Raw genomic sequence first — 72,089 nt, 5'->3', positions numbered from 1 at the left:
ATCTATAATTCTTAAAATAATTTTTATGCTTTTTGTGAACGTTTATCGTGAGTCATTTAGTAAATGTTTAGTAAATTCACCAGAAGTTTGCGGGGGGTATGCTAGTTCAGAATGTCACATGCTAATGTAAAAAGCTGGTTTTTGATATAAATATTAACTTGATTGAACAAAACATGCATGTATCGTATAACATAATGTCCTAGGTGTGTCATCTGATGAAGATCATCAAAGGTTAGTGCTGCATTTAGCTGTGGTTTGGGTTTATGTGACATTATATGCTAGCTTGAAAAATGGGTGTCTGATTATTTCTGGCTGGGTACTCTGCTGACATAATCTAATGTTTTGCTTTCGTTGTAAAGCCTTTTTGAAATTGGACAGTGTGGTTAGATTAACGAGAGTCTTGTCTTTAAAATGGTGTAAAATAGTCATATGTTTGAGAAATTGAAGTAATAGCATTTCTAAGGTATTTGACTAACGCGCCACAGGATTCCACTGGCTGTTACGTAGGTGGGACAATTTCGTCCCGCCGACCCTAGAGAGGTTAACTGACTTGCCTAGTTAAATAAAGGTAACATAAAATATAGCTAAACAACTGTCCATCCATTTCTTCAGGGCTCAAATGTCAATACCAAAGTAAAATAGTTGGACGTATAAAGTACTTTGTTTGGATGAGTAATGGTTGGCTTGGCGTTCCACAAAGTTCCTGGCTTTATTGGTCAGTGACTCAGTTTTCTGAAAGCCAAACTCCATGAACCATTTGGCAGTAGATCATCTGCCTTGACATACCGATTCATTACTGTCTCTGTCATATGTTTACCCAATCGAAGAAATGTGTCCTCTGCTCATACTGACCCTACACAGAGGAAAACAACCTCTACTCACTTAGCTTTGGCAGAGGAAAATCAGATCACCCATCAGCCTGATTTGCCAAGAGCACAGGGTCAATACCAGAACTAGAGCCACACCCAAATCAACTCTTTGTCAAGTCTTGGGATACTTCAAAAGCTCTAAAGACATTTTGAGAAATGTCACACAGTCAGGTGTAACTGAGAAAACTAATGAAAGAAATAGGTAGATGACAGTTATGGACAACAGCAATTTCAACAACCAATGTTAATAATATCATTGACAAAAATCACAAAATAATATATTCTGCAAGAAAACATGCAAAATCAATACCAATCTTACAATATTGACAGACGGGGAAAAAGCACTTATTGGCGACTAGTTAAGAAAATTGTGGCACTTTTGAACAGTTTTCCTGTTGCAACTGCATGGGAACAGAAGGGGGACATGTCCGAGCAAACACATTGGCTGTGTGTTTGTGTGTGGCTATGTGTTTGCAAATACGGTTGGCTGTGTGTGTGTGTGTTGCTGGCTATTTTGTGGTTCCCCAGCTGGAAGTTAACCATATGCATGGTGAATAATTGAATATACATGGCACTGACAGGAAGGAGTGTTAAAACACATTGCTGGCTGACTGCATATTCAGAGAAATGCTGATTGGGTTTTAGGAATGGCTGTGGATTTCAGGCACACTTGGCTGGAAATATCTCCTGTGAGACACACATGCCTGGGATTCTGCATGCCTTGGTAATGTTGACCAGGGTAAAGGTCTGCTGAGGACTGTGCCCAAGTGTATTGTGGACAGCCTGGTCTCTTCACTTCTCAACGCAGAGTGAGAGACCCAGACGGTTGCTCAGATGAAGTTTGACCAGACGTTGGGACTGGCTAATGACATCAACAAATTTGTTAGATGCATTTTCTGTTTGTTTTGGTTGTGTTTCAGATTATTTTGTGCCCAATAGAAATGGATGGTGAATAATGTATTTTGTCATTTTGCAGTCACTTTTATTGTAAATAAGAATATAATGTTTCTAAACTCTTATACATTAATGTGGTGCTACCATGATTACAGATAATCCTGAATGAATCATGAATAATGATGAGTTAAAGTTACAGGCGCACAAATATCATACCCCGAAGACATGCTAACCTCTCCCTATTACAATAACAAGGGAGGTTATCATTTTTGGGGGGTATGATATTTGTGTGTCTGTACCTTTCTCACTCATTCATTCAGGATTATCCGTAATCATGGTAGCATCCACTTTAATGTAGATGTGTTTAAAAACAGTATTATTTTTTACAATAAAAGTAACTCCAGTCAAATGTTTAATGTAGTCATTGTGTGCTATGAATAAGGGACCAAATACTGAACTTTACTACTTTAATACAGATAAGTGAATTTGTACTAATACTTTTGATCCCCTAAAATGTGGGGATTAGGTACAAAAAGTGCTGTAATTTCTAAATGGATGAAAATACCCTCAAATTATAGCTGACAGTCTGCACAGTGCTGGAGTACAGAGCTAAAACCAGCAACAATGTGTCAGTCCCCATGTCACTGTACAGTGTGTGTCTGTGTCACATACTTAGGTCCCACAAACATGTATTGCAGAATGTTTGGGACTAAAAGCGATATCACGTAGTTAGAAAAGTAGAAAAGAGGTTGAGGCACTGGAACAGGTGTGAGAAGTAGTGCTCTTAGTGCGGGCTAAGACCAGTGTATGGAACCTGGTATGTAAAGTCCATGCATATAGCCTAAACAGAAATAGCAGAGGGTAAAACTGGTACTCATACAAGTGGAAGACTAGAAGTGGGGATGGGGCATCTGACACTTCTAAGAGTGTGCATTTTCCAAGCCATAGCTTTCCATTGATATAGCTCAGTTGTTTGTTATATAAAGCAGAATCGTAACTTTAGATACCTGCATGTAAGTCGAACGTACGAGTAGATCATGCATCAATGTAGAGCACATGCATTTCAAGTCAGAATTTAAACTTGGGTAGGGGGGTGGGAATCCTTATGATTGGCACAATGCCAACAGAGGGATAAATAGTCATTTTAAAGTAATAAATAATAAAAAAATAAATACGAATATACACAATGAACAGATTGTCTCAGTTTAACAATGGTTCCTTTTGAGATTCGGGGGATTTTTTTTTACTCTGTATGCGTGTGTAGGAAAGATCATAACGTTATTACTAGTGCTGAGGGATTAGTGCTTTTTGAGGTAATTTCATGTGGGTTGAATGATGTAACAACAAAGAATAAAACATTTAATAAAAGTCCCATGATGGTAGTGACTGTCCATTACAGCTTATTAAGCATCATTTATTTACATTACTTTAATAAAGTATTACATTTGTTTTATTTGAGGACTATTATTTAATTCCAAATCATCATCTCTATAAAGCTGCTGCCTGTGATTTCTGACAAAAATCACAATTTTGTGATCAAAGTAAATAAAGCATACTTTTATGACTGCTGAATACCAACTATCAATCACTTGGATCAGTGGTGTCAAACTCATTCCATGGAGTGCCTAGTGTCTGCAGGTTTGAGTTTTTTCCTTTCAATTAAGCACTAGGCAACCAGGTGTGTCAAGTTTCTTACTAATTACTGACCTTAATTCATCAATCAAGTACAAGGGAAGACTGAAAACCTGCAAACACTCGGCCCTTCGAGGAATGAGTTTGACACCTGCGACTTAAAGAGCATGTATTTTCAGGTAGATACGTCGCGAAGCAACAGCTGCCCTCTATCACCTCACAATCACGCATTCTTCTCTCTTCAGTAGCAGTCGTAAAAGAAACAGACCGGACAAGTAGATGCGCAATGGATTATGCTTATTGTAGTTAATTACCACATTTTATGCACTAAACTATATTGAATATTAGAACAGTTCAGGCTGGATCTGATTTATCTCTAGAGAAACTGCGATGTACGCATTGAGCTCACAGAAGAAAAAAAACAAAAAGGAATTCAAATAATTGAACCAACATTGGTCAATTAGTTGTTTAAAAAACAAAAAATAACAAACGTTGGTTAATCGCCACTGTTTCCTGATGGAGGAAAACGGGGAACAACAACTTTGGGGAGTCGCACTGTGTCTGATTAAAGAACTAAAATCAAGTCGGACAAGGCCAATGAAATCTGCGCTTTGCTGGAAGCCTCGTCTTCACAGGTAATAAGCGGGAGGCTCGGATTCATTCCTTCAATTCAGTACCGCTCTTCATCAAGCCCAGGAACAGGCTGTGCGGGGCCAAACTGGTGTTGTACTTTGTTTCCCTCCTTCAGGGAACAGTAGTTACAGTCATAACGTTGTTTCCTTTCAGTCATTACTCTCGGTACAATATTTGGCAAATTGGACATTAAATTGGACACCGCCGGATGTGGCAGGGCTCGCAAACGATCACAGATTACAAAGGGAAACCCAGCCGGGAGCTGCCCAGACAAGATATATGCCTTCTATGCTCGCAAGCATCACTGAACCATGCATGAGAGCACCAGTTGCTCTGGAAGAATGTGTGATCACGCTCTCCATAGCTGATGTAAGCATTCACAAGGCTGCAGGGCCAGACGGATTAACAGGACGCGTACTCAGAGCATGCGCTGACCAGCTGGCAAGTATCTTCACTGACATTTTCAACCTCTCCCTGACCGAGTCTGTAATACCTACATGTTTCAAGCAGACCACCAAGGTAACCTGCCTAAATGACTACCGACCCGTAGTCCTCACATCTGTAGCCATGAAATGCTGGTCATGGCTCACATCAACACCATCATTCCCAGAAACCCTGGACCCACTCCAATTAGCATACCATCCCAACAGATCCACAGATGATGCAATCTCTATTGCACTCCACACTGCCCTTTCCCACCTGGAAAAACACCTACGTGAGAATGGTGTTCATTGACTACAGCTCAGCGTTCAACACCATAGTGCCCTCCAAACTCATCACTAAGCTAAGGACCCTGGGACTGAAGATCTCCCTCTGCAACTGGATCCTGGACTTCCTGACGGGCCGCTCCCAGGTGGTGAGGGTAGGCAACAACATATCCGCCACGCTGACCCTCAACACGGGGGTGCCTCAGAGGTCCATGCTTAGTCCCTTCCTGTACTCCCTGTTCACCCACGACACAAACACCATCATTATGTTTGCAGACGACACGACTGTGGTAGGCCTGATCACAAGATGACGAGACAGCCAACAGGGATGTGGTCAGACGACAGGACGACAACCTCTCCTTAAATGTGAGCTAGACAAAGGAGCTGATCGTGGACTACAAAAAAAGGGGGGTCAAGCACGCCTCCATTCATATCAACGGAGCTGTAGTGGAGCTTCAAGTTCCTTGGTGTCCACATCACTAAGGGTCTATCATGGTTCAAACTCACCAAGACAGTTGTGAAGAGGGCACAACAATACCAATTCCCCCTCAGGAGGCTGAAAAGATTTGGCATGGGACCTCAGATCCTCAAAAAGTTCTACAGTTGCACCATCGAGATCATCCTGACTGGTTGCATCACCACTTGATATGGCAACTGCTCGGCATCCAACCACAAGGCACTACGGAGGGTAGTGCTTACGGCCCAGGACACCATTGGAGCTGAGCTTCCTGCCATCCAGGACCTATATACTAGTCGGTGTCAGAGGAAGGCCCTAAAAATTGTCTAAAGACTCCAGCCACCCAAGTCATAGACTGTTCTCTTTACCACCACATGGCAAGTAGTACCAGAGGGCCAAGTCTGGGACCAAAAGGCTCCTTAACAGCTTCTACCCACAAGCCAGAAGACTGCTGAACAGTTAAGCAAATGAATACCGGACTATTTGCATTGACCCCCTTATTTTATTCATATTTATTGCACTGACTCTCTTGCTCATGCTCCATGTACACACACTGGACACTAAACCAAACAATCACACATACTACACTGACACTCAAACACACATTCACATACACTGCTGCTACTCTTTTATCTATGCATAGTCACTTCACTCCTACCTACATGTACATATTACCTGAATTACCTCAACTAACCTGTACCCCGAACATTGACTCGGTACCGGTACCCCTTGTATATAGCCTCATTATTGTTATTTTATTGTGTTAGTATTTCTCCTTGAGTTTATTTAGCAAATTGTTCTTACTTTTTTTTTAAACTATGTATTGTTGGTTACCATTTCACGGTAAGGTCTGCACCTGTTGTATTCGGGGCATTTGACAAATACAATTTTAATCGTTCCTGCTCACAATGAGGTGAAGAGCAGAAGAATTTAAGGAATTAATCTGAGCCTCACGCTTATCATTTCATTGGCCTTGTCAGGTGGGATTTTGGTTCTTCAATCAAAGTTGCGATAGTGAGACTGCCCATAGTTGTGTTGTACCAAGAGTACTGAAAGGGAACCTGAGATTTCAGACTGTATCCATCCCTGGTATCCTGACTGTGGAGTTCCTCTATTGAGGCATGTGCTGTCCTGTTCCTAGCCAACACCCCCTGCAGCGGTAGAACAGGCCAATTTCAAACCTGCACCATCCCGTTTCTGGCTTTTCTACAGACATGCTTCAAACCATATGGTCCAAGGTGTGCTGAATGAGCACATTTGATCCTGATTCAGGAATAATATACCAGTGTGGATTGAAAGGACCAAAGTCCTGGCAAAGTCCAACTTCAAGTTTAAACGGGCCCACTGGATGTGACCCAAATGGCACCCTAATCCCTAAATAGTGCACTAATTTTGACCAGGACCCGTAAGGCACTGGTTAAAAGTAGAGCATTATGTAGGGAATAGGGTGACATTTGGAACACAGATGCTGCTCGAAGCAGATGCCCCCAATCTCCTCTCTCCCTGCTCAGGACAGAGCCAACTGAATATGTTATGGGATGATTCTTGTAGGTCTCAGACAGCAAGTGCATTCTTAAGTACATTTACAGACAACACACATCATTCAATAAACTTCTTGCTGTCTGCAAAAACATTTGGGATACCATTAGCTGTGTCATCCATTGTAACATGCAGAAGTCAATGCACTTTTGCATTATATAATTGCAATTAACATTATTTGGCAAATGCTTCCAGATTTTTCAGATAATGAAGAATAAGAACTGAAGAAGCCTCTACGTTTTAGCTGAAGCCTCTCCTGGTCTCCCTCAAACTCCATCTATGACTGTTATACTTCAATGTTTCTCTCATTTTATTTAGGATGAAGTCTCCAACACTAGCGGCTCTAAGCCAAAACCAACACTTCCCCTGTCAAGTTGGAACAGAAAAAGCCTTGGAGGCTCAACCAAAATCCCAAAATAGCAGTCAAGGTTTGGCAGATGGTCGGAACAAGTGATTGCATCCCACAATTAAAAAGGTGGGGGAAAAAAGTGGCATGAGAAAAAGAAATATTTATTCATGCTGTCATGAAAGTATAATGAATCAATACAAAGCTTCATTGCAGATTAATCTCCAACTTAGCACGCCTTTGTGAGCAGTCTAATTAGCAACAGGTTTTGAGTGTAAATAATGGCTAAAGTGTTGATCTTCTTGCATAAGTTTTAAAAAAAACAATACATAAAACAGAGAATCACAATAATCTCAACTCAGGCACAAAAGGTCATGGTGGATGCTTCAGTTTGGCCATTTAAACCCTTGACCAATGACCACACATTCATATTACTGTCCAGCAATCGGAAAGAACCAAAGTTTAAGATGAGCAAGCCAAGTTTTATCCCTGGAGAAAACCTAGCAGTAGAGAGTTCAAGGCATAGTGAGAGGTTTTATTCATCCCAAAATCCAGCCATGAAAATAAGCCCAAGTTAGGAATCTTGTATGAAGGTCAACGAGTGTCGAATTTGGTCAATACTTTTTTTATTGATTATTTGCTACGTATGGCTTATTTTATCTAATAGAAGTTTCGTAATTGTTTTGTTTGTTACGAATAAACGGATACAAGTGGACATGGCATTTGGCATTTCGGCAACTTTTAACATTTCAGCATCTTGTCAGTGATAGAGGACTCATCATGGATATAACAATTTTTAGCATGGAAATTGCAATTGAGGGCTTACACCATTTTAAAGTAGTCAACTGGGTGGGGATTCCTATTAGTTGGGAGCAATCAGCCAATGAAGAAGATAAAAATTGACTACTTTAAAAATGGAGATGCCCATGCTGTCACAGACGCTATTATGGCATAGATACAAAGACGAGTCTTCTATCTCTATGGCATGTTGTTCACACACATATCTGCCCTGTCATTGGCTAGAATGGTCCCACCTAATCTCGCCTCCTCCGGCCTGCCTTCCATCTTTGAGGACATGTATTTCCATTGTTAGAGGGGTCACTTGACTATCTTGCCAATATAATAGACAACCTTTGCTAGCAGTCATTTTGGTCATCCATTTTTCTGTCCTTGCATGGGAAGAGCTGGTACTCCTATCAGCAAGGCAAAAAGTTCAATTTATCCAACTGATATGTCTGTAATACCGGGGTTTCAGTTTTGGTCTTCTACCCTCCGGAAAACTGCCAGGTAGTTCTTCCCTCCATTCCTCTGCACCTTCTTCCCCTCCTCTGTGCATGTTCCCAAGCGACTGATGATGACATCATCAACCTGCCAAACAAAGGGACAATTTTGACGGGTCTGAAGAGTGCTACCCCAAAAATTACCTGACTATTTTGGGGGTTTTAATAGTAAAATTACTATTTGTTGATTGTCTCATTTACCAGGTTTCCTAATCATAATATTTGTGACGGCTAATTAAAAACTGAATGATACTGGAAAGTATGTTGACAATGTTTTCCAAATTGGAAGGAAGGAAGGAAGATTGTTACAATTGTGATGTCCAACAAAAATCTAGTTCTGAACATAAGGCTGGAGTTATGCTTAGCAATTTTAGTTGCAGGTTGCAAGTGACAATTACAAGCAAATTTGCTGATACAAGAAGAAATGCAACAGCCAATCAAATTGAAGCTGCTTTTGTCATATCATTCCTCCATATGGTTTGAGAATTCTAAACTCACCCATTGTCATCTGCTGCATTACATCATGATTTCACAAATCATTTGTTTCTCCAAACGTTTAAATGATTGATTTAGACAAAATACTGGCTGTACAACTTGAAAATGCCAGCACTGTTTTATCAAGCTAGCTACCTAATGTCTTGTGTCCACCTTGATCGCGGGTTTACCGTAGCACTGACAGCTGTGTTGTTGACATGACAACTGGGTCAGAGTTTCTGAACCTTCGAATGGATCATGTTACAAAAGCATTTGCTTTGTTGGTTGTTGTACACAACTAGTTGCACAAAGTTGAAAAGTTGCAACTGGATGCAAACAAGTTGCAAATTAATTGCTGGGGGGTGATTCTCAAAGCAATCAAGAAGCAACTCAGTTGCAAGCAACCAAATTTGCGTGAAAGTTGCTTTGTGTAACTCCGGCCCAAGGAGTTTCACTTCTTTGTTACAATCAATTTCTCACTTGCTTATATGGGGTTCAAGGTTGGCTTCTCTATGACAAATATTTACATAAGTAAAAACAGAATCGATATTAATTGTTGAGAAGGACTGTCTAAAATGTCAGTCATCGTACCAGTTCTGCGTCGGGGACCCGTGTGAACAGCAGATGCTCACTGAAGTGTTTTACCATCCAGAGATGCACCTCCTCCACATCTGTGTTGGTGTACACCAAACCCTGGGAAACACAAAACAAGAGTTAAACACAATGTCCTCATAATTAAAGTTTATACAATGGGTGGGACTAATCCTGAATGCAGTTAAAACCGCATTCTAGCCGGTGTCTATTCCACAAGTTACCAGCGGCTAAATCGATGATGTTAAAATGCCTATTTACTCTGTTCCATCTGACTGCGCAATCCGCTAGCTCATCAGCCCAACCAGGCAATTTATACTTGATCTCCACTTTAAAAAGCATCTAGACATTCTCACATTTCTTTTAGACTAACATTTCGTTTTTAACAGCTCCGATTTGTATAAACCTTGCTGTCTGTCTCTGACATTTGCAACATTGTTTCAATATTCAAATTCGATCTCCAGCTATCCTATAGTAATGAACGTGTCGGGACGAGACAGACAGCCAGGCAGCGTTTCTCAGCCAGTTGAAATCATGAATAAGCTACATAATTTTGAATAAGCTGCATCAAGTGCAGCTAGTTTGCAGTCTTTCCAGCTTGAGTTTGAAGTGATTGTGTTAGCTGTGTTGTTGGCTAGCTCCCCTGAACAAAAGTGTCCTGACAAGTGAGCAAATATTCTATTCCAGCTGAAATCAGCCTCATTAGCTCATTGTTATGGATGTATCCAAATAAATGTCAATAGAAAACAGCTTAAACATATTCAAATGCAGCTACTTTGCTGCTATTCAGGCTGCACTTTTTGACGTGACTGTAAGTTAGCCATAGTTCGCTAGCTAGCAAGTAAGGGATAAGAATGTTGCCAGCCAGTATGGCAATTGAACATTTAGAACGAACGACTCGGTCGCGTCCATAGATACAGAACAACTGAGTCGCATGTCTAGCAACCAAACAGATAGAACGAACGACCAGCTGGCTTGGGTAACAACCCTAGATGTGTGTCGGGACTATATGTTGTGGACGGATAAAATAGTATGAATAGATTCATCAAAATAACATTTAATGAAAATATGTAAATCATTATTTGAATATGTTGGTAACCCGTCGTATAAAAGTGATAATGCCCTCAAAGCCAGCGTTTGGAGGATATATTGGCACGGTTTGCCGGGCCTCGAACTAATGTTGAGATGAGTCCACGTCCCACAATCTGTTACTCAATTCCAAATGAATGGGAAAAACAACCACCATATTATAAGGCCAGGGTTTTTTCTGCATAGAAAAGTCAAGGGAGGGCCGCCATGTGTGTTTTATTTTTTCGGGCTGCCTAAGTCCAAAAAATAAATAAAAATACACTTTTTTTTATTGGTAAACCTTTAGTGTAAACTTAGACTACAACCAGATATAAAGTATGTAGAAAATATAATGGACCTATATATTGTTAAATAAGAACTATCAATCACCTAAATAAAAGCTAGACAGTCAGGGAGAATCTAAAATTCCCTATATGATGCATTCAGAAGTAATTCTCATGGTATTGGGTCCCCATTGATTTTGTTTGAAAGTTTGAGTCACTCAGCACAAGAACAGTCAAGGCTAAATGTGTAAAACTGCCAGGAATTAGCTTAAAAACACCTACATTTAGTCTCTGAATGTACTAATTTTAGTCAGTGTCAAATCTTTTTGCATTCATTTGGGGTTGAGGCATACAGCGGGATCATCAAAATTAAACCACGACGTCTGCAAACATTGACAAATTTTGATTTTAGAGTGAACGTGCACTTTAAGCTCCTTTACAGTGCAGCCCGTGACTGACACACAATCATCATACAAACTGACTTAGCTTTACTTTAAGTATCAATCTAGTTTGAGACAGAGGACAAATACTGGGTTGTATTCACTAGAAACCAAACAGACGGAAAAAAGTTAACCGAAACAGGGAGGGAGTACCTGAACTTCTCCAATAAGAAACTCATTTCCGTTGCAAAACAGTGTGTACTAATGAATATGACCTTGGTTTCCCATTAACTTTCAACATTTTACACGAAAAGTGGAGCGGGTCGAGAGCTTCAAGTTCCTCTGTGTCCACATCAGTAAGATCCTAACATTGTCCAAACACACCAGCACAGTTGTGAATACGGCACGACAACATCTCTTCACATACAGGAGGCTGAAAAGATTTGTCAGGGCCCTCAGATCTTCAAAATGTTATACAGCTGCACCATTGAGAGCATCTTGAATGGCTTCATCACCACTTGGGTATGGCAACTGTTCGGCATCCAACCACAAGGTGCTACAGAGGGTAGTGCGTATGGCCCAGTACATCACTGCAGTCCAACTCCCTGCCATCCAGGACCTCTATACCAGGCCCCAAAAATTGTCAAAGACTTCAGCCACCCAAGTCATAGACTGTTCTCTCTGCTACCGCATGGCAAGCGGTACCGGGGGACCAAGTCTGCGACCAAAAGGCTCCTGAACAGCTTCTACTCCCAAACCATAAGACTGCTGAACAGTTAATCAAATGGCTATCCGGACTATATACATTGACCCCCTTTATTATTTATTGCAATTTTTTTACACCGACTCTATGCACACTCACTTCACTCTACCCATGAACACACATATACTATACTGACACGCCAACACACACACACTACATAAGCTCACACACACATGCATATTGACCCCACACAGAGACACTTTTCACATATGCTGCTGCTACTCTGTTTATTATATATCCTGATTGCCTAGTCACTTTTACCCCTACCGACATGTACAGTACATACTGTATTACCTCAACTACCTCGTACCCCTGCACATTGACTCGGTACTGATACTTCTTGTATATAGCCTCGTTATTGTTATTTTATTGTGCTACTATTTGTCTCACTTTTTAACTCTGCATTTTTGGGAACAGGCTCATAAGTAAGCATTTAACCAATAACATTTTCTTTGAAACATGCCTTAGTGTGGTGACCTTAAATACTTTGAAGAGCAAAGGTTTCTTTTTTTCCTCAGAAGGACAGAAATAACCCAAAGCCAACATTAAGGTTTATAACCTGTGTCATTGTAGTTTACATTGGAGCGTGGACAGATAGTATAATTAGAACAGGGCTTTCTTGGAAAACTAAGCGATGGCATAGATTTGCACAGTGCCTGCATGTTAGCTCAGTGATGTAGCGTTCAAGTTGAGGCCAGGAGGTGGGGAGCCATGGAGGCGGGGGAGAGTGTGATGGAGGTGTGTGGGTGTGTTCGGGGCGGATCGATGTAGTCTAAATTGCCGTAGAGGAAATTCTCTAGACAGCTCTCCTCTCCACCCCCCAGAGGAGATCAGTGTCTGGCATGGGCCCTGTGTCAGTGCTGCTGAGTGTAACGGTAGAGCCTACAGACGGACGCACGTGAGCACATTAAAATCCCACATGCACGCACACACAAGACTCCCATTGTTCTCCCAATCCTCAGTCTCTCCTCGCTGCCACAGTGAACTGACACCAAGAGCCCCACACAAATCTGACAGGTATGAAACATGGGGGGGGGGGTGATAACAGACAAATGAGCAGGATAGAGTGCAAGTGAGGGTTAAGTCAATTCCAGGCCATGTATGCAATGTAGCTTGTACTGTCCTCTCATATGTCTCATATGTCTTGCTGTTGGAAAAGGGAACTGAAGAGCCATTGCTCAACCACATCCCTAAATCAACTGTTGACTTTGGGTGCCCCTGATGAACCCCCCGCCCATACGCTGTGCTCTGTCCTTACCCCTACTCTCGGTGTATAGGCTACGCTTTGACCTCTTTCTCCAACCAAGACTGCTCTTCTCTGAGTCACAGAGGCTCTCCGCACTGCCAAAGCTGACTCTCTCTCTCCTCGTTCTCATCCTGCTAAATCCATCCACTGCCTTCGACACCGTGAACCATCATATCCTCCTCTCCACCCTCTCAGGGCTGGGCGTCTCAGGCTCTGTACACTCTTGGATTGCATCTTACCTGGCAGGCCGTTCCTTTCAGGTGCCGTGGAGAGATCTGTGTCTGCATCACATACTCTCACTACTGGTGTCCCCCAGGGCTCAGTCCTAGGCCCTCTTCTCTCTATACACCAAGTCACTCGGCTCTTTCATATCCTCACATGGTCTTTCTCCTATCATTGCTATGCGGATGACACTTAACTACTTTTATCCTTCCCCCTTCTGACATCTCTGCGTGCCTGGCAGATATTCCAGCCTGGATGTCGGCCCACCACCTCAAGCTCAACAAGACGGAGCCTCTCTTCCGGGGAAGGCCTGCCCGCTCAAAGATCTTCATCACAGTTGACAACTCCACAGTGTCACCCTCCCAGAGTGCAAAGAACCTTGGCGTGACACTGGACAACACCCTGTTGTTCTATGCAAACATCAAAGCAGTGACTCACTCCTGCAGGTTCATGCTCTACAACAGCCGTAGAGTACGACCCTACCTCACACAGGAAAATCCAGGCACTTGTCATCTCCCGTCTGGACTACTGCAACTCGCTGTTGGCTGGGCTTCCCGCTTGCGCCATCAAACCCCTGCAACTTATCCGCTCCTCCGCACACTCCAGTGGCTTCCAGACGAAGCTTGCATCCACTACTAGACCATGGTGTGTGCCTACAGAACAGCAAGAGGAACTGCCCCTCCCCACCTTCAGGCTATGCTCAAACCCTACACCCCAACCCGAGAACTCCATTCTGCCACCTCTGGTCTCTTGGCCCTCACCCCTAGGGGAGGGAACTCCCTCTCAGCCCAGTCCAAGCTGTTCTCTATCCTGCCACCCCAATGGTGAAACCAGCTTCCCACTGAAGCTAGGACAGCAGAGTCCCTGCACATCTTCTGAAAGCACCTGAAACCCTACCTCTTCAAAGAGTATCTTAAATAATCCCCCTCCTCAGCTCGACTACTTTGAGGAAAAGTGTACTTGCTATGCCTGTGTATATGTGGTTGTCTCAGCTATCTTAAGATGTATGCACTAACTAACTGTAAGTTGCTTTGGATAAGAACATCTGCTAAATGACAAATGTAAATGTAGGCATACTATGCTCTGTCCTTACCCCTACTCTCAGTGTGTAGGCGTACTATGCTCTGTCCTTACCCCTACTCCCAGTGTGTAGGCGTACTATGCTCTGTCCTTACCCCTACTCCCAGTGTGTAGGCGTACTATGCTCTGTCCTTACCCCTACTCTCAGTGTGTAGGCGTACTATGCTCTGTCCTTACCCCTACTCTCAGTGTGTAGGCGTACTCGGCCAACAGAGTGGGACTGATGATCCTCCACTTGTGCTTGGTCTTCTTGAAGTGCGGGTCAGGAAACAGGAAGAACATCTTACTGAGCTGAACAGAGAAATCAACAAAACAAAATGGTCACAATGCAAATAAGACCAGAAAGACAGACCAGGCATCTCAAGTTCAACTGACCTCAGTGAAGAAACACAGATAAATGAAGTCCTCCAGCTTTTACTTTCTCTGGTACTACTTTTCCAGTTTGTGAAAACGAGGACTATGGTGCTAAATATTCTCTTGTATCAAACCAGTGTATCAATGTGGCTATTATTAAAACCAGTGTATCAATGTGGCTATTATTCAAACCAGTGTATCAAGTTATTATAGAGTCAGCTCTCTGTAGTTCTCAGAATATTTTGTGTCATTAGTCAGGCAGCCCGGATTGTAAAGGTGGAAATTCCCTCTAAGTGATTTTTATTAAGATAAAGTCCCCTCCCTTTGACAATATGTACACAACTATTAGTCTGGTTGCAATATTAAAAACTGTTCCAGTTCACTCTTTTTTATTCATTCAAATAAATTATGTAATGTAAAGACAGAAAAACGGGGGTATAATCACAGAGGACTGCCGTCCCCCCAGGGGGGTTGAGACTGGGCCCCGCTCTTCACAAAATGGAAAAAACGACACTTTAATTAGTGCTCTTGGCACAGTGTAAAAAAAACTGAGGGGAAACAAAGAGAGAAGACATATTGTGGAGTATAGCGCCGTTTCTACCCACACGACATCATGCATGTGGATGTGCAAATATCGCTCAGGGGCTCCCGTTTGTGTGTGTACATATGACAGAGAGCGTGTATGCGTCGGTCGGTCTGTGTTTTTCCAAAGCACTTAATCCTCTACACAGAATGGGCAGGTCTCAATGACGTCATTACAGCCAAGACGGTAAAAATAGTACTGTGGGGTATTTCTTCCATAGATAAAATCTACAGTTTTCGCGTTCCTTTCAGTTGTCAGCCCCCGGCATCAACACATTTACTGTCTCCTACCTGATGTACTACTGTCTGCTATGTCTCACATCATGTCAATGTGTCTATTCAAACCCAGCCTAGGAGCTATACTCCAACACAAGAAGATGAAGGAAAATGTGACATTTTATCATTTCTTATTTGCTTTTACATGTAATTTTTTCACTTTAAATCGGTGTTGCGATTTTAAATGTGCTTTACAAAGTTTGATTTAGGTTACTCAGTCCTGGTACTGGAGGTTCCACTATGTAGGCTAAGCTAGTGCTTGTTTTATCAAAGTCATTCTGATTAATTGGGTTGAATTGAAAGGATAAACCCTCCACTATTAGGCTGTAAAATACTGATTAGTGTATAGTCCTATGCTCAGCTGATGTGACGCCTGGCATGTGGTCACTGGCACGGCATCACCTTTGTTGAGAAATTCATTAGAGGCTAAAATCTCTGGGTTGTGACATAAGGTTTGGAAATCATTAGCCATTGTTACTCTCCGGTATAGACATGAGAACTAAGTATCTGTACTTGTCATATTGATACCTAGTGCTGCTGATCAAACACTTCCTATTGTTGCCACTAGAGGGCTGTAAACTACCTAAAACAGATATGGGCATTTCAAGTTTAGAAATATTTATATTTTGGTTGATAGGAAGGACACTTTATTTAAAAATTACTACTCTGGATAGCTTCACAAACCCTCAATGCCCAATGGTCAGAAAGCTGTACAAAAGTGTAGCAAACACCATTTGAATTTGAACATCTTTGCCAGGCATCAAAACACTTTCAAAACTTGCTGAAGGGATTAAGTGCAGTACTATTTAGAGGTGATGTGTTTGACAGACGTGTCTACAAATAAATATACACAACAGATACAAGGGCAAGGCAGAAGTGTTATGTGGCTGACAACCCCAGATGGTCTCTGGCTACGTCATTCATCATCATAATTTTTTTAAAGTGTATTTTACAAATTTGTCACAGTACACTTCACAGAAAAAAAGAAGGGAAAAAGATGACAGAAAAGGGGAGGGAACAGTTAAGTACCTGTCCCTTGGAGAAGAAGTTGGGCAGGTACTTCATGGCGTTGCTCCGTAAGCAGGCGATGTTCTGGTAGCTGCCCGTCTCTGCTGCACGCAGGGAGCGGATACGGTCCTGGACATAATCAGACACTTTGACACGGATCTCCAGGCCCAGAATCAGTTGCTTTGGAAAGAGTGGGGATAACTCCACTGAGACAGAGAGGAGGTAGGTTATTAATCTGACCTGGGAACAGGTGGCCAAAAAAAGAGTTGCAAGAACCACTAAAACAGTCTATTATGATAATGATGGCTGTGGAAAAGGAGAGGATACTGAATGTTGAAAAGTCATACTCCGATTCGCACAGCATGCAGTATCGCCAAGTCTGAGACCAAAAGGCTCCTGAACAACTTCTACCCCCAAGCCACAAGACTGCTTGACAGTTAATAAAATGGCTACCCTTACCATTTGCAATGACTCTCTCGCACCGGCTCTATGCACTCACATACTACATTGACATTCCAACACACACGCAAATGAACACCACACACATTCACACGCTGCTGCTACTGTTTATTATCTATGCCGATTTCCTAGTTACTTTTACCCCAACTTACATGTACATATTACCTCAATTACACCTCAACTACCTCGTACCCCTTCACATTGACTTGTACCAGTACTCCTTGTATATAGTCTCGGTATTTTATTGTGTTACCGTTTCCTTTTTTGCACATTTTTCATATTTTTTAACTCTGCATTGTTGGGGAAAGGTCTCGTAAGTAAGCATTTCACAGTAATGTCTACACCTGCTGTATTTGGCGCATGTGACAAATACGATTAGATTGCTTTCCCTGCATTAATCGCTATAGGTTATTTTCTCTGTATATTCAATATAGAGGCATAATAATGAACATTTTTATATCTGCAGCAAAGAAAGATATAAAAAAGCTCCAAATGGCTCAAAACAGGGCTGCCAGATTAGCTCTTCATTGCTCTATCTGTATGAATATGATCCAAACGCATCAGAATCTCTCATGTCTTCACGTTGAAAAATTACTATCCAGTCTTATGATTTTCTTTAGGAATGTTATATTCTTAAAAATAAAAAAATTCAGGTCAGTTAATACATACTAGCAACATGCATAACCACTAAACCAGACAGGTAAATTCAGGGCATCTAAGACAACCCAAGGACAAATCACCTTAAATCTACAGTTTTTTATAGGGCCATAGCTAAATGGAACTCTTCACCAATCCATATTTCTCAGGCAAAAAGTAAATCCACCTTCAGCAAAAAATTAAAACACCTAATTCGATAGACCACATGACTGGACAGCAAATAGAAGCATCAACTGAATGTTAAATGTGTTTCCTGTCAGGTATTTTAATTGTCTGTATTGTCTACTTGTTAAATGTTTGTAAAGTCTTTTTTTTATACCTTTTTTTAACCAGGTAGACAAGTTGAGAACAAGTTCTAATTTACAACTGTGACCTGGCCAAGATAAAACAAAGCAGTGCGACAAAAACAACAGAGTTACACATGGAATAAACAAAAGTACAGTCAATAACACAACAGAAAAATCTGTATAGTGTGTGAAAATGGAGTAAGGAGGTAAGGCAATAAATAGGCCATAGTTTGTAAAGTCTTAATTTGTAATTGTTCCTAATGTCTTATTAATTGGTGTTGGACCCCAGGAAGATTAGCTAATGTTATGGCGTTAGCTAATGGGGATCCTAATAAAAATTCACAAATTCACATAGAAAATACTATACAATATGATATTTTAAGTTAATCCAGTAATATTATTTACTTTATTTATTTCACCTTTATTTAACCAGGTAGGCAAGTTGAGAACAAGTTCTCATTTACAATTGCGACCTGGCCAAGATAAAGCAAGCAGTTTGACACATACAACAACACAGAGTTACACATGGAGTAAAACAAACATACATACAGTCAATAATATAGTAGAAAAATAAGTCAATATACAAAGTGAGCAAATGAGGTGAGATAAGGGAGGTAAAGGCAAAAAAAGGCCATGGTGGCGAAGTAAATACAATATGGCAAGTAAAACACTGGAATGGTAGATTTGCAGTGGAAGAAAGTGCAAAGTAGAAATAGAAATAATGGGGTGCAAAGGAGCAAAATAAATAAATACAGTCGGGGAAGAGGTAGTTGTTTGGACTAAATTATAGATGGGCTATGTACAGGTGCAGTGATATGTGAGCTGCTCTGACAGCTGGTGCTTAAAGCTAGTGAGGGAGACAAGCGTTTCCAGTTTCAGAGATTTTTGTAGTTCGTTCCAGTCATTGGCAGCAGAGAACTGGAAGGAGAGGCGGCCGAAGGAGGAATTGGCTTTGGGGGTGACCAGAGAGATATACCTGCTGGAGCGTGTGCTACAGGTGGGTGCTGCTATGGTGACCAGCGAGCTGAGATAAGGGGAAACTTTACCTAGCAGGGTCTTGTAGATGACCTGGAGCCAGTGGGTTTGGCGACGAGTATGAAGCGAGGGCCAGCCAACGAGAGCGTACAGGTCGCAGTGGTGGGTAGTATATGGGGCTTTGGTGACAAAACGGATGGCACTGTGATAGACTGCATCCAATTTATTGAGTCGGGTATTGGAGGCTATTTTGTAAATGACATCGCCGAAGTCGAGGATCCGTAGGATGGTCAGTTTTACAAGGGTATGTTTGGCAGCATGAGTGAAAGATGCTTTGTTGCGAAATAGGAAGCCAATTCTAGATTTAACTTTGGATTGGAGATGTTTGATGTGAGTCTGGAAGGAGAGTTTACAGTCTAACCAGACACCTAGGTATTTGTAGTTGTCCACATATTCTAAGTCAGAACCGTCCAGAGTAGTGATGCTGGACGGGCGGGCAGGTGCAGGCAGCAATCGGTTGAAGGGCATGCATTTAGTTTTACTTGTATTTAAGAGCAGTTGGAGGCCACGGAAGGAGAGTTGTATGGCACTGAAGCTCGTCTGGAGGGTAGTTAACACAGTGTCCAAAGAAGGGCCAGAAGTATACAGAATGGTGTCGTCTGCGTAGAGGTGGATCAGAGACAGAAGGAGCGACATCATTGATATATACAGAGAAAAGAGTCGGCCCAAGAATTGAACCCTGTAGAGACTGCCAGAGGCCCGGACAACAGTCCCTCCGATTTGACAGACTGAACTCTATCGGAGAAGTAGTTGGTGAACCAGGCGAGGCAAACATTTGAGAAACCAAGGCTATTGAGTCTGCCGATGAGGATGTGGTGATTGACAGAGTCGAAATCCTTGGCCAGGTCAATGAATACAGCAGCACAGTATTGTTTCTTATCGATGGTGGTTAAGATATAATTTAGGACCTTGAGCGTGGCTGAGGTGCATCCATGACCAGCTCTGAAACCAGATTGCATAGCGGAGAAAGTGCGGTGGGATTCGAAATGGTCGGTAATCTGTTTGTTGACTTGGCTTTCGAAGACTTTAGAAAGGCAGGGTAGGATAGATATAGGTCTTTAGCAGTTTGGGTCAAGAGTGTCCCCCCCTTTGAAGAGGAGGATGACCGCAGCTGTTTTCCAATCTTTGGGAATCTCAGACAACACGAAAGAGGTTGAACAGGCTCGTAATAGGGGTTGCAACTATTTCGGCAGATAATTTTAGAAAGAAAGGGTCCAGATTGTCTAGCCCGGCTGATTTGTAGGGGTCCAGATTTTGCAGCTCTTTCAGAACATCAGCTGACTGGATTTGGGAGAAGGAGAAATGGGGAAGGCTTGGGCGAGTTGCTGTGTGGGGTGCAGTGCTGTTGACCGGAGTAGGGGTAGCCATGTGGAAAGCATGGCCAGCCGTAGAAAAATGCTTATTGAAATTCTCAATTATAGTGGATTTATCGGTGGTGACTGAGTTTCCTATCCTCAGTGCAGTGGGCAGCTGGGAGGAGGTGCTCTTATTCTCCAAGGACTTTACAGTGTCCCAGAACTTTTTTGAGTTTGTGTTGCAGGAAGCAAATTTCTGCTTGAAAAAGCTAGCCTTGGCTTTTCTAACTGCCTGTGTATATTCGTTTCTAACTTCCCTGAAAAGTTTCATATCACGGGGGCTGTTCGATGCTAATGCAGAATGCCACAGGATGTTTTTCTGTTGGTTAAGGGCAGTCAGGTCTGGAGAGAACCAAGGGCTATATCTGTTCCTGGTTCTAAATTTCTTGAATGGGGCATGCTTATTTAAGATGGTGAGGAAGGCATTTAAAAAAATAATCAGGCATCCTCTACTGAAGGGATGAGGTCAATATCCTTCCAGGATACCCGGGCCAGGTCGATTAGAAAGGCCTGCTCGAGGAAGTGTTTCAGGGAGTGTTTGACAGTGATGAGTGGAGGTCGTTTGACCGCTGACCCATTACGGATGCAGGCAATGAGGCAGTGATCGCTGAGATCTTGGTTGAAAACAGCAGAGGTGTATTTAGAGGGCAAGTTGGTTAGGATAATATCTATGAGGGTGCCCGTTTTACGGCTTTGGGGTGGTACCTGGTAGGTTCATTGATAATTTGTGTGAGACTGAGGGCATCAAGCTTAGATTGTAGGATGGCTGGTGTGTTAAGCATGTCCCAGTTTAGGTCACCTAGCAGCACGAGGTCACATATGGTGTCCCGAGCACAGCTGGGGGCAGAGGGTGGTCTATAGCAGGCGGCAACGGTGAGCGACTTGTTTTTAGAGAGGTGGATTTTTAAAAGTAGAAGTTCAAATTGTTTGGGTACAGACCTGGATAGTAGGACAGAACTCTGCACGTTCTCTCTGCAGTAGATTGCAACACCGCCCCCTTTTGCCGTTCTATCTTGTCTGAAAATGTTGTAGTTAGGGATGGAGATCCTAAGCCAGGATTCAGACACGGCTAGGACATCCAGGTAGACAGAGGGTATACTGTACACTCAGTGGCCAATTTATTAGGCACAACCATCTAGTACCATGTCAGACCACCCTTTTCCTCCAGAACAGACTGAATTCTTTAGGGGGAATGGATACGTTGCTCAATTGGTATCAAGGGACCTAACGTGTGCCAGGCAAAAACATTCCCCACACTATTACACCACAGTCACCAGACTGTACCGTTGACACCAGGCAGGATGAGGCCATGGACTCATGCTGCTTACTCCAAATCCTGACCCTGCCATCAACATAACACAACAGGAACCGGGATTCGTCAGACTAGGCGATGTTTTTTCACTCCTCAATTCAAATCAAACTTAATGTCACATGCGCCGAATACAACAAGTGTACACTTTACCGTGAAATGCTTACTTACAAGCCCTTAATTGTCCAGTGTTGGTGATCGTGTGCCCACTGAAGTTGCTTCTTCTTGTTTTTAGGTGATAGGAGTGGATTCCGGTGTGGTCGTCTGGAGCAATAGCCCATCCGTGACAAAGACCATCAAGTTGTGATTTCCGAGATGCCATTCTGTACACCACTGTTGTACTGCACCGTTATTTGCCTGTTTATGGCCCGCCTGTTAGTGTGCACGATTCTTGTCATTCTCCTTCAACCCACAGGACTTCCGCTGACTGGATTTTATTTGTTTGTCACACCATTCCTGGTGAACCCCAGACACTGTCGTGCATGAAAGGCCTATGAGGCCAGCCATTTCTGAGATACTGGAACCGGCGCGCCTGGCATCGACGATCATACCACCCTCAAAGTCGCTTAGGTCAGTCGTTTGCCATTCTAATGTTCAAGCGAACAGTAACTGAATGCCTCAATGCCGGTCTGCCTGCTTTATATAACAAGCCAAGGCCACGTGACTCACTGTCTGTAGGAGCAAGCCATTTTCGTGAACTGGTTACTGAGTGTACAATGAAAGAACCTTCCAAGCCAAATCTCTTGACCATGTTCTAAGTCAACAGCACCCTCAGATGGAACAACCAAAAACGACACCTAAAAAGTACCATCTCACAGACAGTCCTTTGTCAACAATTGAAGGTTGAGTATTTGTGTTAGTAAGCATGAGAATGATAAAGACTGGAGTTAGGGTAACAATGGTGAGGAAATATCATGGATTAGAAGATCATCCCATACCTAGAAGTCCCCCATATCCACAGCCGATGTCTGCAAACTCCACTTGTGCAGCCTTTTGGGTCGACTGGTGGTCGCTGAAGAACTCCGGGTACAGCTGGGACCAGTCCATGTCCTCTGGACAGACAGGGCTGAGAGGAGAGGTCATGGTGAAATAGGTAAAAGTGTGTATGAAATCAACAGACCTGAGCAAATGTTGACCAGCACGAGGTGAAACTGATGTAAATGACATCAGCAACATGGATTAGAAGTCAAATGCAGTACTTTCTTTACGTTTACAAAAAGTAGCCTTTAATACCAGTTACCTGACATAAAAGCAAGCTAGTTTGCGGATTAGGAAAAGCCTTTATTCCATTTACATGTTCGTAATGTGTCTTGTGCAATGATTTATATATACCACTGGTCTTGTGTAGCCAGAATGTTGTATAAACTGTCATTTGAACTTAATCTGCTGGTTGTCCACTTGGTTGGTCTTTATGCCGCTGGAAATTTTTGAAAAAAATATCCACAGGAAGGTTTTATTAAACAGACGTTTTGCTTAGTAATGTGTGAGCTTGCGTTAAGTGTTAAACAAACCGAAAGCCACGCGTTTTGGAAAGTCGTTTTAATGATACTTACTTTCCTATGGATATTTTGAAAAGGTTCAAATGAGTTTATTCAACATTCTGACTTGTAAAATGACTGTTCCGTCGCATCTAAACAAGCGACGCAAACTCCACAAGGAAGCATGGAGGCGTAAAAGCAATCCAGTTTAGATAACGTTTTGCGTTTGACAATTTATTGCTCAATAAAGCTGTGAAGTGAATGAAGCGTGAAATGAATTCAAACATACAGTAGTACATCGACTAGAAGCGTGGCCAATTTTGAGGGCAACATGCGTTAGCTAACAGTTAGCTTGCTAAACCTTTTAACAAACGGACTGACGAGTGACTCACTATTCAAACGTGTGGTCTGCCATTGGATTCGAGTGGGCTCGCTGCCTGTAATATCGTTTCTGGGGCATCGAAACGCTCATTTTGTATTAATTGAAGTATTCAGTGATTAGATTGAAATGTACCAACGACGTATGTACTTCGCTCCAACAGTGTTCGTTTTCGGTCGCTTCCTTTTCACGTCACCAGATGACGATATCAAGTTCTGGATTCTAATTGGTTGTGAAGCTACAAACCATCCAACGCGTTGATACAATGTACTATAGCCTATATATAGCTAATAAATATGGATCCACTGCTGAATTGTATCAATTAAAATGTTTACATTATTATGTTTCTCACTTCAATGAAAGAGAACTGTTGCATACCAGTTTATTTGTACCGGGACACATCTATTTGGACATTATTCTATTTCACCTGTTCAATATGAAGGATTCCTTAAGGATATGCGGTTTCTGTTTTCAATCTGTCTTAAAGCTGCAATATCTAACTTTTTGGGTGACCCAACCAAATTCACATTTGTTTTGTGTGCTATTTCTATGCTTTCCGTTCTTAAGTTTCGTTTTGGCATCTTTTGTACATGTACTGAATATCTCTGAAACTCACTTAGATAATACCTTTCATGATACAGTAGCAGCAATACACAGTTTCATCATCTTCAGAAGAGAAATGGATGCCAATGGTGGAGGTGTCTCCATTTATGTTCAGTCATATTCCTGTAAAGCTTAGAGAGGATCTGATGTCAAATGCTGTTGAAGTAACATGGCTACAGGTTCACCTGCCTCACCTAAAGCCTATTATTGTGGAAAGCTGCTATAGACCACCAAGTGCTAACAATCAGTATCTGGATAATGTGTGAAATGCTTGATAATGTATGTGATATCAACAGAGAGGTATATTTTCTGGGTGACCTAAATATTGACTGGCTTGCATCAAGCTGCCCACTCAAGATTTTTTTTTTAAACTGTAACCAGTGCCTGTAACCTGGTTCAGGTTATCAGCCAATCTACCAGGGTATTTACAAACAGCACAGAAATGAAATCATCCACATGTATTGATCACATCTTTACTAATGCTACAGATATCTACTCTAAAGCAGTGTCCAAATCCACTGGATATAGTGATAATATATCAGCCATATCTAGAAAAAACAAAGTTCCAAAGGATGGGCTTAATATAGTGTATAAGAACTCATACAATACGTTTTGTAGTGATTCCTATGTTGAAGATGTAAAGCATATTTGCTGGTCTGTGGTGTGTAATGAGGACCAACCAGACGCTGCACTTGACACATTTAGGAAATTGCTTATTCCAGTTACTACACTGAACAAAAATATAAACGCAACATGTAAAGTGTTGGTCCCATGTTTCATGAGCTGAAATAAATAACACAGAAATTGTCCATACACACAAAAAGCTAATTTCTCTCTAATTTTGTGCACAAACTTGTTTATATCGATGTTAGTAAGCATTTCTCCTTTGCCAACATAATCCATCCACATGACAGCTGTGGCATATCAAGAAGCTGATTAAACAGCATGATCATTACACAATGTGCACCTTGCGCTGGGGACAATAAAAAGCCACTTTAAAATGTGCAGTTTTGTCACACAACCCAAGGCCACAGATGTCTCAAGTTTTGAGGGAGTGTGCAATTGGAATGCTGAATACAGGAATGTCCATCAGAGCTGTTGCCAGAGAATTCAATGTTAATTCCTGTTCAATAAGCCGCCTCCAACGTCATTTTAGAGAATTTGGCAGTATGTCCAACCTGCCTCACAACCGCAGACCACATGTATGGCGTCGTGTGGGTGAGCAGTTTGCTGATGTCAACATTGTGAACATTGGCGCCCATTGGGGCGGTGGGGTTATGGTATGGGAAGGTATAAGCTACGGACAATGAACAAAACTGCATTTTATTGCACAGAGATACCGTGACGAGATCCTGAGGCCCATTGTCGTGCCATTCATGCTCCGCATCACCTCATGTTTCAGCATGATAATGCACAGCCCCATGTCACAAGGATCTGTACACATTTCCTAGAAGCTGAATATGTCCCAGTTCTTCCATGGCCTGCATACTTACCAGACATATTATCCATTGAGCATGTTTGGGATGCTCTGGATCAACGTGTACGACAATGTTCCAATGCCCGGCAAGATCCAGCAAGTTCTCACAGCCATTGAAGAGGAGTGGGACAACATTCAAAGGCCACAATCAACAGCCTGATCAACTCTATGCGAAGGAGATGTCACGCTGCATGGGGCAAATGGTGGTCACACCAGATACTGATTGGTTTTCTGATCCACGTCCCTACCTTTTTTAAAGATATCTGTGACCAACAAATGCATATGTGTATTCCTAGTCATGTGAAATCCATAGATTAGGGCCTAAAGAATGTATTTAAATTGACTGATTTCCTTATATGAACTGTAACGCAGTAAAATCTTTGAAATTGTTGCAAGTTGCATTTATATTTTTGTTAAGTATAATAAGCGTGCACCCATTAAGAAAATGACTGTAAAAACTGTTAAATCCCTGTGCATTGATGAAGAATTTAACAATTGTATGGTTGAGAGTGATGAGAGAAAATAAATGGCAAATAAGTCTGGCTGCACAACCGATAGGGAAACGTACTGTAAAGTGAGAGATCATGTGACTAAACTTAACAAAAAAGAAGAAACTTTACTATGAAACAAAGATAAATAATATAAAGAACTATAGTAAACAGCAAAATGAAATTTTCGGCAGAAAGGCGAACTCAGCTCATTCATTAAATCAGATGGCTCATTCATCACTGTCACGGTTGTCGTCGGTTAAAGAGGACCAAAACGCAGCAGGTATGTGAATGCTCATCTCGACGTTTTAATAAGTACCAAATAAACACCAAAATAACAAAACAGGAATACGATCGACAAAAACAGTCTGGCAAAGCATAAGGCTAAACGCAGAACAATCACCCACAAATAACAAACACACCCTAATATATGGGACTCTCAATCAAAGGCAAACAGACAACACCTGCCTTCAACTGAGAGTCCCAACCCCAATTAACCAAACATAGAAACAGACACACTAGACTAAACATAGAATACATGAAAACCAAACAGTGCCCAAAAACCCCGGAATACTTAAATCAAATTCCCCTTCAACACACACACCACCCCGAACCACATAAAACGAATACCCTCTGCCACGTCCTGACCAAACTACAATACCAATTAACCTTATACTGGCCAGGACGTGACAATCACAAAACCCACTGATAATACCAACTACTTTAATGATTTTTTCTTTGGCAAGATTAGCAAATTTAGGCATGACATACCAACAACATACTGAACCTACACTTCCATGCTTAACTGACCAAATAATGAAAGATAAGCATTGTAATTTTGAATTCCATAAAGTGAGTGTGGAAGAGGTGAAAACATTGTTGTTGTCTATCAACAATGACAAGCCACCTGGGTCTGACAACTTGGATGGAAAATTACTGAGGATGATAGCGGATGACATTGCCACTGCTATTTGCCATTTCTTTAATCTAAACCTACAGAAAGTGTGTGCCCTCTGGCCAGGAGGGAAGAAAAAGTCATTCCGCTACCCAAGAATAGCAAAGCACCCTTTACTGGCTAAAACAGCTGACCAATCAGCCTGCTACCAACCCTTAGAAAACTTTTGGAAAAATATGAGCAGATACAATGCTATTTCACAGTAAACAAATTAACAAATTAACAAAAGACTTTTAGCAAGTGCGTTCAACATGTAGGGCACTTACACAAATTACAGTTACAGTTCATATAAGGAAATCAGTCAAATTGAAATAAATAAATTAGGCCCTAATCCACAATATTTTTATTATAGCTTTCTCTCAGCTAATCATCAGACAATCTTTGAATTTGTTGCATGTTGCGTTTATATTTTTGTTCAGTGTAAATCTTGTAATGAAAAATGTGGAAATTGAGTATCCCTGGATTGTAAACTGTCATGATTAAAACATATTGATACAACAGTAGCTAAGGTCTGAGGTCTGTCCATAATAAAGAGCTGCTCTGCTTTCTTAACATCGCTATCAACAAGGCAGGTCCTACAGGCCCTAGTTTTGTCGCACCTTGACTACTGTCCAGTCTTGTGGTCAGGTGCCACAAAGAGGGACTTAGAAAAATTACAATTGGACCTCAAATGCAGTGGCAACCCGTCATTCAGGGCATTTTTTTTGCACAGGCTTGCCTGTTTTGCATGTTATTTTGGCATTAATACGTGTCACATATCAGTTTGCAAACAATGTAAAAATATATATATCACTGAGTTAATAAAGCCGCATACAACCATGGTCTCTTTTTTGTTTTCTTGAGTAAGGCAGCTCCAAAATGCAGGTGTTTCAGCCTAGCTCAGTGCTTTCTGTGGTGGTGGGGCAAGCCAGCAGAGAATACGGAGCGTTGCGCTGTGATTGGCTCAGTGTTCTGTCACTCATGGGGACACTGCGTCACCGCCAAGTCAAAGGGGAGAGCAAAAAAATTCTAGTCCATTGGGTGCTGCCATAGAGTTACATTAGACGTGCCCATCCAAGGAGGCTCAAGGTCATTGGCCACAGATAAAATGACATCAAATCACGTAATATGTACAGTAGCTTTGATTGGACTGATCATGTCAATATCATACTTTCAAAATCTTAGCTAGCAGTCATCATCATGAATCAAGTCGACAATCCAGTGGCAAATCCTTTTTAATCCTTGTCATATGAAGAGAAATTATGAAGATAAATTATAAATAAAATGGATCGGTGCTCATCGGCCATTGGACATAAACATTACACAACAAGTTGGAAATCGCAAATTCAACAATGAGTGGTTTGAAAGGAATCAGTGACAGTGGCTAACGTTAACTGCAAGCATTACAAAGCAATCGCTAGCCTGTTTTTCAGTGAAGTGGGTGTGTGGTCCCAAATCTGGGATTAAGGGGCTCTTTCCAACTTTAAAATGATAAATATTCAACTTTGGCCATGCTGTCAATGAAGCATGATTTGTGCCGTGCTCAAAACAACTGTTAACTCGGAACTGCGAAAACTTGCCTTCAGTGAGTTCAAGACAACTGGGAAGTCGGGAATAAAGGAGCTCTGACTGGGAAAATACGTTTTGAACGGTCATCCAACTCGGAATTGTAAATCCAGCCTCTTTCTAGATCTACGACCTGAAGATCAATGACGTCATCATGGTTCAACCTTGTTTTTTTCTGAGTTCCCAGTTGTTTTGAAAGCAGCATAAATCCAGAGAATGCCAGACTTTGATGACAAAATTTGCCCACAATGGACCGCCGCACCACCTTCCTGTTCAAGTGAGCACAACAATGTGAGTCCAAAAATGTATTGTATGCTGCTGCATAAATTATGTAATATGCCAGGGAGATATGTATACTGTAGCTAATAAAGTAATATTAAGTGTATGTTGTGTAGTAAGATGTTAGTAACCCATAATTTCACCTACTGTTCTGACTTGGTGGTGCACATGTAGCCTATAACCTATTTTAAAGAAATGTAATCATCGAATATTGTAAGAGCTTTCATTGTCTGCTTATATGCCCCCTTTATTTATCCTATGGTTCTGACTTGGTGTACAAGGAAAGCACTGTAAGAACGGCCCATGTTCTGAATTCTGTTGCTGTACATTTCAAAAGTGCTAAACAAATAGTTATATTGACTACGTCCGTCCTAGCTCGCTCATTAATGTCTTAATCGAAATTACGGATTGCCTCTTATCCGCTTGTCGTCCCCTTATGCTATAGTTTGTACATCTCAATTGTTATTAGAAACCACATTTGTTAAAGCAAGTCAGCCATATCAGCTTTTTTTTAAAGGCATAAATGAGGCTGAATGAACTGGCTCCACTGAAAGCCAAGTGTAGCAGTGGTAAAATGTTGAGACTGCTGTTGGGACAGCTTTATGTAGGCCGTCTGTGGGCACCGTTTATCACCGTTATAGTGGAATTAATGTATTGTTTAGTGTTGTGTTGTGTACTGGCTTTGCTGGCATGCATCCCACTTTCTTTCTTTGCCCCACCAAGATTTACATGCTACTGCTTAAATGTACACGGAGGGCTAACATTAATAATTAGCATGTCAATCTCTCCTGGCTCAAAGTAGAGGAGAGATTGACTTCATCACTACTTGTGTTCGTGATAAGTATTGACATGTTGAATGCACCGAGCTGTCTGTTTAAACTACTAGCACAAAGCTCAGACACTCATGCATACCCCACAAGACATGCCAGCAGAGGTCTCTTCGCAGTCCCCAAGTCCAGAACAGACTATAGGACGCACACAGCACTACATCGAGCAATGACTACATGAAACTCTGTTCCACATCAAGTAACTCATGCAAACATTACAATCAGATAAAACAACAGATAAAAATATACCTTATGAAACAGCTTACCTGTGGCTCAGTTGGTAGAGCATGGTGTTTGCAATGCCAGCATGGTGTGTGCAACGCCAGGGTTGTGGGTTCGATTCCCACGGGGGGCCAGTACAAAAAATAAAAATATGTATGAAATGTATTCATTCACTACTGTAAGTCGCTCTGGATAAAAGCGTCTGCTAAATGACTAAAATGTAAATGTAGGAGACACACACATGATAACATACACACGTATACATGGATTTTGTTATCTAGATATGTGGTAGTAGAGTAGTGGCCTGAGGGAACACACTTAATTTGTTGCAAAATGTTTTTAATTGTTTATAACTGCCTTAATGTTGCTGGACCCCAGGAATAGTATCTTCTGCCTTGGCGGCAGCTAATGGGGATCCATAATAAATACAAATATTGACATTTTATTCATTTAGCAGACACTCTTATCCATAGCGAAATACAGGAGCAATTAGAGTTGTGTCTTGCTCAAAGGCAGATCGACAGATTTTTCAGCAAGTTGGCTCAGAGAATTGACCCAGTGACTTGTCACTTACTGGCCCAACGCACTTAACAGCTAGGCTACCTGCCGCCCCAGCTTCAAACAGCTGAAAATACAATATTATTGAAAAGATAATCCACAGCGGTTTAGATGGTACAATGATTCTCTACACATTGCTTGTTTGTCACTTAAACTGAACATAAACATTTTAGCAACCAGGTCCGCGATTTCTGCATTTTCCACCTTTAATTATATTAACGGAATCAAAATACGTATTGCTGCCTGAAGAGAACTTATTCAGACCATCAATGTTTTATATTGGTCATTTTGTCGCCATCTGTTGGCCTACTCCATATTTACTGAATTGGTTCATGGCCATCATTTGAAACCATTTCAAAATAATTGTTTTTCACAAACACTCTAAGTGGTCCACTCTAACGCGTAGGCCTGACATAGCATTGTCCTGCATTCTGTAAACTACAGTCAGACTCCGACCACTACCTTGTATCCTTTTCCCTCTCGCTCTCATCCAACACTTCTCACTCTCCCCCTACTTGGATGGTATTGCGCCGTCCCAACCTTCGCTCTCTCTCTCCCGCTACTCTCTCCTCTTCCATCCTATCATCTCTTCCCTCTGCTCAAACCTTCTCCAACCTATCTCCTGATTCTGCCTCCTCAACCCTCCTCTCCTCCCTCTCTGCATCCTTTGATCTCCTCTGTCCCCTATCCTCCAGGCCGGCTCGGTCCTCCCCTCCTGCTCCGTGGCTCGACGACTCACTGCGAGCTCACAGAACAGGGCTCCGGGCAGCCGAGCGGAAATGGAGGAAAACTCGCCTCCCCTGCGGACCTGGCATCCTTTCACTCCCTCCTCTCTACATTTTCCTCTTCTGTCTCTGCTGCTAAAGCCACTTTCTACCACTCTAAACTCCAAGCATCTGCCTCTAACCCTAGGAAGCTCTTTGCTACCTTCTCCTCCCTCCTGAATCCTCCTCCCCCTCCCCCCTCCTCCCTCTCTGCGGATGACTTCGTCAACCATTTTGAAAAGAAGGTTGACGACATCCGATCCTCGTTTGCTAAGTCAAACGACACTGCTGGTCCTGCTCACACTGCCCTACCCTGTGCTTTGACCTCTTTCTCCCCTCTCTCTCCAGATGAAATCTCGCGTCTTGTGACGGCCGGCCGCCCAACAACCTGCCCACTTGACCCTATCCCCTCCTCTCTTCTCCAGACCATTTCCGGAGACCTTCTCCCCTACCTCACCTCGCTCATCAACGCATCCTTGACCGCTGGCTACGTCCCTTCCGTCTTCAAGAGAGCGAGAGTTGCACCCCTTCTGAAAAAAACCTACACTCGACCCCTCCGATGTCAACAACTACAGGCCAGTATCCCTTCTTTCCTTTCTCTCCAAAACTCTTGAACGCGCCGTGCTTGGCCAGCTCTCTTGCTATCTCTCTCAGAATGACCTTCTTGATCCTAATCAGTCAGGTTTCAAGACTGGGCATTCAACTGAGACTGCTCTTCTCTGTGTCACGGAGGCTCTCCGCACTGCTAAAGCTAACTCTCTCTCCTCTGCTCTCATCCTTCTAGACCTATCTGCTGCCTTTGATACCGTGAACCATCAGATCCTCCTCTCCACCCTCTCCGAGCTGGGCATCTCTGGCACCGCGCACGCTTGGATTGCGTCCTACCTGACAGGTCGCTCCTACCAGGTGGCGTGGCGAGAATCTGTCTCCGCACCACGTGCTCTCACCACTGGTGTCCCCCAGGGCTCTGTTCTTGGCCCACTCCTATTCTCGCTATACACCAAGTCACTTGGCTCTGTCATATCCTCACATGGTCTCTCATATCATTGCTATGCAGATGACACACAATTAATCTTCTCCTTTCCCCCTTCTGACAACCAGGTGGCGAATCGCATCTCTGCATGTCTGGCAGACATATCAGTGTGGATGACGGATCACCACCTCAAGCTGAACCTCGGCAAGACGGAGCTGCTCTTCCTCCCGGGGAAGGACTGCCCGTTCCATGATCTCGCCATCACGGTTGACAACTCCCTTGTGTCCTCCTCCCAGAGTGCTAAGAGCCTTGGCGTGACCCTGGACAACACCCTGTCGTTCTCCACCAACATCAAGGCGGTGACCCGATCCTGCAGGTTCATGCTCTACAACATTCGCAGAGTACGACCCTGCCTCACACAGGAAGCGGCGCAGGTCCTAATCCAGGCACTTGTCATCTCCCGTCTGGATTACTGCAACTCGCTGTTGGCTGGGCTCCCTGCCTGTGCCATTAAACCCCTACAACTCATCCAGAACGCCGCAGCCCGTCTGGTGTTCAACCTTCCCAAGTTCTCTCACGCCACCCCGCTCCTCCGCTCTCTCCACTGGCTTCCAGTCGAAGCTCGCATCCGCTACAAGACCATGGTGCTTGCCTACGGAGCTGTTAGGGGAACGGCACCTCCGTACCTTCAGGCTCTGATCAGGCCCTACACCCAAACAAGGGCACTCCGTTCATCCACCTCTGGCCTGCTCGCCTCCCTACCTCTGAGGAAGCACAGTTCCCGCTCAGCCCAGTCAAAACTGTTCGCTGCTCTGGCACCCCAATGGTGGAACAAGCTCCCTCACGACGCCAGGACAGCGGAGTCAATCACCACCTTCCGGAGACACCTGAAACCCCACCTCTTCAAGGAATACCTGGGTTAGGATAAGGTAATCCTTCGACCCCCCCTTAAAAGATTTAGATGCACTATTGTAAAGTGGTTGTTCCACTGGATATTATAGGTGAATGCACCAATTTGTAAGTCGCTCTGGATAAGAGCGTCTGCTAAATGGCTAAAATGTAAAATGTAAAAAATGTAATAGAGGGTTAACAAAGCATCAACATTTCTGTTGTGAAAGGCCATAATATCATACACACCATTCTGCACTTGAATACTTACCATACCCATTTGCAGATGGGGCTCTGATTCCATGTCAATTCCAGGTGATGGAGGTAAGCACATAGCCCCGGAAAGTAAGGGTGCTGAAGGTGCTGCAGAACCCCCTGAAAAATTGTAAATAAAACAATTATAATAAAAAGAATGATGAGTGCACTATGCCTTTAAAAGTCCTGTATTCGTGGTCTGATATAGCCGTTTGTAGCGCTGTCAAGAACATTTTCTCAGCATTGCCAGGCCTATATTTCAAACCATGAACAACAAAAATCTGTTCCAGTTGATCAACTCTAATTATTGATATTTAGCTAGCTTGTATTGTTAACCTCAACAAATACTCAAATATTCCCAGGTACCAATCACACAACTTCACACAGTAAATGAAGAAATCAGAACAACATACAATATTAATATCAAACATTGTGTACAATAAAGCTGTGACATCATATTGGGGTTCACCATGTCATGTACATGTTTCTTTATTGCAGAAGATGAATTGTAATGTTGGAATCTCATTTATTTTGTTATGTCAATCATATCTCTTTAAACTGTTTTATTGCACTTTTTTGCTCATTCTTTAGGTGGTTCCCAGTATGCTTTGCGCCACAGGGACACTTCAGGTGTTACAGGTGGACAGAGAATGTCTGTCACAGACACCTTGAGGAGAGAGAGGGGGGGTTGAGGAGGGGGGCAGATGTAAGAAATTGTCCCTTTCCATTTTTCCTCCTTAACCTGCTCTCGATTATAAAATCTAAATCAATAACAATACTTGCAATTTTTCCTTAGAAAACAGACGAACAGGAATAATGACAATGCTTTATGTAATTCAGCTGGTGAAAGAAAGTCCTCCAGCTGTTTCTTTTTTTCTTTTTACATTTTTTATTCATGATTTTGTCCTACTGTCTGTGACTGTAACTTTAACTGTGCTGCTCTCCCCCCCCCCTCGTGTCCATAGGGTGGGTTTATCAGGAGCAGGACGTCTGCATCCACGCCCTTGTGTTTGTTGCCCCCTCCCCCGCGGGGTCCGGTCTCATACGGTGGTGACCCTCATGACCACCTCGCGGTTGGATGTGGCTCTGATGCGAGGGTTACTGGGCCTCAGCTGGCTGAGGATGTGCAGAATGGTGTAGCCACAGTGGTGGTTGAGAATAGTCCTAACACGCTGGCCTGTCCGGCCCACCCTGTCAGCCGTGGGGAGGGTTTCGTGGGGAGGGTTTCGACCCCCACGCCCCCCACCCTTGCCGCTGGAGCTGACGGGGTCGCCCAGGTCCTTGGCTTTCTCATAGTTCAGTACTTTCCACTGCTGGTTCACTGCCTGCCAGCGCTTAAAGATCCGGTATACTGACGATCCCTCGTGGATTATAAGGCCTGGAGAGAGAATCCAGACAGACATGAAAAGTAGGGAGGAGTAAGAGAGAGAGTGCGAGAAAGAGGGAGAAGAGAGAGAGCACAGGTATGACAGTGAGAGAAGTATGAGTGATACAAATGGTAGGAGAAAGAGAGTTAGTGAATAGAAGAGAGATGGAGGGAGGCAAGCAGACAGAGAGAGGTGAAAGATTACAGAATGTGAATGGCCAGACAAAGAGGGAAACAGATGAAAGGACACAGAGAAAGACAGAGACGGGAGAGAAAATAAGAAAAAAACACTTTCAAGCAGAAATGATCATAGGCTACCTTTGCACAAGTGTGCTGTAAATATTTAAACAGTCTGGATGTTCAAGGCACTTCAGAAGTGGCTGTACATTTTCAGCTGAGACATATCACACAGGCTACGATCTCTCTGAGAAACAAAGACCAAAACAAACAAATTGCTCTCACTCACTTACACTCTCTAACACACACACCTCAAGTCTTACTGGAACACTGGAATGTTTCAACCACCATTCCTACATTCAAACTCTGGGAGCATGGAAGTATTCTCCTTTCTTTTCATACGCAACTCTACACATCATACCTGCAATTGCAATCACAAAACTGTATGTTTATCTTTGATAGTATGTCGGTGAGGTCTACGTCATAGAACCGTCTAGCTCACCTATGCAAACGATATCCATGAAGCCGTACATGCCATAGCAGATCTGGAAGAGCAGGTCCTGGCGCTGCCACTTGGCCGAGGGGCTGAAGGACGACCACACCAGCCAGGAGATGCTGGCGATGAGGAACAGAGAACCCAGGATGATGGCTGCTATCTGCACCTTCTCTATCACCGTCAGAGAGATGGCTTGCCACTGGAGAGAGTGAGGGGGAGGTTGAGGGGGAGAGACAGAGAGAGAGTTAGAGATAGATAAAGGGACAAGGATAGAGACAAAGAGGGGTGTTGGAGGGAGAGAGGGGAGGCGGCGGATCAATGTGTGTCTTTTTGGTGGAGATAATTATCTGTACACTGATGTCATGCAGCCACAGGCAAGAAGATTTGTTTTGTTATATTTGTAAGTATTTTGGGAGCATTCGAGTGGGACGATATGCTTAGCATCCACACAAAACATCAGATTTGATATGGAACGCCTGAGGTACGGGGCAGTACTTGTAGACACAAAAACACGCAAGCACACACGCATACACACACAGACACACACTGTACCTGCAGTGGGTTCTTGGTGCTGATGGCAAGGACCTGGTACTTGAAGTAGCAGAGCTCACAGCTCCAGGAGCCTCTCTCGCTGATCCAGCGGATGAGGCAGGGCTGGTGGGTACAGCGCACAGAGCCGTCACAGCGACATGGGCTCAGCAACTCCCCCTGCAGGAGACAGAGAAGGAAACAGAGACAGTCTTCTGTTAAATCTCTCTATATATCTCCTGAAGGCATGGGCAACAACTCCAATATTTTGATCTTAGACTTTTCATCCATACCAGCACTAGAATACCTGATTCAGCTAAGCATGTTGTGGATGATTACTAGATTTGTTGAATCCAGTCTGTTAGTAAAGGGTTGCTATAAGCCTGCAAACCCTGGGACCAAGCACTACCCAGCTAACAATTCTAGCACAGGAGGCTGCTGAAGGGAGGACACCTCATAATAATGGCTGGAATGGAGTGAATGGAATGGAAACCATGTGTTTTATGAGTTCGATACCATTCCATTAATTCCATTGCAGCCATTACTATGACCCCGTCCTCCCCAAGGTGCCACCAACTTCCTGTGAATTCTAGGGAGAGAGAACATTTTTGTAATGTTACCTATAATATTCCCCTACTGTTTGAGTGTCCAGTTTAGCAATTGTTAAGGGAACATTCTATCTATGTTAGCAAAAACCTTCTGAGAACCTTTCTATATAACTTATCTAGAATGTGGTTACAATGTTCTCAGAATAAACAACATTAATGTCGTAGACATTTTATGGGACGTTGCAAGAACACTCCTGTGTCCAGTTTTCTAAGTGTTAGGAGAATATTCCATCAACGTCACAGACATACACTAATAAAGTATGTGGACACCTGCTCGTCGAACATCTCATTACAAAATCATGGACATTAATATGGAGTTGGTCCCCTCTTTGCTGCTATAAACAGCCTCCTCTCTTTTAGGAAGGCTTTCCACTAGATGTTGGAACATTGCTGCGGGGACTTGCTTCCATTCAGCCAAAAGAGCATTAGTGAGGTCGGACACAGATGTTGGGCGATTAGGCCTGGCTCACAGTCAGCGTTCCAATTCATCCCAAAGGTGTTTGATGGGGTTGAGGTCAGGGCTCTGTGCAGGCCAGTCAAGTTCTTCCACACCGATCTCGACAAACGATTTCTATATGGACCTCGCTTTGTGCACGGGGGCATTGTCATCCTGGAACAGGAAAGGGCCTTCCCCAAACTGTTGCCACAAAGTTGGAAGCACAGAATTGTCTAGAATGTAATTGTATGCTGTAGCGTTAAGATTTTCCTTCACTGGGACTAAGGGGCCTAGCTCGAACCATGAAAAACAGCCCCAAACCATTATTCCTCCTCCACCAAACTTTACAGGTGGCAAATTGGGGCAGGTAGTGTTCTCCTAGCATCCGCCAAACCCAGATTCCGCTAAACCCAGATTCACCCAACTGCCAGTTGGTGAAGCGTGATTCATCACTCCAGAGAACGCATTTCCACTGCTCCACAGTCCAATGGCGAGCTTTACACCACTCCGGCCGTCACTTGGCATTGCGCATGGTGATCTTAGACTTGTGTGCGGCTGCTCGGGCATGGAAACCCAATTCATGAAGCTCCCAACAAACATTTATTGTGCTTACGTTGCTTCCAGAGGCAGTTTGGAACTTGGTAGTGAGTGTTGCCTCCAAGGAGAGACGCACTACGCACTTCAGCACTCGCCGGTCCCGTTCTGTGAGCTTATTTGGAATATCACTTTGTTGCTGAGCCATTGTTGCTCCTAGTTTTTTCCACTTCACAATAACAGCACTTACAGTTGACTGGGGCAGCTTTAGCAGGGCAACAATAGGACGAACGGACTTGTTGGAAATGTGGCATCCTATGAACGTGCCACTTTGAAAGTCACGGAGCTTGGAGATTGGAGATTGCATAGCAGTGTGCCCAATTTTATATATCTGTCAGAAATGGGTGTGGCTGAAATAGCCGAATCCACTAATTTGAAGGGATGTCCACATACTTTTGTATATATAGTGTAGATAGAACATGGTTGCCATGTTCTCAGAACGTAAAATATTAAAGTTCTAGACACGTTTCATGGGAACTTCGCAAAAACATTTGTGCATCAGTTGTCAGTTGTCAGGACGTCCCCTGATTTTCTACATTGTAGAATAATAGTGGAGACATCAAAACTATGAAATAACACATATGGAATCATGTAGTAACCAAAAAAGTGTTATATTTGAGATTTTTCAAAAAGCCACCCTTTGCCTTGATGACAGCTTTGCACACTCTTGGCATTCTCTCAACCAGCTTCACCTGGAATGCTTTTCCAACAGTCTTGAAGGAGTTCCCACATATGCAGAGCACTTGTTGGCTGCTTTTCCTTCACTCTGCACCCCAACTCATCCCAAACCATCTCAATTTGGTTGAGGTCAGAAATTGTGGAGGTCAGGTCATCTGATGCAGCACTCCATCACTCTCCTTCTTGGTCAAATAGCCCTTACACAGCCTGGAGGTGTGTTGGGTCATTGTCCTGTCGAAAATCAAATGATAGTCCCACTAAGCCCAAACCAGATGGGATGTCATATCGCTGCAGAATGCTGTGGTAGCCATTCTGGTTAAGTGTGCCTTGAATTCTAAACAAATCAGACAGTGCCAGGAGCAAAGCAACCCCACACCATAACACCCCCTTCTCCATGCTTCACGGTGGGAACCACACATGCAGAGATCATCCATTCACCCACACAGCATCTCACAAAGACACAGAGGTTGTAACCAAAAATGTCCCATTTGGACTCCAGACCAAAGGACATATTTCCACCGATCTAATGTCCATTGCTCGTGTTTCTTGGCACAAGCAAGTCTCTTATTATTATAGGTGTCCTTTAGTAGTGGTTTCTTTGCAGCAATTCGACCACGAAGGCCTGATTCACATAGTCTCCTCTGAACAGTTGATATTGAGATGTGTCTGTTACTTGAACTCTGTGAAGCATTTATTTGGGATGCAATTTCTGAAGCTGGCAACTCTACTGAACTTATCCTCTGCAGCAGAGGTAACTCTGGGTCTTCCTTTCCTGTGGCGGTGCTCATGAGAGCCAGTTTCATCATAGCGCTTGATGGTTTTTGCGACAACACTTGAAGGAACTTTCAAAGTTCTTCAAATTTTCCAGATTGACTGACCTTCATGTCTTAAAGTAATGATGTACTGCCGTTTCTCTCTATTTATTCGAGCTGTTCTTGCCATAATATGGACTTGGTCTTTTACCAAATAGGACTATCTTCAGTATACCCCCCTACCTTGTCACAACACAACTGATTGGCTCAAACGCATTATGATGGAAAGAAATTCCACTATTTAACTTTTAAGAAGGCACAGCTGTTAATTGAAATGCATTTCAGGTGACTACCTCATGAAGCTGGTTGAGAGAATGCCAAGCGTGTGCAAAAATGCCATCAAGGCAAAGGGTGGGTAAAATATATTTTGATTTGTTTAACACTTTTTTGGTTACTACATGATGTGATATTTCATAGTTTTGATGTCTTCACTATTATTCTACAATGTAGAAAATAGTAAAAATAAAGATAAACCCTTGAATGAGTAGGTGTTGACCGGTAGTGTATTGGGTCATATCCCGTACCTCTCCTGGCATGAACATTTATTTTCACTTTTTGCAATGTAAAACTTCTTATAAAAGCGATCAAAGTGAATTTGAGTTGCCTCTTCGTTAATTCTCCTGCCCCCACAAAAAATGTTACGTGATAAAGTAGATTTTCAGCCAGCTCCTAATATTCAGCACCCCTAATGAATTTATATACATTTCCCAAAATTATAGAAGTACTGCTTTGTTCAGAAATAAATGAAATCATTCAAAATAGCCTACTACACCATGAGAAGGCCTATAATTTGGCCACAGAGGATCAATAGTTTTTTTTTTTTAATTGCCTAGCTGTTGATTGTAGCCCAATAACAAAGAATAGCCCACAGTCGGGAACGCGCTGCATATCTGTCAGTAGAAAAACAACAACAAAAACGGTTTTTTTCGCAATATTTCTAATACAATCATTCATAAAAATAAAAAAAATAGCATATTAATTTTCCATTAATACATGTCACATACCAGTTTGCAAACAATGTAAATGAAAAAAAATACATAATTGAGTTAATAAAGCCGCATACAAACATGGTCTATTGTTTGCTTTCTTGAGTAAGGCAGCTTGAAAATGCAGGCGTTTCAGCCTAGCTCAGTGCTTTCTGTGGTGGTGGGGTTGGAAGGGAAATACGGACCGTAGGGGTTGGCTATGTTCTCTAGTTGCACCGTGATTGGCTCAGTGTTCTGTCACTCATGGGGACACTATGTCACCGCAAAATCAACAGGGAGAGCTCAAAAATGTAAGCCCCTTGGGTGCTGCCATAAAGTTACATTAGAAGTGTCCATCCAAGAAGGCTCAAGGTCATTGACCACAGATAAAATTATGTCCAATCTTGTTATATGTACAGTAGCTTTGATTGGACTGATCATGTCAACATCATACTTCCAAAATATTAGCTTGCAAGCTAGAAGTCATCATCATGAATCAAGTCGACAATCTACTGGCAAATCCTTTTCAATCCTTGTCATATGAAGAGAAATTATGTAGACAAGTTATAGATAAAACGTATCGGTGCTCATCAGCCATTGGACATAAACATTACACAACAAGTCAGAAATCGCAAATTCAACAATGAGTGGTTTGGAAGGAATATGTGGCTAACAGCAAGCATTGCAAAGCAATCACTAGCCTGCTATTCAGTGGATTGGATATTTGGTCCAAGTCCGGGTTTAATTATTATTATTTTATTTTTATTGAACCATTATTTAACTAGGCAAGTCAATTAAGAACAAATTCTTATTTATAATGACGGCCTACCCCGGCCAAACCCGGACGACGCTGGGCCAATTGGGCGCTGCCCTATGGGACTCCCAATCACAGCCAGATGTGATACAGCCTGGATATAAACCAGGGACTGTAGTGACGCATCTTGCACTGAGATGCCTAAGACCACTGCGCCACTCGGGAGCCCTCGAGGGTCTCTTTTCCAAGCTTAAAAGGATAAGCATTCAACATTGGCCGTGCTGTCATTCCAGCATGACTTCTGCCACTTTCAAAACAACTGGAAACTCTGGGAAATCTGACTTCAGTTGAGTTCAAGACAGCTATGAAATTGGAAAAAAACGCGCTCCGACCGGGAAAATACATTTTGAACGGTCATCCAACTCGCAGTTCCAAGTCGGATCTGGGCCTCTTTCTAGAGCTCCGACCTCACATCAAATTGTATTTGTCACATGCGGCGAATACAACAGATGTGGACCTTACCGTGAAATGCTTACTTACAAGCTCTTAACCAACAATGCATTTAAAATAACAGTTAAGAAAAAAGTGTTACTAAATAAACTAAAGTAAAAGATAAAAGAGCAATAATGAAAAAACAATTACAAGGCTATACACAGGGGGTACCGGTACCGAGTCAATGTGCGGGGGTACAGGATCACTAACATCATGATTCAACCTTGCTTTTCCAAGTTCCCAGTTGTCTTGAAAGCACCATAAATCCAGAGAAGGCCAGACTTTGATGACAAAGTTTAATGACAAAATTTGCCCCACACGAAGGACCGCCGCACCACCTTCCTGTTCAAGTGAGCACAACAAGGTGAGTCCAAAAATGTATTGTATGATGCTGCATAAATGATGTAATATGCCAGGGAGATATGTATACTGTAGCAAAGAAAGTAATACCAAGTGTATGTTGTGTAGTAAGCTGTTAGTAGCCTATGTGCCTATCCCTAATAATTTGGTCCCGTTTCCCCTCATAATTTAGCCTACTGTTCTGACTTGGTGGAGCACATGTAGCCTATAGCCTGTTTTAGAGAAATGTCATCACTGAATACTGTAAGAGTTTTCATTGTTTGCTTATATGCCCCCTTTATTTATCCTATGGTTCTGACTTGGCGTTCAGAGAACACTGTAAGAACCGCCCATGCTCTGAAGTCTGTCGCTGTACATTTCAAAAGTGCTGAACAAATAGTTATATTGACTACGTCCGTCCTAGCTCGCTCATTAATGTCTTAATTTAAATTATGGATTGCCTTTTGTCCGCTCGTAATCCCCTTATGGCATAGTTTGTACATCTCAATTCTCAGTAGAAACCACATTTGTTTAAGCAAGTCAGCATCCTGCTTTGCTGGCATGTATAAAAAAATGAATGAGAGTTTGCCCCACCAAGATATTTCCACATTTTGTTACATTACAGCCTTATTCTAAAATGTATTAAATTGTTATTTTCCTTCATTAATCTACACAAATACCCCTTAATGACTAAACAAAAACATACAAAACTGAAATATTGCATTTACACAAGTATTCAGACCCTTTACTGAGTACTTTGTTTAAGCACCTTTGGCAGTGATTACAGCCTCGAGTCTTCTTGGGTATGACGCTACAAGCTTGGCACACCTGTATTTGGGGAGTTTCTCCCATTCTTCTCTGCAGATCCTCTCAAGCTCTGTCAGGTTGGATGGGGAGCGTCGCTGCACAGCTATTTTCAGGTCTCTCCAGAGATGTTAGATCGGGTTCAAGTCTGGGCTCTGGCTGGGCCACTCAAGGACATTCAGAGACTTGTCCCGAAGCCACTCCTGTGTTGTCTTGGCTATCTGCTTAGGGTCGTTGTCCTGTTGGATGGTGAACCTTCGCCACAGTCTGAGGTCCTGAGCTCTCTGGAACAGATTTTCATCTCTGTACTTTGCTCCATTCATCTTTCCCTCGATCCTGACTAGTCTCCTAGTCCCTGCCACTGAAAAATATCCCCACAGCATGATGCTGCCACCCCCATGCTTCACCGTAGGGATGGTGATAGGTTTCCTCCAGACGTGACGCTTGACATTCAGGCCAAAGAGTTCAATCTTGGTTTCATCAGACCAGATAAACTTGTTTTTCATGGTCTGAGAGTCCAAGCGGGCTGTCATGTGCCTTTTCCTGAGGAGTGGCTTCTGTCTGGCCACTCTACCATAACGACCTGTTTGGTGGAGCACTGCAGAGATGGTTGTCCACCTCGAAGATTCTCCCATCTCCACAGAGGAACTCTGGAGCTCTGTCAGAGTGACCATCGGGTTCTTGGTCACCTCCCTGACCAAGGCCCTTCACCCCCGATTGCTCAGTTTGGCCGGGCGGCCAGCTCTATGAAGAGTCTTAATGGTTCTAAACTTCTTTCATTTAAGAATGATGAAGGCCATTGTGTTCTTGGGGACCGTCAATGCTGTAGAAATGTTTTGGTACCTTTGACCAGATTTGTTCCTCGACACAATCCTGTCTCGGAGCTCTACAGAGAATTTCTTTGACCTCATGGCTTGGTATTCGCTCTGACATGCACTGTCAACTGTGAGACCTTATATAGACAGGTGTGTCCCTTCCAAATCAAGTCCAATCAATTGAATTTACCACAGGTGGACTCCAATCAAGTTGTAGAAACATCTAAAGGATGATCAATGGAAACAGGATGCACCCGAGCTCAATTTAGAGATTCATAGCAAAGGTTCTGATTACATATTTTTTATTTTGAATACATTTGCAGAAAAAAAACTGTTTTCGTTTTGTCATTATGGGTTTTTATGTGTGTAGATTGATGAGTAAAATGTTTTATTTAATTAATTTTAGAATAAGGCTGTAACAAAATGTGGAAAAAGTCATGGGCTCTGAATACTTTCCGAATACACTGTACATGCTAAAATCACCACTGAATCCAATCGAGGGTTAACACAGGTTGGAAAGCAAATGGCTAATGCTGAAAAGAGAAGACTCTATGCTGTAGGCTAGCAGAATATTTGATCTACTTTTCTTTTACAAAAGAGAGAGAGAGGCTTTTGGCACGTGTGCATCGGCCGTCACCAGCGAGTGAGCTGCGCATCATTGGGTGAGTCAGTGAAACTGGAAACCATTTTTAGGACTATAATTTCCTCCTCAAATTGTATCCTACAATGTGTGTCTTCACACAGCTAGGCCTAGGCTATTGATGGATTCAAGACAAAGGTAGTTTTTATTGATCTCAGATTCTCAGTTTGTCAGTCAATGTAGCCTGCCATTTGGATCATTTTTACGGTATTAAAAAGGATTCTGCCATTGTCTCCAGTCATTTAAAATGACGTAGAATTGCATGAAATGCGTTTATAAAAGGCCAAGCTAGGCAAATAAAAATGTTCCCCATGTTTGCAACTTCTGTAAGTGCCTCTACTCTACTGTTCTATGCAACTACTCAAATGTGATGATATGCATGCAATGCTTTTTTATAAAGGTGATTTTGTTTTCTCATGCGTTCCGGTACCTCAGAACTCCCGAGGTCACCGCCCTCTCACGTTCACTTTTTGTTCTGGCACCTCCCGATTTACAAATTAAGCACTGGGGATACTCTCTCTCTCTCTCTCTCACACACACACACACACACACACACACACACACACACACACACACACACACACACACACACACACACACACACACACACACACACACACACACACACACACACACACAGTGTTTTTAACATAGTGTTTTCAACTTACATATTTGACACATTTGGACATACATGATTACATTGTGCATGTTCATTTTTACAGTAATTATTGGAATAGTATTTTTATTGGAATTTCACAATTTTCTCACACATTAAGAGATACAGTAACAAAGATAAAATAAGAATAACAAAGAACAAAAATTAAATTAACAAACAGACAGAAATTAAACACACATTGTTAAATAAAGGAATTATGTGAAATACATGGAACATACAGTGTGATCCTGAGACATGTAAACAACCACCATTCTAAGAAAATCCTTGCAGCATAATAGCTGATAAATCAGGTTCTAGGTAATTAAAATAATGTCCCCAAACTTTGTAGAACTTGTCTATTTTAGAATGTAATGTACAAGTCAAATATTCAAATGGAACCCATTCAAATATTATCTTATGCCAATCTTTAATAGAAGAGGCCTTGTCACTAATCTTAAGAGTAAGAGGATGTTTTTCCTCGCTGTGAATGTAAGGATGTTGTAAAGCCTCCTCTTACCCACAGAAGTAACATGCCTATTAGGGAGACCTAACAGTAAAGAAACTGGGTCCAATTCTGGGTCGGCCCTAGGATTCTTGAAGAACATTAGACCAGTGCCTTTGTAATTTGGAACATGATCATAAACAATGTGTTAGGGTGCCTGTATCGGTTTTACATTTAAGACACTGAGGAGAGGAGGAGGGGCTAAAAGCATGTCTGTGATTCAGGGATCTATGCCGTCTTTGTACTATTCTTAATTGGATTGCTCTAGTACGATTACGGATATTGTTTTTGCATATCACCAAATGTCCTCCCACGTCACCTCGTCAATAGTAGCAGACAATTCTTTCTCCCACACTCGCTTGACCCCCTGTGTGTTAACAGTAGAAAAGGACCTTAAAGCATCATAAAATATACTTACAGACATTTTCCTTTGTAAGAAAAAAAAACATTATTTCAATGACAGACACGTCAGGGTTGCCAATCAAGGTGGTGCTCTTCAAAATATAATGTCCAACTTGTAGAAAGCAGAAAAAGTCCTGCTTTGGGAGTCAATATTTCTCATCTGCTCAAATTACAATAAAATCGTATCAGTGAATAAATTATTTAGTCTGCCTAAACCCTTATTAAACCAAATGTTAAAGCCAGCATCCAGCAATCCTGGTCCAAAATCTGGGTTGTTAAGAATCGGGGTAAGTGCAGAGGTTAGTTTGGACCTTCCCAAAAAACATTGAACTGACCTCCATACTTTGAGTGTATTAAGTGTAATGGGATTATTGCAGAAATCTTTTACAGATTTGAAGCTTTTGAAAAGTAAAAGATTATGCAAGATTATTCTATTTGAAAAAGAAGTCTCAATATCTAACCAAATAGAGGAGTCGTCATTTGTAATCCAGTCAGAAATATAACTTAAGTGGGCACACCATTGATAAAACCTCATATTGGGCAGATCCAAGCCCCCCCTACAACTTAACCAGCCTTTTAAATATTTTATTACTTTATTGGAAAGTAAGACTGGGATCATTTGGATTGGGTAAAGTAGTCTAGGTAAAATATTCATTTTCAAGAGGGATATTCTACCCAACAATGAAATCGGAAGAGAGTTCCAGCACTCCAGATCCTGTCTTATTGTGACAAATAATGGAACAAAATTGGCTTTGTACATTTTCTAGAAATTGGGAGTTACGAAAATACCCAGATACATTAAACCTGAGGGAGACCATTTAAAAGGAAATGGGGGAGAGGTAGTAGGTACAAAGCTAAAATGACCAAGTGGTATAGCCTCTGATTTAGTTAATCTTGTGGCCTGGGAATACACTAAATAATTAAATAATATTAACAAGAGATGTAATTGAAGTCTCAGGGCTAGAGATGAATATCAAAACATCATCAGCATACAAGCTTATTTTATGATGAACGTCACCAATGATAAAGCAGACCCTATATAGCAGGCGTTACTCTGATGGCCTTGGCCAGCGAGCGCAAATAGGACAGGGGACAAAAGACAGCCCTGTCTGGTACCTCTGTGTGTGGAGAAGCTATTTGACCTTAGCCCATTAGTAAGGACATCAGCCCGAGGGTCATCATATAAAACCTTAACACATTCTATAAAGTTGTCATCTAGACTAAATTTAGTCAGTGCAAAGAATAGGTAAGACCTCTCACACGGTCAAATGCTTTTTCAGCATCTAGGGAGAGCACAAGACCGTCCACAACACTTCGTTGCTAGGTTTGAATAACATTAAGAACTTGAATATCATTAAGGAGCCGCCTGACATTATTACATGAGTTATGGCCCTTAACGAAGCCACTTTGGTCCCCTTTCACAATTAGTGGCAATAAGTCCTCTCGTTGTGCGGCAAGGATTTTAGATAGCAATTTTCTATCCACGTTCAGAAGGGCAATAGGTCTGTATGAGGAACAAGACTCTTTTTGAGACTTTTTGAGAATAAGTGATATGTTAGTTTCCCACAGAGTTGGCTCAAGGATCAGGCCATGGAACTCACTACAAAACATGTCTGGTCCTGGGGCACCGCCATTTTGGGGCGGCAGGTAGGCTAGTGGTTAGAGCGTTGGAATAGTAACTGAAAGGTTGCATGATCAAATCCTTAAGGTAAAAATCTGTTGTTCTGCACCTGAACGAGGCAGTTAACACGCTGTCATTGAAAATAAGAATTTGTTCTTAACTGACTTGCCTAGTTAAAGAAAGATTCTCAATTGCAAACATGAATTCTCCCTTGGAAATAAGGGCATTATAAGAGCATCTTTGGAAATTGTTATCTTAGAAAATAAGTCCTCCATTAGTTTAGGTGCATCATTTGTCAGTTCTGAGGCATAAAGATTTGCAAAACATTTCTTAAATGTCAAATTTATCAATTTATTTTAATATAAATGGTTGCCATCAGAATCAATAATAGTAACAATTGAATGGGAGTCTACTTTATTTTTAGCTAGGCATGCCAAATATTTTCCTGGTTTATCGCCATGTTCATAAAGCTTTTGCCTGACAAATCTAATTTTCTTTTCAGCATCCTGTGTTAGGATAGAGTCCAATGTTGAGCGCTGCTCAGTAGGCCATAATTGATTTTAGCCCAGTAGGCCTGGCATATTCCCACATTCAAGGAGCTTTCCATTTTGATTGGGTTATTTTGCCTAAAAACATTTAGGCCTACCTATAGAAAAATAAAAAAAAACAACTATGCATCTCTGCCCAGCCTAGCAAGAGTGGCCAAAAGGGTGTTAAGCATCCCCAGTGGCTCTGCAAGTGTGGAGAGGGTATTCTCCACTGCTGGCCTGCTCTCCAGGCACCATCGCATGAGCCTGGGGCCACAGACTTGCCAAACTCATGTTTCAAAAAATAATTTATTATCTTAATTTTCGCCTAAAATGACATACCCAAATCTAACTGCCTGAGGCTCAGGACCTTAAGCAAGGATATGCATATTATTGATACCATTTGAAGGAAACTTTGAAGTTTGTGGAAATGTGAAATTAATGTAAGAGAATATAACACATTAGATCTGGCAAAAGATAATACAAAGTAAAAAACGTGTTTTTGTCTCTTTTTTTGTTCCATCATCTTTGAAATGCAAGAAAAGGCCATAATGTATTATTCCAGCTCAGGCACAATTTAGATTTTGGCCACTAGATGGCAGCAGTGTATGTGCAAAGTTTTAGACTGATTCAATGAACCATTGTATTTCTGTTCAAAATGTTCTATCACGACTGTCCAAATGTGCCTAATTGGTTAATTCATACATTTTCAAGTTCATAACTGTGCACTCTCCTCAAACAATAGCATGGTATTCTTTCACTGTAATAGCTACTGTAAATTGGACAGTGCAGTTAGATTAACAACAATTTAAGCTTTCTGTCCATATCAGATATGTCTATGTCCTGGGAAATGTTCATGTTACTTACAACCTCATGCTAATCACATTAGCCTACGTTAGCTCAACCGTCCCGCGGGGGACACCGATCCTGTAGAGGTTAAAATCACTAATCCCTAAACCTCAACTAAATATTGTAATAAATAATGTGAAAATTGAGAAAGTTGAGGTGACTAAACTGTTTAGACTAACTCTGTATTGTAAACTGTCATGGTCAAACAGTAGCTAAGAAGTCTGTCCATAATATGGTGCTGCTATACCTTCTAATTTTATCTTTATTTAACTTGGCAAGTCAGTTAAAAACAAATTCTTATTTTCAACAACGGTCTAGGAACAGTGGGTTAACTGCCTTATTCAGGAGCAGAACGACATATTTTTACCTTGTCAGCTCAGGGATTCGATCTTGCAACCTTTCGGTTACTAGTCCAATGCTCTAACCACAAGGCTACCTGCCGCCCCGTAGAGGGGTGGCAACTATGAACTTATTAACAGCACTGTCAACAAGGTAGGTACTCCAGGCTCGAGTTTTGTCGCACCTGGACTACTGTGTACATCTAAGGGCCAGTCGTGTGGTCAGGTGCCACAAAGGGGGACTTGGGAAAATTGCATTTGGCTCAGAACAGGGCAGCACGGCTGACACTTGGATGTACGCAGAGATAATATGCATGTCAATCTCTCCTGGCTCAAAGTGGAGGAGAGATTGACTTCATCACTACTTGACTTTGTGAGAGGTATTGACATGTTGAAGGCACCTAGCACACAGCTCACACACCCATTCATACCCCACAAGACATGCCACCAGAGGTCTCTTCACAGTCCCCAAGTCCAGAACAGACTATGGGAGGAGCACAGTACTACATAGAGCCATGACTACATGGAACTCTATTCCACATCAGGTAACTAATGCAAGCAGTAGAATCAGATTTAAAAAACAGATACAAATACACTTTATGGAACAGCGTGGACTGTGAAGCAACACAAACATAGGCACAGACACATGCATACACACAGATGATAACATACACACACGTACACAGATTTTGTGTTGTAGATATGTGGTAGTGGAGTAGGGTCCTGACGTCGCTTCACAGTCCCCGCTGTGTTGTGAAATCTGTTATCAATGTTTTAAAAATGATATAACTGCCTTCATTTTGCCAGACCCCAGCAGCTAATGGGGATCCATAATAAATACAAATACAAATTCTCAGCGAGCCTAAACAAACTATATGAACCCTAAACCCTAAGTATAATACACCTGAAGAATAAATATGTAAAGTTCCAAAAGGGGGTTTTCCCCGCCAGCTAACATGCATGGGATTTCAACTCTCCAATATAGACTCTTAAGTCTGTATAACCATTCTATAGCCTCGTCATTTATAAATATTCAAATATAAATCTATGAAAGAAGACTAAGGCTCTTCCACCAAAGACCAAACCTGGGCACCTTCGGAAAGTATTCAGACCCCTTGACTTTTTCCACATTTTGTTACATTACAGCCTTATTCTAAAATGTATTAAATGTTATTTTTTCCTCGTCAATCTACACTCAATACCCCATAATGACAAAGCAATTTTTGCTAATTTATAAAGAATACAAAACTGAAATATCACATTTACATATGTATTCAGACCCTTTACTCAGTACTTTGTTGAAGCACCTTTGGCAGTGATTACAGGCTCAAGTCTTCTTGGGTATGACGCTACAAGCTTGGCACACCTGTATTTGGGGAGTTTCTCCCATTCTGCTCTGATCCCCTCAAGCTCTGTCAGGTTGGATAGGGAGCATTGCTGCACAGCTATTTCAGGTCTCTTCAGAGATGTTTGATCGGGTTCAAGTCTGGGCTCTGGCTGGCCCACTCAAGGACATTCAGAGACTTATTCCCTAAGCCACTCCTGTGTTGTCTTGGCTATGTGCTTAGGGTCGTTGTCCTGTAGGAAGGTGATTCTAAGCCCCAGTCTGAGGTCCTTAGCACTCTGGAGCAGGTTTTCATTTACTGAGGAGTGGCTTCCGTCTGGCCACTACCATAAAGACCTGTTTGGTTGAGTGCCGCAGAGATGGTTGTCCTTCATGAAGGTTCTCCCATCTCCACAGAGGAACTCTGGAGCTTTGTCAGAGTGACGATCGGGTACTTGGTCACCTCCTGGGCGGCCAGCTCTAGGAAGAGTCTTGGTGGTTCCAAACTTCTTTAATTTAAGAATGAAGGAGGCCATTGTGTTCTTTGGGATCTTCAATGCAGCAGACAATTTTTGTTGCCCTTCCCCAGATCGGTGCCTTGACACAATCCTGTCTCTGAGCTCTACGGACAATTCCTTTGACCTCATGGCTTGGATTTTGCTCTGACATGCACTGTCAACTGTGGGACTTTATATAGACAGGTGTGTGCCTTTCCAAATCATGACCAATCAATCTAATTTACCACAGGTGGACTCCAATCAAGTTGTAGAAACAGCTCAAGGATGATCAATGGAAACCGGATGCACCTAAGCTCAATTTCAAGTCTCATAGCAAAGGGTCTGAATACTTATGTAAAGAAGGTATTTTAGTTTTTTATTTATAATGAATTTGTAAACATTTCTAAAAACTTGTTTTCCATTTGTCATTATGGGGTATTCTGTGTAGATTGCTGATGATTTATTTAATCAATTTTAGAATAAGGCTGTAACGTAACAAAATGTGGAAAAAGTCAAGGGGTCGGAATACTTTCCGAAGGCACTGTAGATTCACACAGATCTCAGTCTGAGCTATGATGGCAGTTACTGTAGCAATAAAAATAATACAAATAATGTTACTGAACAAGAGCACTTGAGAACTCACATCACTGCTTCATGGCCAGATTTGAATGAAGTTATCCAATGCTGCAAAGGCGCAGTGTAAAGTTATTTACCCGAGAGAGTCAATAGACACAGCAGCCTTTTCAGGTGTGTATGCTTCTTAGGCGTTCTGTTGACCATAATCTACAATGTGGCACGGTACAGTAGTGAGTAGTCTATCTTCATTCTCTCGAGTTGGTTCTTCACCTCATCAAACGCCTTCGAACAACCGCCGTGGAGTAGTCTTTGAAGAATCAGACCCTTGGTCCTGTGTGCTGAATACCATCAGATTCAGCAACAAGGAATCCATTCCTCAAAGAATTTAACTGAGCGTGTCCCTTAACTCATTTTCGGGAAACCCACCACACGGATTTTACATCTCTGTCCTCAATTATCCAGGTCATCAATGTGCTCTGCCATTTCATGCACCTGTTTCTCAAGTGTCTTTATCTTAGTGTCCATTGGTGTAGTTGAAGTTTCCACAGTAGCAATTCTTGCTTCCGCCACATCAACATGTTTGACAACCCTCTGTAGTTTGGCTGAATGGCCTGTTATTGCTTCTAAGACCATTCCTATCTTGACATTGATCACTTTAGTAATGTTATCAGTCATCTTTTGGATCACTAGATCCATTGTGCCTGGATCCGCAATGGTGTTAACTTCGCTAACGTTAGTTAGCTCATCCCGCACATCTACAGTGGTGGTTTCGGTCTAGTTCCCAGTAGTTCTGCTGGGGATGCTGTCGGAAACTTTTGAAAAATAGCCATCAAGACTCATTGTAGGGTAAATTATTTTGCAAATTCTACCACTTTTTCAAGCTAAGAAATAAATATAAAGTGAAAAATTGACATTGAGTGTCCCTGTGTAATTTTTCCACAACAATATGGCGTCAACGAACAGCATGATTGATTCTGCCTGCGGAGCTTTCCAGTGGGGGTCTGCGAGGAAAACCGGTGGTGCATTTTATGAAGCGTGAGGGAAATTCCTGTCTGACCAAAAGAGGACGAGGACCCGCCCAGACCACACCCTTACTGTGAGCTGCCCAGGAGGAGTCACATCATCCACCAACAATTGAGGGATGGCAACTGATTTCAGTAAATCAATTTAAATGAATCTGTGTAAAAAGAAAATCACGGTGAGTAATGCATAAAAAGGTACCCACAGTCTTATAGAGAGAAGACTATTCACTAGTTTAATGAGAAGATTAGAGCGAGCTCGTAACGGTACCATGGAAAGCCCCGCTGACAGCTGTCTGTTGGCATTTACAAGAAATGTCTGTGGTCTGCAGCCATAAAAAATAACACTAGGTATTTTTGAGTACAGGGTGTTATTTATGTGGATAGCAAGTAATGGCAGAGAGAATCGTTGGAGATCGTGGGTAATGAGGAAATGGTGTATTTAGGAATAGTACTCAGTGAATGTGGATGTGAAAGGTGTGTGATTGTGAGATATGACATATTAACCTGATTGAAATTTTGCTGATTGAAATTTGGATAACAAATGATTGAAATTCTGACTATTGGAATTTGGATAATAAGATTGAAGTGTGGATAATAAGAGCATTGAAATTGAGCTATTACGTATTGAGTGAATGAGAGCTGTCAGGGGACTAGCTTACGTGTGAAAGAGGTGAATGAATGCAACAACCAGTTCTTTGAGCTGAGTTTTCCAGTTCTGGGTGAGCTGATTAGTAATGTTATCTAGGGTCTGGCCAACTTGGATCTACAATGGAGGATAACATGTCTCAGAAAACTCAGAGGATAACATGTCTCAGAGGATAACATGTCTTGTTAGTAAGGAGGATAACATGTCTCAGAAATCTCAGAGGATAACATATCTTGTTAGTAAGGAGGATAACATCTCAGAAATCTCAGAGGATAACATATCTTGTTAGTAAGGAGGATAACATCTCAGAAATCTCAGAGGATAACATCTCGTTAGTAAGGAGGATAACATCTCAGAAATCTCAGAGGATAACATCTCGTTAGTAAGGAGGATAACATCTCAGAAATCTCAGAGGATAACATCTCGTTAGTAAGGAGGATAACATGTCTCAGAAATCTCAGAGGATAACATCTTGTTAGTAAGGAGGATAACATCTCAGAAATCTCAGAGGATAACATCTCGTTAGTAAGGAGGATAACATGTCTCAGAAATCTCAGAGGATAACATGTCTCAGAGGATAACATGTCTCATTAGTAAGGAGGATAACATGTCTCGTTAATGTCGAGGATAACATGTCTCATTGGTAACGAGGATCACATGTTTCTGAGGATAACATGACTTTAGATTATATGAGGATAACATGTCTCATCAGTGGAGTTTGATGTATAATGTTATTATGTATGAGGATATGAAAGAAGAGAGAACTATTTCCGGATATGCTGTTAAATCGAGCTAGTGTAAATATCTAAACCCCTGTATGAATAGAACACTAGTCTAGATGAGGAATTTGTGAAGTAACACAAATGTATAATGGGTTACTAGAGATAAAGTAAGATAATATTGAGTATAATGGGTTATTATGATGATCATTTGAAGTAAGAATAGAAAAATAATAATATACAACTAGCACACTAACACGTTGACGTACGTAAGCGGTGACAAAGTATTCTGAGGAATGTTCAGATAATGGATCATTTGTATGATAAGGTTAAAGCATTGTACAGGACTTGACTTACCCCTTATCATATCACCTCCACCTTACCTTACCTGTTCCTCGGCATACACATCACGGACAAACTGAAATGGTCCACCCACACAGACAGCGCCTCTTCAACCTCAGGAGGCTGAATAAATTTGGCTTGTCACCTAAAAGCCTCACTAACTTTTACAGATGCACAATTGAGAGCACCCTGTCAGCCTGTATCACCACCTGATATGGCAACTGCACCACCCTCAACCACAGGGCTGTCCAGGAAGGAAAAGGGGAGATACCTAGTCAGTTGTAGAACTGAATGCATTCAACTGAAATGTGTCTTCCGCATTTAACCCAACCCCTCTGAATCAGAGAGGTGCAGGGGGCTGCCATAATCGACATCCACATCTTCAGCGCCCAGGGAACAGTGGGTTAACTGCCTTGCTCAGGGGCAGAACGACACATTTTGACCTTGTCAGCTCAGGGATTTGATCCAGCATCCTTTCAGTTACAGGCCCAACACTCTAACCACTAGGCTACCTGCCGCCCCAGGGTGGTGGGGTCTGCACAACGCATCACCGGGGGCAAACTACCTGCCCTCCATGACACCTACAGCACCCAATGTCACAGGAAAGCCAAAAAGATCATCAAGGACATCAACCACCCGAGTCACTGCCTGTTCACCCGCTACCATCCAGAAGGTGAGGTCAGTACAGGTGCATCAAAGCTGGGACCGAAGGACTGAAAAACAGCTTCTGTTTCAAGGCCATCAGACTGCCAAACAGCAATGACTAACTCAGAGAGTCTGCTGCCTACAAAGAGACTCATATCACTGGCCACTTAAATAAATGGATCACTTATCACTTTAAACAATACCACTTTAATAATGTTAACATATGTAACATTACTCATCTCATATGTATATACTGTACCTTATACCATCTGTTGCACCTTGCCTATGCCACTCGGGCATCGCTCATCCATATATTTATATGTGCATATTCTTATTCCATCCCTTTAGATTTGTGTGTATTAGGTACTTGTTGGGGAATTGTTAGATTACTTGTTAGATATTACTGCACTGTCGGAACTAGAAGCACAAGCATTTCGTTACACTCGCATTAACATCTGCTAACCATGTGTATGTGACCAATAACATTTGATTTGACATTTTTCTACAACATTATCTTATATTCTGATAACATGCCAACCATGTTCTGTGTATGTTTGGTGGGACGTTGGTGGAATATTCTCCTAACCCACAGAAAACTGGACACATGAATGTTGTTACAACTTTCCTATGAAACGTGTTTATCACATTAATATCTTAAGTTCTGAGAAATGGTAACCACGTTCTGGGTAAGTTCTATTTGACATTAAGGGAATGGTCTCTTGGAAACATTCCTTGCACATCACAGGAACATTCCTCTGAAAACGTTAGCTAATGACCTAATGAAACCTAAATGGAACGTTCTCTAAAGTTGTGGGAATGTTCGTTTTTAGCTGGGTAAGCACTGAATGGTTGGTGAAGCTGACACGGATGTTCTAAAACATGTGGGATTTTTACACTTGTTTTGGGATACTAGTTGTTCCTGCCAAAACCAGCACCTGGACTTCTAGACGCATTGCTATACACAGGGTTTTCTTTTTCTTTTCCCCACTGATTAAGGGTGTTGTTTGTACAGCCTGTGCCAATTCATCTGTCATTTCAGACACACACGAGTACACCTACAACTTGATATCTAGCGATATCCCTGGATTGCTTTGTAAAATTGTCATGTCATATGACTGGCTGAGGTTAGAGGTCAGATCATTTATTCCATTATGTCCTGCCATCAAGTGCGGGACATTATTCACTGTGGTAGAGAAAGGATGGAGGATGGAAGAGGACAAGCATTTCCATGGTAATAAGATGGTATACATTCGCCAGGATAGCCCACTACAACACATTACAAAATTGAGTACAGGGATTGTACATAAAGGTTAAGTGACATTCTGTGTGATGGAAGCAGGTGTATACAGTAAGAGGCATATAAATGTCAGTGGATAAGTGACGAGGGCATTAAAGTCTGCATTATGGTTACTGTACACAAGCACAGAACATGAAAGGAAATTGTTAAATGCTGCGAATGATCTTAGCACATGATTGATAATCAAGGATGTTCATGGGAGAGAATGTATAGTTTTACATGATTTGGGAGAGGATGACATTGCTAATCCAGATATAGCCCCCACAATAATTGGAAATGATTGGCACCATTCCAGAAAACCTTTTCAAAAATGTAAATAAGAATGCCAAGAATGTATTGATTTAAAGAATGTGTACTAGTGGAACATGATTTGAGAGAGAATGGCATTGCTGCTAATCCAGATTCCCGCCAAACTTCCCTAACGTTACATTAAATGAAAATTATTGACACCATTCCTAAAAACAGACTCACAGGATATATCTTCAAAAATAAAATCAGTATTCGTAGCAGGTTTGGAGCACAATTCTGATCATCATCAATTGTTGTTGTTGTTATTGCTGTTGTCATTTGTCTGGGTTTGAGGAAGCAGACTTGGGGCAGGAGAGGGATAAAGAAAAACGGAGATGGAGGGTAATGGTAAGGGCTGGCTGTGAGGATTACAGCTAAATGTAACAGAGATAATGAATGAAAAGACAGTGGCTACCGGAGGAGTGTGTGAGAATAAGCCTGTATGTTTTTTTAAATGCTCTCATTACCACAGCGATAATGATTCCCATTCGTTTTCCTGCTCTTTTCTAAATGCCTAAAGTGCAAACAGCTTTATCTTCCCATCCCCCTTTCCTTCTCCCCCCTCGCTCGCTTTCTCTCCTTTCGCTCCCCTCTTTCCCCCTCTCATTGTTTCCCTTTCTCCCGCTACCTTTCTCTCTCTCTCTCTCTCTCGTTCTCCCCCTCTCTCTCCATCTCTCACTTCTTATGTCTCCTCTCCTCTCTCTGGCAAGCCCATGTTATTGTGAGTTTAGTTAAAGCTCTGTCTATGCAGTCTCTCTCTCTCTCTCTGTGTGTGTGTGTGTGTGTGTGTGTGTGTGTGTGTGTGTGTGTGTGTGTGTGTGTGTGTGTGTGTGTGTGTGTGTGTGTGTGTGTGTGTGTGTGTGTGTGTGTGTGTGTGTGTGTGTGTGTGTGTGTGTGTGTGTGTTCAGATTCCAGATAGCCACAGGGCTGCTGTAGAGAGGGAGAGGAGAATAGAGGAGAGAAAGGCGGAGGGGAGGACGGATGAAGGGAGGGAGGGAGGGGGATGGAGGAAGGGGTGGAGGGTGAGTCAGCTCACTGCCTGTTTGTCAGCGTGGCATGGCCATCCTGAAAGCACATGGCTTGTGCCACTTAACATGAAAACCCTACCATTACACACACTTGCAAAACACACTTGAGCTTTAATGTGGTCAGTTTTTCATGGGCATACTTTATGTGGAGTAATCAGTCTGTCAGTGCTGGTCAGCACCTTCATTCAATAGTAGTGACATCACAGAGGGAGTTTTTTCCACTGTGATCAATCCTCTAAGTAATCCAAAATAGTATGACTCATTTCTCTCACCCCTATTGCACAGATTTTGTTCTCTGCATTGAATAGTGTTATTGGTCTCCTTGTTGTTCATTCTGTGAAAATGTTATTGTATTTCGATCCTGAAAGCAAGTGTATCTCAGTCTTGGGGTTCAGTAAGAATAAAGTAAGATGTCTGGGGGTAGTAATTGAGCAACAGTGAATTCATCGTCAATCAAGTAATATTCTCAGCAAGCAGCTAATGCTCACAGACATGGTCAATAGAAAACATTCTCTTCATATGCTAATGACATTTTCAAAGAATGTCTCTGCAGAGTTATGAAAACGTTTCTGAACTATTCATGGAATGTATCTGGCATGATCATTCCTGGAATACGCAGATACAAATCTATTATAGAAATACCTATGAACATTCTGGGAACCAACAATTGTTAGCTGGATTGTACTGTATGGATCTTTGCCTTTCTGTCCCTATGATGTTTTGGCGGATAAAGAATATGGGGTTAGGGAAGGGAGTGGCGGTGTGGGGCTTGGGTGCGTGTGGGGGATGGGTGGGTGTGGGGCATGGGTGGGACCAAACTTGATTCCCATCCCAAAACACACACAGAGTGCCCATCACAACAACGTTATATAAATATGATTTGTTTCGGGGCATGTAAATATCCACGCGAGTTGATGGTTCAGCTGGCAAGGAGAGAAGGGACTGGGACAAAAAAGCACCAGCAACATTAAACGAGGTAAGTCAAGGGTATGTGAATCTGCTCCTTGGGCATAATGCCTTAATGAATCAAATAAAGTGGACAGCTAGGTGAACCAATGGTCTTTGTTAATGTGATGTTATGGAAAGGCAGGTGGACCAATGATGACATTATGATTGAAAGATACCAGGAGATCGGTGAAACAGTGATGTCTTCATGAATTCAATGGTGTCGCCTGTTGATATTGATATAAACCTGATGCAATGTTGTGAGCTGGAGTGATAATCTCAGGACTATGAAATGCTGAGGATGTCTTTATAATTTGGAAGCTATAGATAGACAGATAAGAGGCCATGTCTATATAGTGTCTCAGAGTAGGAGTGCTCATCTAGGATCAGGTCTAACCTGTCCATGTAATCTTATTCATTGTGATATAAAAGGAAAACACTTACCTGAATCAGCACTCCTACTCTGAGTCGCTTGATACATATGGCCCTAGGTGATAATATTATCATTAATCAATGGTTATTGATAAGTGGACCAAGGGATGACATACCCTTCATGCCAAAAACATATTTTTAGTAACCAAAGAAATGTACTTATAGGCCAGGTACAATAGCACACAATGGCCTTGGAAGCTTGGAGTATGGAACATGGAAGAACAGAAGCAACAATTGTAGAACTATGGGGAAAGATAGAAATGACAGATACAAGAAAAACAATACACAGAGAAAGCAATAAAGGTAAAGAATGTGAGAGGCTGAGACAGACAGTTTACATGACATGACACACATCAGGGCCTGTATTCAGAAAGAGTTTCAGGGCAGGAGGGAGTTTTCCTTTATGATCATAATGAATAAGATTATGTGGACAGGTTAGACCTGATCCTAGATCAGCACTCCTACTCTGAGACACTTTGTGAATACAGGCCCAGGCCTGGTTGATGCACAGTGACACAGCATGTCCATCTCTCCGTCTCAGGTTGACAGTGTCAACAGGGAGTCAACCCCATCACTGGAGGGCGGCCTGCTAATGAGCATGAATATTTGATACCACCTGATGAGGTGGCTAATTGTGTTTGTCGAAGGTAAATGGCAAACGCCAGGGAGGCTAGGCCATCATCTGTTGAGACACTTAACCTGAGAAATCGATGAGGAGACAGAGGAGAGAATAGACTACATTCTCAGAAAAAAATAGTTCTATGTGGCACCATTTGTCCCTATAGGGCACGGGTGGGCAATTCCAGTCCTTGAGGGCCTGATTGGTGTCACAGTTTTGCCCCAGCTAACACACCTGACTCCAATAATCACCTAATCATGATCTTCAGTTTAGAATGCCATTTGATTAATCAGCTGTGTTTGCTAGGAATGGAGAAAAAGTGTGACACCAATCAGGCCCTGGAGGACTGGAGTTGCCCACCCCTGCTATAGAGGAACCCTTTACAAAAAGATTCCCCTACAGAATCATTTAAGATCAGATAGAACTCTTTCTGGTTCCAAATAGGACACTTTAACAGGTTCTACAGATGTCACTCTTGTGTTGCTGAGAAATGCAAACTTTTAGTTTAGGTTTCTAAACTTTAGGCATCTAAAGTTTGTAATTTCCACTTTTGAAATGTCAGACTTGATTTGCCCTAACAATTTTTTTTTATCAAACCCTACAAAAATGTCCATTAATTATAATCCACATACTATTCACATTTCCTGTTGCTGCAGGGTTATTTTCCTGCTGTGGCAAACTGGCTCAAATTAAGATCCTACATCTGTATTTGGAACCCAGGTTCTATTTGGAACTCAAAAGGCTTCTATCTGACCTGAAAAGGGTTCTATCTGGAGCCTATTTTCACAGGGTTCTCCTGCAGGAACAAATGGTGCTACATATCACTCTTTTTTTCTGGGAGTGTACTAGAGAAACTCTTATAGAGGAGTGATATAGTTGTTGTAGTGGTATTGTATGTGATTAATGTTGTGCGCTTCCAAATACTCTGCTTGTTCCCTCGATGGCTTTCAATGAGAAAAATTTGGAAATGGAATTGGAATTCCAGTTTACTTCCTGAATTGAAAAAATAACTGGCATTCAAGTGTTTATCATGTTGAATATAACCTAGCTATAGAACGGGCTGATGCATGAAAATGTCATACTGTAACAATATCAAAGCCAAAGAGTAGTCTTTGTGAATAGCTTACACAGAATCATCATGACAAAAGCTCAAAGCTGCAAAGGCAAATGTAAAAAATGTATGTTCTCAATTAACCATGTGGTTTAAAGAGATAAGAGAATGCCTAAAATATTCATTTTATTTTCTTCACCTTTTTCTCCACTCTATTGTTCTTTCCCCACTGTACTATTCTAGCTTACTGTCCATCTCACTTCCCCCCTTTTCTCTGTAGCCCTCTCTCTCCTTTGTATCTTTCCCCTCCCCCATTATTTTTCTCCATCTCTTATCATCTCTCCTTTATGATCTTGCTCTCGCCCTGGTCCATATAATTTGGGATGTACCATATAAATGAGACACACACACACACACTCTCACGCATGCATTCACACACTGGCACACACTCGCACACAAACACACACATACACACGCACACACACATATTTTGACATGTGCATAATTCCAGAGTTACTACTGCTCCAGAAACACCAGACGGGGACATGATTTACAACATTCCTCTCTGACTAGACCAGTGTGAAAAAAACAGCATATATTTATTCATGCACAAGGTGATCAGATTCTTCCACCCATATGGTAATGACCACTTTCTGTATCGTTTCTATTTAGAGAACTAATACACAGGTAGATAGAAGAATGCGTAGGAAGACAAAGGGTAGGTGAACTGTTGCGAAAGCATGATTTTGACTGTGCCTCATTTTACAGAAGTTTCCTGGGGCAGTCCTTTTATTCATGACACAGTTCTATTACTGTTAGATAGACTGAATAATTGAATCCCATAAATGTACGTTGGGATCTGAGTCAAGTTGAATATATCTAGTCTTGAATGTATTGGAGTGAGTACAGTCTTCATGGTGTGAGTTTCAGCTAAAACCATGGGATTGCATGTGGGACAGTTGTCCATCTTGACAATCCACTGTGGGCACTGTAGGTTCCATGAGCATGTCTCTCCATTGATGTTGGATGAATGTCAGACTCTGCCTGCAGTCCAATGCCTTACACATCAGCACTCTCCGTCCAGCAGAGCCTAGGTCCATACACGTGCACCACCACCACCACTTCACTGCAAATAACATAGAGCTATAGCCAGCTGTTTCAAGGATATTCTTAGAACTATACTTGTTACACTTTCAAAACATATTCTCATCTAGGATAAGAGACTCCTCGACCTCCCATTTGAAACCCCCTTCCTAAGCTTTTCTTTATCTGCAGTCTTTCAACTAATGAGAACATTTTACCCGTTTTAATATACATGTAGAGTTAGAGGTTTGGAAGGATTATCATTCCCCAGTGCAGCGGTGTGATAAGGTTAGGGCACTATACCCCTAGCTACAGGGTTTCTGCAGACTCCACAGTCCTGTCTTCATCTCTCTTATTCTCCTGCACAGTAAGTCCCCATCACGACACTCCTATAAATCAACTCCACGCAATGTTGTCATTTCCGCTCTATCAATGGATCCACGTGCCTCCTTTCAAAGGACACCACCAAGGCTAATTAAAAGTGTTCAGGGGTTCTGTCTCATTTGATTCCCTCAGTGGATGCTTATATCATGGGACATGGTGCTGCAACAGAGACTGTTTCTATCTATAATAGTACAGCCCAAGGCTCTCTTACAGGGAGACTTAGCTCAGGCCTTTTTTTGTTGTTGCTTTTTAACAAACAAATAGTCAAATAATTCTAACAAAACGTATTTTAATTTCATTCACTCAAGTATACAGGAAGAGTATTTGGTAGAGAAACAGACATTTTCTACAATCACTAATAGACTTTTAAGGGTTGTTTTTGTATGTTTCTTGCCAATGTTTCAAATATTTTGCAAAGACAAGAATCTTTGTTGATTAGTTGTGATTCGATGTCATGATAAATGGGCAAAGGTCATTAAATGCATTACCCCATGATGCACTTTACTACTGTATTTCAATATATCTACTGTATGTCCTACTGTATTCAATCTGGTGGATGTCCTATTGTCACTGTTTGTCCCTCATGTTGTTACACTTCTTTTGACGTTATTTGTGTTTTCCTTTTTGCCTGTGATGAAATCACAGGACCTTCCCACTGGGTAACTTTTAACCTAAATCCAATGACATGGTGACATTTTTTGTTGATTTCATGTGAATTCATGTTCGTTGATAACTAAACCAAATGTAAAACAAAACTAGATAATGAAATGACGTCTGTGCCCAGTGGCCCAAGGAAGTATTTCCTTCGTATTGGTGTCCTTTAGTAGTGGTTTCTTTGCAGCAATTCGACCATGAAGGCCTGATTCATGCAGTCTCCTCTGAACAGTTGATGTTGAGATGTGTCTGTTAGTTGAACACTGTGAAGCATTTATTTGGGCTACAATTTCTGAGGCTGGTAACTCTAATGAACTTATCCTCTGCAGCAGAGGTAACTCTGGGTCTTCCATTCCTGTGGCAGTCCTCATGAGAGGCAGTTGCATCATAGCGCTCAATGGTTTTTAAGACTGCACTTGAAGAAACTTTCAAAGGTCTTGACATTTTCTGGATAGAGTGAGCTTCAAATCTTAAGGTAACGATGGACTGTCATTTCTCTTTGCTTATTTGAGCTGTTCTTGCCATAATATGGACTTTGTCATTTACCAAATAGGGCTATCTTCTGTATACCACCCTTACCTTGTCACAACACAAATGATTGTCTCAAACGTATTAAGAAGGAAATAAATTCACAAATTACCTTTTAACAAGGCACACCTGTTAATTGAAATGCATTCCAAGTAACTACTTCATGAAGCAGGTTGAGAGAATGCCAAGAGTGTGCAAAGCTGCCATCAAGGCAAAGGGTGGCTACTTTGAAGAATTGCAAATATAAAATATATTTTGATTTGTTTAACACTTTTTTGGTTACTACATGATTTCATATGCGTTATTTCATAGTTTTGATGTCTTCAATATTATTCTACAATGTAGAAAATAATAAACATAAATAAAAACCCTGGAAAGAGTAGGTGTGTCCAAACTTTTGACGGGTACTGCATGTATGTATGGAACAATATGTGTATGGAACAATGTATGGAACCAAGTACAAACAACTATATTGAAAAAATATGTGCTGTCCATTGGAAAACTGTCCCTCAAACAGGATAACAATACAATAATATTTAATATTGGCACAGCACTGATAGCCATCCATGGTGTAAATTCTCTGTAACACTTTGTGAAAGTTTGACCCATTGGAGACATTTCCAGATGAGATGTTTCATGAGTTGCTTCATGAAACCAAACTTGTGGCACCCTAATGGGGTCACAATTGCAGAGCTTAAATTTAACCAGAGCTGTAAGTCACTAAAGGAAAACCATGCTTATGCTCCTCAATGGGAGGAAGCTGTATCCCTGTCTGTTTGGGCTGCAGCTGGAACATGAGGATGCAGAAACATGTCAACAAAGTTTTAGTTAAAAGCTTTGTATCCGCATTAGTTATTCTTTATTCCAGGAGAACGTAACCGTCTGCATGGAGCCAATGTGTCTCTTATGGGGTCTTTGGAGACAAAGGTTGACTTTATCTATTGTAGAAAAGTTTGTTATTTGCCCTGATAAAAGACATGCTTGTTTTCCTTAGCCATAAGGTGATACCTGAGCTACCCTGCAGTGTGGGCTTATGTATAGACCTGAAATACATGTGAAGAACCAACTTTGAAGCCTTGAAGGGACTTACAGGCATAGCCCTGGAAACAATGGGGAGACGATAGGTAATCAAAAGGGGCCTAGGGAACTGTAGCCTAGACGTGGATCGATAGGTGAAGGACAGGAAAGCCTACCTGTTCTGGGCCCTGGAAGCAGATTCGGCACTGCGGCGAGCGCATGCCACTGTCCAAGCTGCTTGTGAGCGATACAGTGTCCAGGCTCGCTTGGAGCTTCGCATTCCTCTCCTCGAATGCCAGGCTCCGCGGCCGGGGATTGGTGCCATAGTACTCTTCTTCGTCGTCCCGGGTAGAGCAGTCGAAGGGTGGCCACCCGCAGCCTCCTACCCCGAGCCCTCGCATGCTGCTTGTTCGTCTGTCTGGGTTTGTGTCAGAATCGGTCCCCCGTCTTGAGCCAGACCGCATCAAAACCAGCACTTTCAGTTCATTGAAAAACATACGGATCCGGTACTTAAACATCATGAACTAGCCCACTTAGGCAAAATGCGGCTGTAGGGTGAAATACATTTACATTTACATTTAAGTCATTTAGCAGACGCTCTTATCCAGAGCGACTTACAAATTGGTGCATTCACCTTATAATATCCAGTGGAACAACCACTTTACAATAGTGCATCTAAATATTTTAAGGGGGGGGTTAGAAGGATTACTTCTAATAAATTGAGTTGTATAAATCAGGCATTTCTTATGCACGATTTGAGAGCCAAAATGGGCTTGTAAGTAGCCTATTATTGCTACCAAGTGCAAACCTATTTGGTTCAAGTAGCCTTCCCTAGCTATGGGCTATACTATTAAAACAAAAATATCAGAGGTTTCTATAAAAAGCATGACTGCCAACAAAAAAATCTTGATCAATGGAAATCAAAATATTATAATGTAAATAGATTGTATCAAGCCTTGTTACATTTTCTCTGTTTCCATGTGTAGTCGATAGACAATGCGGAAGTTTTTTCATGGATGGGCAGTTTCTTTTGGGATTCAACGGATGCCGCTACAACAATTCCCGATAGCTTTCAGTGTGAGCGATGAGCATAACCAAACAGCAATAGGATCAAACTGAATCCCCTCGTACATTTTCGATCCAGTCACTTATGGCACAATAGCAGAGCTTGCGTTTAACGGGAGCTGTCTGAGGTTCTGAAAGAACATTTATCGCAAACAGAGAGGGAGCAAGATAGAGTGGAGCGTGGAGCGTTGAAGGCTCAGGGATAATATACAATGTTATTAAAAAACAGATGTCGCTATGTCATCAGTAATTCCACCGAGTCATTTTTGGGTGTTGCTTTCATCTGTTTAGTCCGTACAAAAAAGGCCAGTTGATAACCATCTCTCTTTTGTTTGTCCCTCAATGGCATGCTAGACTTCAGAACACCGTATTTTTCTCTTCCCCTGTTTCCTCAATGTTTTTTTCTGGCTGATAGATAGAGAATATGTCCCACACGGTTCCCTCTCCACATAAGTCCAAGAGCCACTTTACTATCCAACGTGTTCACATTTTAAACAGGATCGGACAAGACACCAAAAACCTGTAGAAAAACACACATCCCTTTGCCATTGAAATGCCATGCTGTTTTTTGTTCTTCCTGCAACGATTCCTGCAGAACACACACCAGGAAGAACAGAGATGCCAGGGAATAACCCCCAGAGTATGGGAACGAGGCAAACCGATTACATCGCCATGCCAGATCAACTTTGCCACTAAATAACGGGTTCGTTTACTACCAATAACTAATTACGTCCATTCAACAACAATAAAACGCTATTTTACGTGGCATTGTTTAAATACTTGCTTCTGTCAGCAGACGTGCCTCCATCGAAATTGATCTGGTGGACGGACAAACAGAGGACCCTGCCATAAAAATGCATGCTAGCCTAATTGAAACACAGATGTGTTTTTTTGTATCGTTGTTGTCACCTCATTTTCCTATGATTATTTCTTCCTCAGTCTATCCGCGATGGAAAAAAGCTCTGCCGTCTTGCTGCGCATTGGCAGAAGCCGCTATCCGAGGTTCTGATTTTCATGTGACGTTGCGGCCACGTGCTAGTCAGTGTATCCCGGGAAATCTAAACGGTGTATGTAATGTCAATGGACAGGGACTGATATTAGTAATCTGCCACTTCCATGCGGTGAACCTTCTCTCAAATGTCTCTCTCTTGTTACATATGCCTATGCATAGTTTATTCAACGTTCTCTCAAACAAGTCCAGGCCTATCATCTAAACAGATACTAGGCCCTTGGCTTACATGAATGTTGTAATAATACACATTGCTTCACTGGCTACCCAACCACTGTTGTGTTCTTTCATGAAGTTCAGCCATGTGCTATTTAATGCCACAAAGAAAATGACAAACGAATTTCAAAGAACTTGGCCAAGCAGCATCAGACGACGGAATAGATCAACTATGCCATAACTAGATTAGAGTTGAATCACAGCCATATGAAAACATTAGTCACAGAGATATGAAAGCAAGGATGTGAAGAGGGTAAAGCGTCTGTGTATTGTGAGCGCTGTCTGGCGGGGCCGGACCCCGGCCGAGAGGCACCCCGGATCGAACTCTCAAGGGGGCGGATGATCTCTGTCGGCTCCACATGCAGCAGCATATATGAAGCCGATCCCACGTGCACACAGATTTAAATTCAATAATAAATGAGCGGGAAAATAAAGCAGTTTAGTGATTCCTCTGTAAGGCACCAAACTAGCCTACGGAAACAGGAAAAAAACAAACAAGTATTTAAGCTCATTATTTTATTTTAAGAAAATTTAAATAATAATTCATTGAAAATATGCAAGCATTCCCATGGTCACATGACAAGAAAAACAGTTTAGCTTAGCAAAAGATCTGTTTAGGGAATCAAACAATTATCCATCAGAGATTTTTGTTAGGCCATTTTGAGTATTTCCTCTTCCATTTATACACCCAGTGCTTTTAGAAGCTCCTAGTCCAGCTGAGGGCATCAGATTAAAAGACGCTGTCCTTGATGCTGAAATGAAGACCATTAAATTCTAACATGCTACATTCGGCAGCAAGGTCCCTCCTGGGCCTGAGGGACCAAAGTTGACAAAACTTATATAAAAAAACATTCCCCTTTACCAATAGGAAAGCACAACCACAATAAACACAACATGTAATACTAAAACCAATTGGATAAAGGAGTAGGCTACTCCTGTGTCCTGGCCCAATGTTTTACCTGGTCTTACTGGTTTTGATTGCCATCAAATCAACCTGCTGGCAGTTTTAAACTAGGTCATTTTGAATCCTCATCTTCCCACTGCAACACTCGACGGGTCGTCATTGTTGTAAAACAGAATTGGATCTTAATCAAACTCATGATAAAGGGCAAACTGTGTGGAGGCCAACATTAAAATGGATCTCTCCAGTATATGGATGCACCCAGCTTTAAAACATTGTGTGTCATGATCACTAATGTGCCTACTTTTTAAACTTCAATAACTCAGCTTTATACTCAGCGTTACAATATAACACAAACTTTTCAGTGAATTCAAGTATTTTCACACTCTCCCATCCACTAAATGTATTAATCAATTAAACAGATGAAACAAGAGTGTTAAAAATAATTGTAACCAGTACAATTCATTATATGCTGACATATTAGTGCTGAAATGAGATCATTTGTGTGGAGGACAAGAGCCAAGAGAGGACAGGGAGACCCAGAAGTAGAGAGAAAAATGTATTTAGGTTTAGAGTCTGCAATGGAAAATTGACAACCACTGTCTGTATGAGTGTTAAAAAAAAGCAACAACCGGTAGGTAGGCCTATATCACATTTCATACTATCTATTTAAGAACATGAAGTTTAAACAAGCTCGATCAGTTGACGCCAACAGGCTAACGGTTAACTACAACATGAATGCACTGACTCTGGATAAGAGCGTCTGCTAAATATAAATGTCAAATGTAAAGTCCTTTGAAAAGACCAGTGTATTGTCCAGGCAGGCTAACTCTGAGATTCTGTCAGTGGGAGAGACACCACTACAGCACACAATGTTAGCTAAGTAATTGGGAGATAACTACCGTGGAAGAAAGCAGAAGCAACAAAAGGAAGAAAGAGGAGGGCAAAGATAGTGTAAAATTTAAAGGAACAGATGGACTAAGAGAGAGGGTGAAAGAGGGTGGTGGTTGTGTCATAGAGACATTAGTAATATTGGCTATTGGTCAAGAACAAAGCAACACCATTATGTCTCATAGGTTATCTGCAGAGGGCTGAGCAGCTTTATGACCATCAGTCTGAATAATAACACACACCAGTACACTAGAAGACTACAGACACTCACAAAAAAACACTGATAAGACACAGGTACACAAAACAGACACACACACACACACACACACACACACACACACACACACACACACACACACACACACACACACACACACACACACACACACACACACACACACACACACACACACACACACACACACACACACACACACACACACACACACACACACACACACACACACCGCCCTGGCTGAGTACAGTCTGTCTACACTCAGCCACGTCACCCACACCAAATGCACACAGATTGTACTGGCAAGGCAGCGTGTTCAAAGTACAAAGAAAACTCTCTCAGTTCAGCTGTCTAGCTTGTTTACCAGAAATACTACATTCACCAAGACTTATTTTCCCTGGCCCTTAACTTCTCACCCAATTATCCTCTTCCCATTCTTGTGGGTCCTTACAAATCAATGATCAGCCTGACTACTCTTTGTCATTTGCTGCGGTTTTGATATATTACTATCGGAAACAGACAAATAGAGTGGAATTATAAACTATAAAAGTGACCATGATACAAAATAGGATACAGAAGGTTGAGGGTGCTCTTAATACATTTTTTTCCCCCCACAACCCTGACGTATAAGAGTACTTAAAAGTAGGCATTACTGGATAATCTTGGTCCCTCAAACAAACTGACTGGAGATCGTTCTACTCTCTGGTCTAGTAGCTGACAGGCTGCAGGCTGCCCAGGCCCTGCTAGCTCTCTGGTGGACAGATGGTCATCCCAACTCAGTGGTGCTACCGCAACCGTTATTGCAGCCAGCCACTCTGAGTGAAATATACCCTGGCATATGGGCCAGCATGGCGGGGAGGGTCCTGGCAGAGGGCCTACTGGAGGCCCAGCAGACAGGATAGGGCCCTGTGCTCGTTTGCATGAGAGTGTCCAACTTCACCATGCTGTTGACAACTTACTAAGACAAGAGCTCGCCTCCTTCAGAATGTTATCGTTATAGGTGTTCAGACCTAACTGGGTCATGATGAAGTATATAATAGGACCATTAAGAAGCACAGTTAACTTCAGTACAAATAGAACAGCATTGAAGGTGTTAGAGAAATGTTTTTGTGCCAAGCTAGCACATTTAGTTCCTTGGGAGTTGTGGGAACGTAGGCTTTTGGTTTCCCATTGGTTCTGGGAACAAAGCCATGTTTCCTAAACGTTAAAACTGATCGTTTTTTAAACGTTCTGAGAATGGAAGTGAAAATGTTGCCTGTTCTGGGAACATACATTTTTAAGTTGCTATGAGGTTCTGAGAATGTTTTACTATGGTTCCTTGAAAGTTTTCCTGGGGTTATATTAATGTTTTGAGAGTGGAAATTATAGGTTATTTGAAGATAATTAAATAACGTTATGAGAACATGTTTCAATAAGACTTTTAACAACACTGCAAGCTTAACTGTTTTGAACTCCAAGCACAGATAGACTTTTATTTCCTTAAGCATTAATCATGCAAACACATTTCTTTTTTATTGTGTCACGGTATCAGTGAGAGTCAAACCTATGATCTTCTGCTCTCAAGCCATGGAATTATTCCACTGAGCCACCAGGAAGGAGGTAGCATGCCATCTTTTTTTTTAACTCATACAAAGCTGTTCATTTCAGTCTACTCAAACATACCCCATTTAAAAGGAAACAAGCCCTCATTAAGATCAGGTGTGGCTAAATATTAGCCATGGCCAACACACCTGAACACTCTTAACAAGATAGAGGATAGAGAGAGTTTTGTTGATGCAGAGAACGGAACGTACAGTGTCTTCAGAAAGTATTCACACGGTGAATCACACCCCTTGACTTTTTCCAAATGTTGTTGTGTTACAGCCTGAATTTAAAATGGATTAAATTGAGATTTTGTGTCACTGGCCTACACACAATACCACATAATGTCAAAGTGGAATTATGGCTTTGGACATTTTTACAAATTAATAAAAAATGAAAAGCTGAAATGTCTTGAGTCAAAAAGTATTCAACCCCTTGTAATAGCAGTCTAAATAAATTCAAAAGTATACATTTGCTTAACAAGTCACATAATAAGTTGCATGGACTCACTCCGTGTGCAATAATAGTTGTTTAACATTCTTTTTGAATGACTTCCTCATCTCTGTACCCCACACATACAATTATCTGTAAGGTCATTTCAACACAGATTCAACCACAAAGATTAAGGATGTTTTCCAATGCCTCGCAAAGAAGGGCACCTATTGGTAGATGGGCAAACATTTAAAAAAGCAGACATAGAATATCCATTTGAGAATGGTGAAGTTATTAATTACAATTTGTATGGTGTATCAATACACCCAGTCACTACAAAGATACAGGCATCCTTCCTAACTCAGTTGCTGAAGAGGAAGGAAACCGCTCAGGGATTTCACCATGAGTCAAATGGTGACTTTAAAACAGTTACAGAGTATAATGACTGTGATAGGAGAAAATTGAGGATGGATCAACTACATTGTAGTTACTCCACAATACTAATCTAAATGACATAGTGAAAAAGGAAGTCTGAACAGAATAAAAACATTCCAAAACATGCATCCTGTTTGCAGTAAGGCACTAAAGTAGAACTGCAAAAATGTGGCTAAGAAATTAACTGTCCTGACTACAAAGTGTTATGTTTGGGGCAAATCCAACACAACACATCACTGAGTACCACTCTTAATATTTTCAAGTATGGCGGTGGCTGCATCATGTTATCGGTATGCTTGTCATCGGTAAGGACTAGGGAGTTTTTTAGGATAAAAATAAATGGAATAGAGCTAAGCACAGGTCAATTCCTAGTGGAAAACCTGGTTCAGTCTGCTTTTCAACAGACACTTGGAGACAAATTCACCTTTCAGCAGGACAATAACCTAAAACACATGGCCAAATATACACTGGAATTGTTTACCAATATGACATTGAATGTTCCTGAGTGGCCTAGTTACAGTTTTGACTTAAATTGTCTTGAAAATCTATGTCAGGACTTGAAAATGGCTGTCTAGCTATGATCAACAACCAACTTGACAGAGCTTGAAGAATAAAAAAATAATAATGTCGAAATATTGTATAATCCAGGTGTGCAAAGCTCTTACTCCCAGCTGTAATCGCTACCAAAGGTGATTCTAACATGTATTGGCTCAAGGATGTGGATCTGGATGTTAATTACATATTTCTGTATTTCATTTTCAATACATTTGCAATCATTTCTAAAAACATGTTTTCACTTTGTCATTATGGGGTATTGTGTGTAGATAGGTGAGAGAAAAAATATACAGTGAACAAAAATATAAAACGCAACGTGCAACAATTTAAAAGATTTTACTGAGTTATAGTTCATATAAGGAAATCAGTCAATTGAAATATATTAAAGATAGGCATCTGTTGGTCACAGATACCTTTAAAAAAATTAGGGGCGTCTGGATCAGACAATCAGTCAGTATCTGGTGTGACCACCATTTGCCTCATGCAGTGCGACACATCTCCTTCGCATAGAGTTGATCAGGCTGTTGTTTCTGGCCAATGGAATGTTGTCCCACTCCTCTTCAATGGCTGTGCGAAGTTACTGGATATTGGTGGGAACTTGAACATGCTGTCGTACACGTCGATCCAGAGCATCCCAAACATGCTCAATGGGTGCCATGTCTGGTGAGTATGCAGGTCATGGGAGAACTGGGACATTTTCTGCTTTCAGGAATAGTGTACTGATCCTTGCGACATGGGACCGTGCATTACCATGCTGAAACATGAGGTGATGGCGGCAGATGAATGGCACGACAAT

At 41.8% G+C, this 72,089-nt stretch overlaps 2 protein-coding genes across 3 annotated transcripts; both read right to left on the bottom strand.

The window, feature by feature from the left end:
• Positions 1 to 7,220: 7,220 nt before the first annotated feature.
• LOC106583284 (methyltransferase 1, tRNA methylguanosine) lies at positions 7,221 to 23,838 on the bottom strand. Of its 2 annotated transcripts, XM_014167258.2 has the most exons (6): positions 23,658 to 23,838; positions 22,726 to 22,853; positions 16,707 to 16,891; positions 14,643 to 14,756; positions 9,423 to 9,524; positions 7,221 to 8,445 (listed from the first exon to the last, which is right to left on the bottom strand). In XM_014167258.2, exons 1-6 carry the CDS (start codon positions 23,735 to 23,737, stop codon positions 8,329 to 8,331), a joined length of 726 nt encoding a protein of 241 aa, XP_014022733.1. In that variant the 5' UTR covers positions 23,738 to 23,838; the 3' UTR covers positions 7,221 to 8,328. The 2 variants fall into 2 exon arrangements, with proteins under 2 accessions (XP_014022733.1, XP_014022735.1); XM_014167260.2 differs by lacking the exon at positions 14,643 to 14,756.
• A 10,098-nt stretch (positions 23,839 to 33,936) lies between these two features.
• Positions 33,937 to 66,034, bottom strand: LOC106583285 (E3 ubiquitin-protein ligase MARCHF9). The gene is made up of 4 exons (XM_014167261.2): positions 64,150 to 66,034; positions 36,070 to 36,225; positions 35,524 to 35,716; positions 33,937 to 34,856 (listed from the first exon to the last, which is right to left on the bottom strand). Exons 1-4 carry the CDS (start codon positions 64,492 to 64,494, stop codon positions 34,519 to 34,521), a joined length of 1,032 nt encoding a protein of 343 aa, XP_014022736.1. The 5' UTR covers positions 64,495 to 66,034; the 3' UTR covers positions 33,937 to 34,518.
• Between the last annotated feature and the right edge of the window lie 6,055 nt (positions 66,035 to 72,089).

This window comes from Salmo salar, chromosome ssa22, assembly GCF_905237065.1.
Source record: "Salmo salar chromosome ssa22, Ssal_v3.1, whole genome shotgun sequence".
NCBI classification, from domain to species: domain Eukaryota; kingdom Metazoa; phylum Chordata; class Actinopteri; order Salmoniformes; family Salmonidae; genus Salmo; species Salmo salar.
This window is presented reverse-complemented; position numbering and strand designations above follow the sequence as displayed.

What these genes read in the sequence shown, in the direction of transcription:
- LOC106583285 (XM_014167261.2), bottom strand. Translation starts at nt 64,494, where the DNA reads ATGATGTTTAAGTACCGGATCCGTATGTTTTTCAATGAACTGAAAGTG. An exon ending in GCACCAAGAACCCACTGCAG is followed by an intron (nt 35,717 to 36,069) that starts GTACAGTGTGTG and finishes CACTCTCTCCAG; the next exon opens with TGGCAAGCCATCTCTCTGAC. An exon ending in CATGGATATCGTTTGCATAG is followed by an intron (nt 34,857 to 35,523) that starts GTGAGCTAGACG and finishes TTCTCTCTCCAG; the next exon opens with GCCTTATAATCCACGAGGGA.
- LOC106583284 (XM_014167258.2), bottom strand. Translation starts at nt 23,737, where the DNA reads ATGAGCGTTTCGATGCCCCAGAAACGATATTACAGGCAGCGAGCCCAC. An exon ending in GCAGACCACACGTTTGAATA is followed by an intron (nt 22,854 to 23,657) that starts GTGAGTCACTCG and finishes CTCTCCTCTCAG; the next exon opens with CCCTGTCTGTCCAGAGGACA. An exon ending in GGGTCCCCGACGCAGAACTG is followed by an intron (nt 8,446 to 9,422) that starts GTACGATGACTG and finishes TTTGTTTGGCAG; the next exon opens with GTTGATGATGTCATCATCAG.